Consider the following 72,089-nt stretch of genomic DNA (forward strand, 5'->3'; position numbering starts at 1 on the left):
GTCCGTCTAGTCAAGGCTATGGTTTTTCCTGTGGTCATGTATGGATGTGAGAGTTGGACTGTGAAGAAAGCTGAGCACCGAAGAATTGATGCTTTTGAACTCTGGTGTTGGAGAAGACTCTTGAGAGTCCCTTGGACAGCAAGGAGATCCAACCAGTCCATTCTGAAGGAGATCAGCCCTGGGATTTCTTTGGAAGGAATGATGCTAAAGCTGAAACTCCAGTACTTTGTCCACCTCATGCGAAGAGTTGACTCATTGGAAAAGACTCTGATGCTGGGAGGGATTGGGGGCAAGAGGAGAAGGGGACGACAGAGGATGAGATGGCTGGATGGCATCACTGACTCGATGGACATCAGTCTGAGTGAACTCCGGGAGTTGGTGATGGACAGGGAGGCCTGGAGTGCTGTGATTCATGGAGTCACAAAGAGTCAGACACGACTGAGCAACTGAACTGAACTGAACTGAATGTGCATTTGTATTTTGCGAGAATCTGATTCATAAGAAAGAAACTCGGAGCTTTTCTTATAGAATCTTGGAAGATGGCTTCTATTAGAAATTGTCTAGCAGGCCTGCATGAAAATAAATATATGGCTATTTACTATTAATGATTAATGTTGATACTTCTACATATTCTATATTAATATATTTATTTGAGAATTTGCATAGTACAAATATCAATAACTATCCTCAAAGCTAGTATAATATTGAGTGTTCCCATGAAGCTAGGCAATGATTCAAATTTAAATTTGATGCTTTCTATTTAAATACATCATTTTCCTGTCTTTAGCCAATCATGTTCTGATATATCCATACTAAGCCAACTCCTTCAGTCTATATAGTTTACCCATTTTCTTTCTTAAGCACTGTAGATATGCAGAACACATATATTTGTCTTTAAATATCCTAGTTCATTTCAGTTCAGTCGCTTGCTCGTGTCCAACTCTATGTGACCCCATGAACTGCAACACGCCAGGCCTCCCTGTCCATCACCAACTCCTGGAGTCCACCCAAACCGATCTACATCGAGTCGATGATGCCATCCAGCCATCTAATCCTCCGTCGTCCCCTTCTCCTCCTGCCCTCAATCTTTCCCAGCATCAGGGTCTTTTCAAATGAGTCAGCTCTTTGCATCAGGTGGCCAAATTATTAGAGTTGCAGCTTCAACATCAGTCCTTCCAATGAACACCAAGGACTGCTCTCCTTTAGGATGGACTGGTTGGATCTCCTTGCAGTCCAAGGAACTCTCAAGAGTCTTCTCCAACACCACAGTTAAAAAGCATCAATTCTTCTGCACTAAGCTTTCTTTATAGTCCAACTCTCACATCCCTACATGACCACTGGTAAATCCATAGCCTTGACTAGACGGACCTTTGTTGGCAAAGTAATGTCTCTAGTTTTGAATATGCTATCTAAGTTGGTCATAATTTTCCCTCCAAGAAGTAAGTGCCTTTTAATTTCATGGTTGCAATCACTATCTGCAGTGATTTTGGAGACCCCAAAAAATAAAGTCAGCCAGTGTTTCCACTGTTTCCCCATCTACCTGCCATGAAGTGATGGGCCTGGATGCCATCATCTTAGTTTTCTGAATGCTAAGCTTTAAGCCAACTTTTTCACTCTCCTCTTTCACTTTCATCAAGAGGCTCCATAGCTCCTCTTCACTTTCTGCCATAGGGGTCTCGTGTCATCTGCATATCTGAGGTTATTGATATTTCTCATGGCAATCTTGATTCCAGCTTGTGCTTCATCCAGCCCAGAGTTTCTCATGATATTCTCTGCATATAGGTTAAATAAGCAGGGTGACAATATACAGCCTTGACGTACTCCTTTTCCTATTTGGAACCAGTCTGTTGTTCCATGTCCAGTTCTAACTGTTGCTTCCTGACCTGTATACAGATTTCTCAAGAGGCAGATCAGGTGGTCTGGTATTCCCATCTCTTTCAGAATTTTCCACAGTTTATTGTGATCCACACAGTCAAAGGCTTTGGCATAGTCAATAAAGCAGAAATAGATGTTTTTCTGGAACTCTCTTTTTCCATGATCCAGTGGAGGTTGGCAATTTGATCTCTGGTTCCTCTGCCTTTTCTAAAGCCAGTTGAAAATCTGGAATTTCACGGTTCACATATTGCTGAAGCCTGGCTTGGAGAATGTTGAGCATTACTTTACTAGTGTGTGAGATGAGTGCAACTGTGCGGTAGTTTGAGCATTCTTTGGCATTGCCTTTCTTTGGGATGGGAATGAAAACTGACCTTTTCCAGTTCTGTGGCCAATGCTGAGTTTCCCAAATTCGCTGGCATATTGAGTGCAGCACTTTCACAGCATCGTCTTTCAGGATTTGAATTAGCTCAACTGGAATTCTATCACCTCCACTAGCTTTGTTCGTAGTGATGCTTTCTAAGGCCCACTTGACTTCACATTCCAGGATGTCTTGCTCTAGGTGAGTGATCACATCATCATGATTATCTTGGTTGTGAAGATCTTTTGTGTATTCTTGCCACCTCTTAATATCTCCTGCTTCTGTTAGGTCCATACAATTTCTGTCCTTTATTGAGCCCATCTTTGCATGAAATGTTCCCTTGGTATCTCTAATTTTCTTAAAGAGATCTCTAGTCTTTCCCATTCTGTTGTTTTCCTCTATTTCTTTGCATTGATCGCTGAGTAAGGCTTTCTTATCTGTCCTTGCTATTCTTTGGAACTCTGCATTCAGATGCTTATATCTTTCCTTTTCTTCTTTGCTTTTCACTTCCCATCTTTTCACAGCTACTTGTAAGGCCTCCTCAGACAGCCATTTTGCTTTATTGCATTTCTTTTTTTGTGGGATGGTCTTGATTCCTGTCTCCTGTACAATGTCATGAGTCTCCATCCATAGTTCATCAGGCACTCTATCAGATCTTGTCCCTTAAATTTATTTCTCACTTCCACTGTATAGTCATAAGGGATTTGATTTAGGTCATACCTGAATGGTCTAGTGGTTTTCTCCACTTTCTTCAATTTCAGTCTGAATTTGGCAATAAGGAGTTCATGATCCAAGCCCCAGTTAGCTCCCGGTCTCATTTTTGCTGACTGTATAGAGCTTCTCCATCTTTGGCTGCAAAGAATATAATCAAACTGGTTTCGATGTCCACCATCTGGTGATTTTCATGTGTAGAGTATCCCCTGGTGTTGTTGGAAGAGGATGTTTGCTATGACCAGTGCATTGTCTTGGCAAAAGTCTATTAGCCTTTGCCCTGCTTCATTCTGTATTACATATCCTATGCCCATGCTTATTGCCTTTCTTATAACAACATAGGAGAGTCATTAAAAAATATTAGTTGCTTTATAATGTTGCATTAGTTTCTGCTATATAGCAAAGTGAATCAGTTACATGTGTACATATATCCCCTCTTTCTAAAATTTTCTTCCCAATTAGGTCACCACAGAGCACTGAGTAGAGTTCTCTGTTATATGTAGTAGGTTTTCATTAGTTATCTGCTTTATACATGCTGCTGCTGCTGTTTAGTTGTGTCCAACTCTTTGCAACCCTATGGTCTGTAGCCTTCCAAGCTCCTCTGTCCATGGAACTTCCCAGGCAAGGCAATGCTACTGGAATTGGTTGCCTTTTTCCTCCTCCAGAGAATCTTCCTAACCCAGGGATCAAACCTGAATCTCCTGCTTGACAGACGGATTCTTTACCACTGTGCCACCTGGGAAGCCCCATTTTATACTTAGTAGTATATGTATGTCAATTCAAATCTCCAAATTCAATCCACTCACTAGAACAGTAACTTTTCATGTCTTATACTTCATATACAAGATCTTTGCTATTCTAATCATCACCATTACTGTATTCTTATTGTTTCCTACTCCTACTACCAAATTTATAATACTGTAATATATGTCCACACTGTAATGGCTCTGTGATGAGCATTATAATTTATATAAAAATGGTTAAGACATAGTTTATTACTTTAAAACTAGTATAAAATATTATTAGTAGAGAGACAATACCTGGATAAAGGTAACAGTAATGAATAAGGCAAGGAATATGTCAAAAAAAAAAGTATGTGGTTTTAAGCAGAATTGAAAAGAGGGAGAAAACATATTTAACTTGTGAATCATAAAAGGCTCCTTGGAAATAACACTATTTAGGTTGAACCTTGAAGAATGTATAACCTTGCAGGCAGACTTAAGCAGAATGAAAGCATTCTAACTGGAAAATTTACATCTTTACTATCTTACTCTACTTGCTTTTTCATCTCTTTTCATTGACTAGTTTGAAATGCCTCAGATTTTCAGATCGCTTCACTTAAACCTGTTAAAGTTTAGGGGTGTTTATTTAAGCACAAGGAGTTTAATAAAATTTTAATGGCACATAGGTGTTATGTATGGGGATAGAGGAAAGGAAAACCAACATTTTTTAAGCATATATTATGTTTTAGAAACCTCACATGCTTTCTTGTATTTCCCTATATTCAGTCCTGTGTGGTAATAACACTTTTTATGTCTATTTTTAAAACAAGGATAACTGAGGCCCAGTGGAGTTGAATAATTTGTTCAAAGGCACTCTACTGATATCAAGGTTGTGATTTTAATCTATCTGCTTTTTGCTAAATACATTCACTTTGGCCACATGATGCTGTCTCCTTACTACACTTTGGAACATAAGTTTTGAAAAACTGGTTAGAGTTATATTGTGTAGGAAGTTAAATGCCAATCTTTTAGGAGTTAAAGCCATAATAGAAGTTTAAATGAAGTGATCTGAGGATTCAGCAAGTTGGCATTTCAAACCAGTCAAGGAAAAGTGATGTAAAAACAAGTACTGGATAGAGTTGGTAAAAATGCAAAAAAAAAAAAAAAAAACCATGAATGCTAATGCTATCACATTTGACACAATCTTCTGAAAAACAAAGTCAAAAAGAGGAATGTTCCCAGGAACATATTAAAAATGTGTCCTCCAGCAAACTGTAGACGAAACTGTCCTTGGGAATTTTGTTGACTTATTTTCTGAATACAAAATAATATAATTTTAATTTAATGGTAATAAATTGCTTTATAATTTTTATAATTATTTATACATATTTTATTTTATTTTTTAACTTTACAATATTGTATTGATTTTGCCATATATTGAAATGAATCTGCCACAGGTATACACGTGTTCCCCATCCTGAACCCTCCTCCCTCCTCCCTTCCCATACCATCCCTCTGGGTCGTCCCATTGCACCATCCCCAAGCATCCAGTATCATGCATCAAACCTGGGCTGGTGACTTGTTTCATATATGATATTATACATATTTCAGTGCCATTCTCCCAAATCATCCCACCCTCTCCCTCTCCCACAGAGTCCAAAAGACTGTTCTATACATCAGTGTCTCTTTTGCTGTCTCGTATACAGAGTTTATTGTTACCGTCTTTCTAAATTCCATATATATGTGTTAGTATACTGTATTGGTGTTTTTCTTTCTGGCTTACTTCACTCTGTATTATACGTATTTTAATTACAAGTAATAAATCTCACTGTAGAAAAGAGTCAAACACACAGAAATCAAAATGAAAAGCAATTTCAATAGTCTGAATTTCCAAGCTCTAAGGGTAATCACAATTGCCAAAGTTTTTGTGCATATCCTTTAAGGCTTATGATGAAAATATATTTATGAAATAGCTTTTCTACACACATGTGCAAAATATGGAATTGTACTATAATGCTGGGGCTTCCCTGTTGGCTCAGTGGTGAAAAATATGTCTACCAATGCAGTAATTGCAAGTTTGATCCCTGGGTTGGGAACATCTGCTGGAGAAGAAAATGGCTACCCATTCCAGTATTCTTAGGCTTCTCTGATAGTTCAGTTGGTAAAGAATCCTCCTGCAATGCAGGAGACACTGATTTGATTCCTAGGTTGGGAAGATCCACTGGAGAAGGGTTAGGCTACACATTCCAGTATACTGACCTGGAGAATTCCATGAACTGTACAGTCCATGAAGTCGCAAAAATTTGGACAAGACTAAGCGACTTTCACTTTCACTTTCCAGTATTCTTGCTGGGGAAATTCCATGGACAGAGAAGCCTTGTGAGCTAGAGCCCATGGGGTAGCAAAAGAGTCAGAAATGATTTAATGGCTAAACAAACAAGTATAATGCTATTTGATCATTTTAAAACGTTTATAATGAAAATGTTGAATGCTTGCAAAAGTAAAGATTATGCAGTTATGAGCCTCACTTCACAGTACCTATTGCCTTGCTTCATTAATTATCTACATATGACCAATCTACTTTCATTTATATATTCACTTACTACCTTCTGCTTAGGATTATTTTGAAGCAAATCTCAGATACTATAAAACGGTACAAAAACCAAAAAATATATTTACAATAGGTAAGGAGTTTGTCTTTTAAACAATATCTCAATGAAATGATCATTTTAAAACACAATTAATAATTGTTTCTTAATATCATCAACTAATCAGGGACATTTGACTTTCCCCAACAGCCTAAAAAAGTGTCTTTTTAGAATTTGTTTAGATCAGGATCTAAATTCCAAACAGTACATAACATAGCTATATCTTTTATAGTATAACATTATTTTTACCTTCAAAATCAGATTTATCGAATAGTCATTTATATGCAATAAGAGCAGAGATTGAAACGTTTGGCAAATGTGAATGCCTGTGTAATCAAATCCATAAAGAGACATTAGGATGCTTCTATTACTCAATGAAGTCCCATAATGCCCCATTGCAGTGTAATAACCTGAATTCCACTCTGCTAGTTGAAACACTGATTGGCTTTCTGTCATTATAGAAATTTTTCTTTTTCTAGAGGTTCATATAAATGGTATCACATAGTGTGTACTCATTTACTTTTGGATATTTTCCTTCTACAAGGTGTACTGTGAGATGCTTACACATTGTTGACTATGTCATGTATTTATTTTTTTATTGCTAAATGGTTTCCCATTGTATGGTTATACCACAATTTGTTTTCCATTATCCACTGATAGATATTAAGATGCTTCCAAATAATTTTGACTACGAAAAGGTAGCTCTGAACATGGTGGTGCAAGAGATTTTGTGTAATATGCTTCTATTTTTCCTAGCTAAATAAAAAGGAATAGAATTGCCAAGTCATACAACAAGTGACTTTTTACTTTATAAATGACTGAGAGTTTTACAAAATGGCTGTACCATGTTACATTATTATCAGCAATATATGAGAATTCTTGTTGCTCTGCATTTTTGCCAACACTAGGTATTAGCAGAATTGTTAAATTTAACAATGACATTAAATATGTAATTTTATCTCTTTTTAGTTTGACTTTTAATTTCCATAAAGACTAATGATGTTCTATAATTTTTATGTGATTCTTCTCTACTTATAGGGTCATAGCAAACACCCTCTTCCAAAAACACAAGAGAAGACTCGACACATGGACGTCATGAGATGGTCAACACCGAAATCAGATTGATTATATTCTTTGCAGCCAAAGATGGAGAAGCTCTATACAGTCAGTAAAAACAACACCGGGGGCTGACTGTGGATCAGATCATGAACTCCTTACTGCCAAATTAAGACTTAAATTGAACAAAGTAGGGAAAACCGCTAAACCATTCAGGTATGACCTAAACCAAATTCCTTATGATTATACAGTGGAAGTGAGAAATCGATTTGAGGGCCTAGATCTGATAGATAGAGTGCCTGATGAACTATGGATGGAGGTTCATGACATTGTACAGGAGACAGGGATCAAGATCATCCCCCAAACAAGAAATGCAAAAAGGAAAAATGGCTGTCTGGGGAGGCCTTAAAAATAGCTGTGAAAAGAAGAGAAGTGAAAAGCAAAGGAGAAAAGGAAAGATATAAGCATCTGAATGCAGAGTTCCAAAGAATAGCAAGGAGAGATAAGAAAGCCTTCCTCAGCGATCACTGCAAAGAAATACAGGAAAACAACAGAATGGGAAAGACTGGAGATCTCGTCAGAAAATTAGAGATACCAAGGGAATATTTCATGCAAAGATGGGCTCAATAAAGGACAGAAATGGTATGGACCTAACAGAAGCAGAAGATATTAAGAAGAGGTGGCAAGAATACACAAAAGAACTGTACAAAAAAGATCTTCACGACCCAGATAATCACTATGGTGTGATTACTCACCTAGAGCCAGACATCCTGGAATGTGAAGTCAAGTGGGCCTTAGAAAGCATCACTATGGACAAAACTAGTGGAGGTGATGGAATTCCAGTTGAGTTATTTCAAATCATGAAAGATGATGCTGTGAAAGTGCTGCACTCAATATACCAGCAAATTTGGAAAACTCAGCAGTGCCACAGGACTGGAAAAGGTCAGTTTTCATTCCCATCCCAAAGAAAGGCAATGCCAAAGAATGCTCAAACTACCACACAATTGCACTCATCTTACACGGTACTAAAGTAATGCTCAAAATTCTCCAAGCCAGGCTTAAGCAATACGTGAACCGTGAACTTCCAGATGTTCAAGCTGGTTTTAGAAAAGGCAGAGGAATTAGAGATCAAATTGTCAACATATGGTGGATCACGGAAAAAGGAAGAGAGTTTCAGAAAAACACCTATTTCTGCTTTATTGACTATGCCAAACCTTTGACTGTGTGGATCACAATAAACTGTGGAAAATTCTGAAAGAGATAGGAATACCAGACCACCTGACCTGCCTCTTGAGAAACCTATATGCAGGTCAGGAAGCAACTGTTATAACTGGACATGGAACAACAGACTGGTTCCAAATAGGAAAAGGAGTATGTCAAGGCTGTATATTGTCACCCTGCTTATCTAACTTATATGCAGAGTACATCATGAAAAACGCTGGACTGGAAGAAACACAAGCTGGAATCAAGATTGCCATGAGAAATATCAATAACCTCAGATATGCAGATGACACCACCCTTATGGCAGAAAGTGAAGAGGAACTATAGAGCCTCTTGATGAGAGTGAAAGAGGAGAGTGAAAAAGTTGGCTTAAAGCTCAACATTCAGAAAACTAAGATCATGGCATCTGTTCCCATAACTTCTTGGGAAATAGATGGGGAAACAGTGGAAACAGTGTCAGACTTTATTTTTTTGGGCTCCAAAATCACTGAAGGTGGTGACTGCAGCCATGAAATTAAAAGACGCTTACTCCTTGGAAGGAAAGTTATGACCAACCTAGATAGTGTATTCAAAACCAGAGACATTACTTTGCCAACAAAGGTCCATCTAGTCAAGGATATGGTTTTTCTTGTGGTCATGTATGGATGTGAGAGTTGGACTGTAAAGAAAGCTGAGCACTGAAGAATTGATGCTTTTGGACTGTGGTGTTGGAGAAGACTCTTGAGAGTCCCTTGGACTGCTAGGAGATCCAACCAGTCCATTCTGAAGGAGATTCGCCCTGGGTGTTCTTTGGAAAGAATGATGCTAAAGCTGAAACTCCAGTACTTTGGCCACCTAATGCAAAGAATTGAACCATTGGAAAAGACTCTGATACTGGGAGGTATTGGGGGCAGGAGGCAAAGGGGACGACAGATGATGAGATGGCTGGATGGTATCACCAACTCAAAGGAAGTGAGTTTGAGTGAACTCTGGGAGTTGTGATGGACAGGGAGGCCTGGCGTGCTGCGATTCATGGGGTCGCAAAGAGTCAGACACTACTGAGCGACCGAACTGAACTGAATCCATTGCACTTGTCACTTCCAACACTGTACCTTCTGTTTTAGCTTCTTCTGTTTGCTCGTCTCTTCAGTGTCTGATTTCCACCCTGACACAAGGGGGCCATGGTGGACCCTTTTTTAGGCTCACTTGTTCAGTCGCGCAATGGGGAGGGAGGGTCCCTGAAAACAGATAACACTGGCGTGTGCTTGCAGTGTCTCAGCCGCACTGGCCCTGCCCCTGCTCATGGTGTGTGTGCCCTCTTTGCCCACACTGCTCAGGCTCTAGGTTGCTCCTCTGGGAACTGTCCGAGGCCGGCCCTGGGCTGCATGCACCTCCCAGGTCTAAGCCGTTCAGGTTCAGGCACTTGGGTAGTCCTCAGAGGCACAGACTAGGTTGGGCCTGTGTTTTGTGCCCTTCCCAGGTCTGAGCAGCTCAGGTGGTGATAAGGTGTTTGTCGAGAGCAGTTGGTGCGACTTACAGCCTCCCCTGTCCCTGCCGCTGTTTTCTGGGCGTACAACTGGCGCACCTTCTCAGGCGGACGTTGACCGTCCAGAACCCCAAGAAGTCTTAGTTAGCAAAGAAGCCTGCTTGCAGTTTGGTAGATAATGCATCTCTGGGGCTGCGATTGCCCCCTTCAGGCTCTGGCTGCCTGTCACGGGAGGGGGATGGTCTGCAGCCGGCTATTTCTGTTCAGTCTTTTGTTCTGTGAGTGGACCTGAAGGTGTCTTAGGTTAGGGCTTTTCGCGTGGTAGCTATCCCGCAGTCTGATTTGCTAGCCCAAATTAGTTCCCTTAGATTGCCCTCAGGGCATTCAGGCCCAGTCCTTACTCTAAGCAATGCAGCCTGCACCTCCCTGCCCAGCCCCCGCTTGCTAGTGGCGGGTGCAGGCGTCTGCACTGCTTCTCCACTGGGAGTTTTCGTTGGGCACATAATCTGTGGGTTTTAATTATTTATTCATTTTTCATCCCAGTTATGTTGCCCTCTGAGGTTCCAAGGCTCGCCACAGGCTCGGCAGTGAGAGTGTTTCCTGGTGTTTGGAAACTTCTCTCTTTTTAAGACTCTCTTCTCAGGGCAAAACTCCGAGCCTACCTCTTTTGTCTCTCTTTTTGTCTTTTATATTTTTCCTACCTCCTTTTGAAGACATTGGGCTGCTTTTCTGGGTGCCTGATGTCCTCTGCCAGCATTCAGAAGTTATTTTGTGGAATTTACTCAGCTTTTAAATGTTCTTTTGATGAATTTGTAGGAGAAAGTGGTCTCCCCATCCTATTCCTCCACAATCTTAGGACCGCCTCCACTTTAGTTTTAAATTTGACATTTTCTCAATTTCTGAGAAAGAGGGTACTGGTATAAATTTCTGTTTTAAAACTGCTTTTGCTGTGTCCCAAAGGTTTTGGACCATCATGTTTTCATTTTCATTTGTCTCTAGATATTTTTAAAATTTTCTCTTTGATTTCTTCAGTGATTTACTGATTGTTTAGTAACATACTGTTAAGCTTCTACATGTTCCTTTTTTTTTTTCTTTCTTTTTATAGTTTTCTGTTCTACCAATTTCTAGTCTCATAGTATTGTGGTCATAAAAAATGCTTGATGTGATTTCAATCTTCTCAAATTTGCCAAGGTTCATTTTGTGGCTCAGCATGTGACCAATCCTGGAGTATGTTTTATGTGCACTTGAGAAGAATGTATATTCTGCTGTTTTTGGATGGAATGCTCTATAATTATTAATTACATCCATCTAGTCTAATGTGTCATGCAATGCCTGTTTTTCCTTATTTATCATCTGTCTGGGTAATTAATGTAAGTTGTCTGTTAATGTCTTCCACTATTAATGTGTTACTGTTTATTCTCCTCTTATGGCTACTAACTTTTGCCTTATATATTGAGGTGCACCTATGCTTGGTGTATGTATATTTATGGTTATTGTATCTTCTTGCATTGATTCCTTTATTATTATTGTAGTGTCCTTTTTCTCTTGCAACAGTCTTTATTCTGAAGCTTATTTGTCTGATGTGAATATTGTTACTTCAGCTTTGTTTTGATTTCCATTTAAGTGGAATAACTTTTTCCATCCCCTCACATTCAGTCTGTGTGTGTCCCTATTCCTGAAGTGAGTCTCTTGTAGACAGTATATATGGGCTTCCCCGGTGGCTCAATGGTAAGAATCTCCTGCCTGCAGGAGACCTGGGTTCGATCTCTGGGTCAGGAAAATCCCCCGAAGAAGGGAATGGCTACCCACTCAAGTAGTTTTGCCTGGAGAATTCCATGGGCAGACGAGACTGGCAGGCTATGGTCCATGGGGTTGCAAAGAGTCGGACACAACCGAACAAAGAAAAAATTTCACACACACACACACACACACACACACACGTACATACATAGAGTCTTGTTTACATATCCAGTGAATTTGTGTCTTTTGTTTGAAGTATTTAATTCATTTATATTTCAGGCAATTATCAATATTTATGTTCATATTGCCTTTTTGTTAAGTGTTTAAGATTTGTTTTTGAGGTCTCCCCCCACCCCCTTTTTTTGTTGTTCTATTCTCTTGTGATTTGTTGACTCTATTTCAATTTGTTTTGGATTACCTTTTCTTTTTTACATGTAGATCTATTGTAGATTTTAGGTTTGTAGTTGTCATGCAGTTTATATATATATATGTATACACACTATATATATATATATGTATATATATATATATATACATACACAATATATATGTATATATATACACACACACTATATATATATATATATATACATATATACACACACACACACACACACACACACACACAAACAAGATAGTTTTAAGTTGTTGGCTGCTTAATTTCAAATGTGTTTCCAATATTGTGTATTTGTACTCTCCTTTTTTTTTCCTTATTATCAGTGACTTTTATATCATATTTCTGTGCACATAATTTCCCACAGTTAATGTATATTTGGTTTACCAGTGAGCTTTTCCATTCATAATTTTCTTGTTTCTAGTTGTGGACTTTTCTGCACAGAGAAGTTCCTTCAACATTTGTTGTAAAGGTGGTTAGCTCTATAATATTTGTTGTAGAGCTAAGAAATATCTTAGCTTTTCTTGTCTGTAAAGCTTTTACTTTTTTGCCAAATCTGAAAAAAGAACCTTGCTGGGTATAGTGTTCTTACTTGTAGGTATTTTCCTTTCATTGCTTTAAATATAATTGCACCACTCTCGTTGGGCCTACTGAATTTCTTATGAAAAATCAGCTGATAACTATATGGGGATTTCCTTGTTTTTTTTTTTTTTTGGTTTGTTTTGTTTTGTTTTGTTTTTAATAATTTGTCTTTAATTTTTGTGGATTTGATTAATGTGTGCCTTGTCATGATCCTTCTTGAGTTTTTCCTTTATGGAACTCTGCTTTCTGGAATTGAGTGACTGCTTCCTTTCTCATTTTAATGAAGTTTTAATCAAGTATTTTCTTAGGCCCTTTCTCTTTCTTCTACTTCTGGAACCCTTATAACGTAAATGTTGGTGCATTTAATGTTGTTCCAGAGGTCTCTTAGATTGTCTTTATTTCTTTCTTTCATTTTCCTTTATTCTGTTCTGCAGTAGTGATTTCCACCACTCTGTCTTCCAGCTTGCTTATTCATTCTTCTGCTTCAATTATTCTGCTATTGATTTCTTTCCTACTGTGTTTTTCATTTCAGTTATTGCATTGTTCCATCTCTGTTCTTTAAATATCCTAGCTCTTTGCTAGCATTTTTTTTTTTTTTTTTTGCATCTTCTTAGTCTGTCTCTCTATTATTTTCCTATGTTGGATCATCTTTACTATCATTACTCTGAATTCTTTTTCATGCAGGTTTCCTGTCTCCACTTCATTTAGTTGTTCTTCTGGAGTTTTTTCTTCTGGAGCGTATTTCTTTCATCTTATTTTGTCTAACTTTCTGTGTTTGTGGTCTCTGCTTCTTGGAGTACAGATTCCTAGTTTCTCTTGCTTCTGGTGTCTGTCTCCAGTGGGTAACGTTGGTTCAGGGGCTTGTGCAGACTTCCTAGTGGGAAGGACTTGTTCCTGCTCACTGATGTGTAGAGCTAAGTCTTGTCCCTCTGATGGGCAGGGATGTGTCAAGAAGTGTGCTTAGAGATGTCTGTGCACACAGAATGACTTTAGACAGCTTGTCTGATAACTAAGAGCAGACTCATTCCTGAGTAATATTATTCACAAAGTTTTTATCTCCAGAAAAGCAGCATAAGCAAATTATATCATCCATAATTTTATTTTTTAAGAAATTGTCATATTTCTCTTGCCTCATTTTCCATTCTTGTGCTATGAGTGATGAAGTCTTTTGTCTCCTACCAAGGAATGTCATGTCTTCTGCCAGCATCTGATTGTAAGACCTTTCCTAATACCACAGTAATACAGAAAGCATGAATAGTAGACGAAGACTCATGCAGCACTTGAGGCCACTCTTCCATGCTTTCTCTCTGCTCCCCCCCAAATTGTTTTATTCTTCCAAATATACCTCTCAAGCTTCACTCGTGAGAAATTACCATATGCAAGAATTTCTCCTTTAAAGATAAAATGAATTACCTCAGTATCCTTCGCAACTGGACAAAAAAAAGCTTAGTTGCTTTTTTTTGAAAACATATTTGTAAATATATACATCTTCAAAATATATGATGGATTAAAAAGGTATAGGGAGTTAAACACCACTATTAAACTAAAATGCTTATGAAAAGAAATTCTAAGTAGCTTGTATACAGGCCTTTGATGATTTTACACAGTTCACCCTTGTAAGCATTAATATCAGGCTATATTTGAGACTAAGCTACCAATGTGCTTCTTCCCATAACTGTTTACAATGGGCTTTTCACTGTGCTCCATCTTTACTTATCCACTTTTACTACATTGATGTATTAATTCTCAGAATTATACACGGAAGCAGCAATGTATAGACTTTTCAATTTACTGAATTACTGTGCTTAGCCTCCCTGTATAAGTGAGGCTATTGATGCAAAGAAACTTATTAATGTAGCAGAAACATTTCCCCCCATATGTTCTGAGCATTTGCAAATACTCCAACTTAAAGTTAAATAGAAAAACAAACACACACTAAAATTATCAAGTCCCAATATTACATTATCATCAATGATGAACTTCTGAGCCTAATTCCTATTATGCTCTCAAGTCTAAGAAGTTTATGGAAAGATTTATAGTTAAAAGTGGTGCTCTTAACCTACATTTTCTCCCTTTCTCCTCAGGTGCTTAGTTTCTCAGTCGTGTCTGATTCTTTGTGACCCCATGGACTATAGCCCACCAGAATCCTCCGTCCACGGGGATTCTCCAGGCAAGAATACGAGAGAGGGTTGCCATGTCCTCCTCCAGGGGATATTCCAAACCCAGGGATCGAACCTAGGTCTCCCACATTGCAGGCGGATTCTTTACTGTCTGAGCCACCAGCAATTTATTTCTCCTCATAAATCACTGTAAACAAGGAGAAGAGTGAAGTACAGAAAAAACAAACTTTGTCTGCAATGATACTAAGAAGTATCTTTAACTGAAAAAGATGAAACAAGGCAAAGACTGCCCCAAAATTGGTGGTCAAGTAGAACTGAGGGACTACAGAGTTATTACCTGTGGCTGAGTAAAACCCAGCAATTAAATGGTATACCCTGAATTAAAAAATAAATGATGACTTTTTCCCTATAACAGAAAAAAAAAGTGTTTAGGGATAGTGGTTGAAGCTTTCTTGGACCCCACAAGACATAAAGTCTTGAGAAGCTGTAGAGGTGAGACTGAATCAGAAATAATATAAACTTTTAACATTTACAGGAAGTTAACTATCAGTGTGTCAGGGAAAATATAAAGACTCCACATGCCCTGATTCTAGTTTCCTAAGTCTAAAGCAATCAGAGTCTCATGATAGTCTTCTGATATTAGGATAATATTCAATAGTTTAGATCATCTTCTTCCTCCCTTCCTCACACAAGCTTCCTAAATAAAGCCATTCCAGGAACAGTGCAACTATTAAAAAGTTGAATAAAGAAAGTAGATTATGATCAAATACAGGGCCATGAATTATAAAAAGGAAACATTTAATGAAGAAAATACCTCTCTAAGTTAGGAGCACATACAAATATAAAATAACACACTTAGTTTGCTTTCATATCTTAGTAACTGTAAACAATGCTACTATGAATATTGGGATTCATGTATCTTTTCAAGTTAGTGCTTTTATCCCAAGTTTCATGGTTTTGTTAACACAAACACAATGTGAACATGAGCTATCTCTGTGTTTTCTTCACTGCACAGACTGGCATTGCAATTGGTGTCTCTGATAGCCAGTTTGATGCTCTTTCTACTATGGCTTTGCAGTTCTTGGAAGAGATATTGTGAGAAATTGAAACAAATTTGTTGCACATCAGCAGCACTACAAGTTCTTGGTATTGTAGGCCAGGAACTTCCAAAATATGCTGGGCATCATGTGTTTATTTTCTTGTTGCTCTCATAACTGATGTTGGACATCAAGATATGACCCTTGAATCCCTGCCACCCTGTTGTTGATGCCTCTGGGTTTCTGGCAGTTCCACCAAATTTTGACATATCAATCTGACTGGTGCCAGGTGAACTTCTTGGTCTTCTTTTTGATGATCTTGGGCTTTATGAGAGATCTGATGGTGGCCATGATACCAAGTAGGAGATGACTGAGACTGCATATGGAGGGACTCAAGGAGTATAATTGCTGGGTAATTTGGTAGCTCTATTTTTTAATTTTTCAGAAAATTCCATACTGTTATCCACAGTGGCTACAACCATTTACATTTCCACCAAGAGTGTACAATGTTGCCTTTTCTCCACGTTTTCTCCAACATTTGTTATTTGTGTTCCTTTTGATGATGGTCATTCTTGCAGGTGTGAAGTGATCTCCTTGTGGTGTTGATTTCCATTTTCCTGATTATTGGACATGTTGAGCAGATTTTCACCTGCCTGTTGACCATCAGCATATCCTCTTTAGATAAATATTTATTTAGGTCTTCTGCCCATCTTTAAGCAGTTTGTTTTTTGATGTTGAGTTGTATGAGCTGTTTGTATATTTTGGCTATTAACCCCTTATCAGTCATATCAATTGCAAATATTTTCTCCCATTCATCAAGTTATCTTTATGCTTTGTCAGTGATTTATTTTGCTGTGCAAAAGCTTTTGAGATTAGCTGGGATCCATTTGTTTATTTGTGTTTTGTTTCTTTTGTTTTAGGAGATAAATTAAAAAAATATTGCTATGACTTATGTAAAAGACAGAAAAATATCTACTTCTGCTTCACTGACTATACTAAAGCCTTTGACTGTGTGGAGCACAACAAACAGTGGAAAATTCCTAAAAAAGATGAGAATACCAGGCCACCTTACCTGCCTCTTGAGAAACTTGTATGCATGTCAAGAAGCAACAGTCAGGACTGGACATGGAACAATGAACTGGTTCAAAATTGGGAAAGCAGTACATCAAGGCTGTATATTATCACCCTTCTTATTTAAATGATATGCAGAGTATATCATGCAAAATGCCTGGCTGGATGAAGCACAAGCTGTAATCAAGACTGCCTGGACAAATATCAATAACCTCAGATATGCAGATGACATCACCTTTATGGCAGGAAATGAAGAAGAACTAAATATCTTATGGATGAATGTTAAATTGGAGAGCGATAAAGCTGGCTTAAAACTCAAAATTCAAAAAACTAAGATCATGGCATCCTCTCCCATCACTTCATGGCAAATAGATGAGGAAATACTGGAAACAATGACAGACTATTTTCTTGGGCTCCAAAGTCACTGCAGATAGTAAATGCAGCCATGAAATTAAAAGACACTTGCTCCTTGGAAGAAAAACTATGACAAACCTAGACAACAGAGACATCACTTTCTCAACAAGGGTCTGTATAGTCAAAGCTATGGCTTTTCCAGTAGTCATGTATAGATGTGAGAGTTGAACCATAAAGAAGGCTATGGAAGAATTGATGCTTTTGAACTGTTGTGTTGGAGAAAACTCTTGAGAGTCCCTTGGACAGCAAAGAGATCAAGCCAGTCAATCATAAATGAAATCAACTCTGAATACTTATTGCAAGGACTAATTTTGAAGCTTAAGCACCAATACTTCAGCCACCTGATGTGCAGATCTAACTCAGTTTAAAAGGCCCTGATGCTTGGAATGACTGAGGACAGGAGGAGAGGGGGATGACAGAGAATGAGATGGTTGGATGGCATTATCGACTCAATAGACATGAATTTGAGCAAACTGAGAGATAGTGAGGGACAGAGAAGCCTGGCATCCTGCAGTCAATTGGGTCTCAAAATGTCAGACAGAGCTGAATGACTGAACAGCAACAACAAAAGTGATTGTCAATAAAAAGATCATAAACCATGATCAAGTGGGATTTATCTCAGGGATGCAAGGATTTTTTCAGTATCCACAAATCAATCCATGTGATACACCACATTAATAAATTGAAGAATAACAACCACATGATAATCTTAATAGATGCTGGAAAATCTTTTGACAAAATTCAATGTCCACTTATAATTAAAAAATCTCCAGAAAGTGAGCACAGAGGGGACATAGTTCAACATAATAAAGGCAAGATATGACAAACCAACAGGTAGTATTATACTCAAAAGTGAACAGCTGAAATAATTTTCTCTAAGATCAGAAACAAGAAAACTATTCCCACTCTCACATTTTTATTCAACATAGTTTTGGAAGTCCTAGCCACAAAAATCAGACAAAAAAATGAAATAAAAGGAATCTAAATTGGAAAGGAAGAAGCAAAGCCGTCATTCTTTGCAAATGACATGATACTCTACATAGAAAATTCTAAAAATGCCACCACAAAACTACTAGAACTCATCAATGAATTTGATAAGGTTGTACGGTTCAAAATTAATATATGAAAAAATATGATATTTACATGTTCAAACAGCAAACTCTCTGAAAGAAAAATGAAGGAAACAGCCCCATTTAACATCACATCAAAGAGTAAACCATACCTAGGAATAAACTTACCTACGTAGGTGAAAAATGTATATTTGGAAAGCAATGTGAGTGAAAGTCGTTTAGTCATTTCTGACTCTTTGTGACCCCATGGACTATACGGTCCATGGAATTCTCCAGGCCAGAATACTGCAGTAGGTAACCATTCCCTTCTCTAGGGGATCTTCCCAACTCAGGGACTGAACCCACGTTTCCCACATTGCAGGCAGAGTTCTACCATCTGGAACACCAGGGAAGCCCAAGAATACTGGAGTGGGTAGCCTATCCCCTCTCCAGAAGATCTTCCCAACCCAGGAATTCAACCAGGGTCTCCTGCATTGCAAGCAGATTCTTTCCCAGCTGATCTACCAGGAAAACTGTAAGACAATGATTAAAGAAACTGAAGATGGCACAACCGGATGGATAAATATACTATGATTGAATTGGAAGACTTAATATTGTTAAAATGATCATACTACTCAAGGTAATCTACAAATTCAATGCAATCCCTATCAAAATACCAATGCCATTTTTTTTTAAAGTAGAGCAAATAATTTTAAAAATGTATGGAAACACAAAAGATCCCAAATCATCATAACAATCTTAAGAAAGAAGAATAAGTTGGAAAAATCAGTCTTCCTAACTTAAAACTATACTTTAAAGCTACAATAATGAAAACAGTATGTTACTAGCACAAAAAGAGACACATAGTTCAATGAAACAGAATATAGAGCTCAAAACTAAACACACACACCTATGGTCAATTATTCTGTGACAAAGGAGGCAAGGATATACAATGAAGAAAGTAGTCTTTTTAATAAGTGGTGCTGGGACATTTGGACAGCTTATGTAAAAGAATGAAGTTAGAACATTCTCTGATGCCATATACAAAAATAAACTCAAAATGGATTACAGATCTAAGTGTAGTACTTGAAACCATAAAACCCCTAGATGAAAACATAGGCAGAACGTTTTTGGTGTCTTTAGACTTAGTAGTTAGAAAAGGCCTCCTTGAAGTGGACTTTAGTGAGGATAGGCTACCCACTCCAGTATTCTTGGGCTTCCCTGGTGTTTCATATGGTAGAACTCTGCCTGCAAGGTGGGAAACTTGAGTTCAGTCCCTGAGTTGGGAAGATCTAAAGATTTTTCTCAGCTGAGATATGAAAAACAAAGATCCAGGTTTAGTACCATTGGAAATATAGAGGGGGGAGGGTGTTGATACATACTAGGCAGAAGTAAAGAGCTAATGATAAGTCCTTCATTAACTCAAATAATAAAACAATGCTGGTGTGGCTGGATCATAGTGAATGAAGGTGAGAATAATATAAGATTATCTCATGGATTTGGGCAGAGAAAAGATCATAGAGGACTTTGCAAATGAAAGGAAAGTCTTTGAATTTTATTCTGTTTCATAGCTAGTCTTTAGAAACAGTTGAACTGGGGAGTCATGTGGATATAGAACAGAGATGGGCATTCTTGTTTTAATTGACATTAGACAGTTTTTTGGAGAAGAGTTAAAATGCTGTAGCAAACTCTCATGTGGGAAAGAAGTTTAAAACTCAGTACCATTCACAGATTAGAATTTGAGGTAGACAAATGTGATAGTTGGGAAAGAATCCCTCCACACAAGTAACCCTATCTATAACTTAATGTCTTAAGTCTATTGCCCACACTGCTGACAGAGTGAAGTTTCTAAAATACTCATTTGAACCTGTTATTTCTCTACTTCAGTTTTTTCTTTACTTTGATGATTTTCAATGTCCATAATGATCTTTCTGGAGCATGCCATTCTAGCATTTGTTCTCAATCCCCTACTCCCTTTTCACTCCAAGTGTACTGGCCTACTTGCAATTTCCTATGTTTTCTTTGAACCTGGTGACCCTTAGCATATCACATCCTTTACCTGAAACAGTTTTCAGTACTCCCACTCTTAACTGAGCACAGATAAAAGCCCTTTCTGACCACTACTTTTACCAAGGATAATAGTCACTATAGTTAACAAGTAGTGTGAGGCAAGCACCAACTAATCAGAATGGATGATGGTTACTGCTGGTTATACAGATCGTATTTTTAAAGCTATTAGAATAGGGCATGACACCCGATAAATACTATATCACTATTTGCTGTTATGTGAAGAAAAACCAAAAATATTCAGTTGTTATGAGTTTGAGGCCAATTTTGTCATAAATTTTTGCTATATTAATATAATATTCATTTTACTATATAAATAGCTGAATCATATAAATGTGTCATGACTCTTGTGGGGAGTATGAATGAGTTGACAAGAAAAGTAATCTAACTAGAACTAAAGACTAGTATCAATGGCTAGGGAGAGGGAGTGTGGTATTAGATTATAGAGTTTGAATCGTCAAATAATGAGTTTGCATTTGAAATGCAGACATAAAGGATTACAAGTTGTAAGTGGTGCTTGAAAGAGATAAATATGACAGTGGTGTGAAGAGTAGGCTAGAGGACAAAAATAGTTGAGACATGGAATTTAGTTTGCAGATAGTTGTGGTCTTACAAATAATCCAAGTAATGAAAGCCAGAATAGAGATAAAGGACTAAATCTGATTGCTGTTACAAACCATGCTTCCAGACTAGAGGATGAGAACAGACAAAAGTGAAAAAGTAAATAAGGGTGCAACCAACCAAATAAGATATGCAATTTTTACATGTTAATCATTATAAAGAGTTAAATACTTAGAAGCCTCATTTCCTTTGCTCAGAGCCAAATAATAGTAGGGAATGAGGCAAAGATTATGAGGAAAGAGCTGACATCGAAAGAAATCTAAACCATCTAAAGAACACTATAAGGTTCATCACTGTGGAAAGAAGTTTAGTTTCCATACACATCTACATGTATGTATGTGTGTGTTATATATATACATATCAGATCAGATCAGTAGCTCAGTCGTATCCGACTCTTTGCAACCCCATGAATTACAGCACACCAGGCCTCCCTGTCCATCACCTACCCCCGAAATTCACTCAGACTCACGTCCATCGAGTCAGTGATATCATCCAGCCATCTCATCCTCTGTCATCCCCTTCTCCTCCTGCCCCCAATCCCTCCCAGCATCAGAGTCTTTTCCAATGAATCAACTCTTCGCATGAGGTGGACAAAGTACTGGAGTTTCAGCTTTAGCATCATTCCTTCCAAAGAAATCCCAGGGCTGATCTCCTTCAGAATAGACTGGTTGGATCTCCTCCAAGTCCAAGGGACTCTCAAGAGTCTTCTCCAACACCACAGTTCAAAAGCATCAATTCTTCGGTGCTCAGCTTTATTCACAGACCAACTCTCACATCCATACATGAGCACAGGAAAAACCATAGCCTTGACTAGATGAACCTTTGTTGGCAAAGAAATGTCTCTACTTTTGAATATGCTATCTAGGTTGGTCATAACTTTCCTTCCAAGCAGTAAGAGTCTTTTAATTTCATGGCTGCAGCCACCATCTGCAGTGACTTTGGAGCCCAGAAAAATAAAGTCTGACACTGTTTCCACTGTTTCCCCATCTATTTCCCATGAAGTGATGGGACCGGATGCCATGATCTTCGTTTTTTGAATGTTGAGCTTTAAGCCAACTTTTTCACTCTCCTCTTTCACTTTCATCAAGAGGCTTTTTAGTTCCTCTTCACTTTCTGCCATAAGGGTGGTGTCATCTGCATATCAGAGGTTATTGATATTTCTCCCAGCAATCTTGATTCCAGCTTGTGTTTCTTCCAGTCCAGCATTTCTCATGATGTACTCTGCATATAAGTTAAATAAACAGGGTGAAAATATGCAGTCTTGACGTACTCCTTTTCCTATTTGGAACCAGTCTGTTGTTCCATGTCCAGTTCTAACTGTTGCTTCCTGACCTGCATACAGATTTCTCAAGAGGCAGAGCAGGTGTTCTGGTATTCCCATCTCTTTCAGAATTTTCCACAGTTTATTGCGATCTACACAGTCAAAGGCTTTGGGATAGTCAATAAAGAAGAAATAGATGCTTTTCTGGAACTCTCTTGCTTTTTCCATGATCTAGCGGATGTTGGCAACTTGATCTCTGGTTCCTCTGCCTTTTCTAAAACCAGCTTGAACATCAGGAAGTTCATGGTTCACATATTGCTGAAGCCTGGCTTGGAGAATTTTGAGCATTACTTTACCAGCGTGTGAGATGAGTGCAATTGTGTGGTAGTTTGAGCATTCTTTGGCATTGCCTTTCTTTGGGATTGGAATGAAAGCTGACCTTTTCCAGTCCTGTGGCCACTGCTGAGTTTTCCAGATTTGCTGGCATATTGAGTGCAGCACTTTCACAGCATCATCTTTCAGGATTTGGAATAGCTCAACTGGAATTCTATCACCTCCACTAGCTTTGTTCGTAGTGATGCTTTCTAAGGCCCACTTGACTTCACATTCCAGGATGTCTTGCTCTAGGTGAGTGATCACACCATCATGATTATCTGGGTCGTCAAGATCTTTTTTTGTACAGTTCTTCTGTGTATTCTTGCCATCTCTTCTTAATATCTTATGCTTCTGTTAGGTCCATACCATTTCTGTCCTTTATCGAGCCCATCTTTGCATGAAATGTTCCCTTGGTATCTCTAATTTTCTTGCAGAGATCTCTAGTCTTTCCCATTTTGTTTTTTTCCTCTAGTTCTTTGCAATGATCATTGAAGAAGACTTTCTTATCTCTTCTTGCTATTCTTTGGAACTCTGCATTTAGATGTTTATATCTTTCCTTTTCTCCTTTGCTTTTCACGTCTCTCCTTTTCACAGCTATTTGTAAGGTCTCCCCAGACAGCCATTTTGCTTTTTTGCTTAGAGTTCAATTATTTTTGATCACACATATACAAAGCAGTAATGTCTACAAGATACATGCTGTGTTTTATCTGCGTTCTGAAGGTAAGAAGGTGAACCTGAGTGTTTCATGAGAACTAGAAATATACCATTTTTGGATAAGTACTGTACACTCTTCAGTATATTAGAAGCCAATCTTTAAAATTTTTATGTGCTGGTTGTAAACCCTAAGTGCCTTGTGTTAATAGTTCCAATCAGGTTTTCAGCTTTATAAGTTGATAGTTTCTTTGGGAAAACAGGTGCTGGAATTTCTCACTGCCAAATGAAATTGTCTGAGCCAGTATATATGCATTGTCTAGATTAGATGGTAGAGAAGACATATGCATAACTATATTTTGATGTTCTAAATGAAGCTTAATCAGCCACCAAGAAGGAGAAGACACCTTAAAATGTTGGGATGTTCAGATAATGTCACCAAATGAATACATAAAATGGTCTATTTGGACAGAGTTCAAAAAGGAGTGAACAAAATTAGTGAACCAATTCTTCAAAATCTGTCAAGGCTAAAGATAGACTGACAAGTTATGATTTTCTTCCAAAGTTATCAGCATTTCAGGTGCCAGCTTTCTTTAGATTTGAAGTAGTTGAAGTTTAATCTCAATTGCAAATAAATAAAAGGCAACTTGAGGAGGATCTGGTTTCTCCATGAGTTTATCAAATACTAGATGTTTAGTGTTTATTCCTGTTTATTTTATTTTAAAAGTCAGTTTCCTTCCTAGTAAACATTCCTAGTAAACACTTTCAGCCAGTTGGTGGTGATATGATGCTAACATGTACATGTTTCTTTGGAGAACAACTTGGGAATGAAGCAAGATAATTATTAACCATTGTAACTTGATGAATATTCTATTTCTAAGCAGTTTGTGTTTCTTCTGAGGGTCCCTGTGTTTAACAGTGAATGCTGGCAGTAGCCATGAAACAGTGCTCTTTGATACATTTAAACATTCTGAATGAAGCTTTTTTTTTCTTTTTTAATTTGTAAGATCTGGAAAGATATTTGCATATGATAGAACTAAAAATCTGAAATAACTGTCTGGGTTTATCATTGGCATTTCAGTTTTACTCCCATTGTAGGCACTTCTCTGCTTCTGGGAAGGATTCCAGAATCACTAAATATGTCAAAATATGTTTTACTAAGATATAGTGAGGTATAAAGGGTAGAATTCCATTGTGTGTATTAAGTCCTTGCCCTCTTTCCTTCTAAGTGCTTCTTCAAATAAATCAACTTTCATGTCTAAAAACTGGAAAGTGAGAAAAGAGATTTCCCAGGTTTGGGATGGTGAAATGGCCTCCTTGCTTATGATGGCAAGACATCAAGAGAGTGAAGTATTGTCTCCATGAGGTTTGATTACTAGTCAAACTAAAAAGCTCAAGAGATTCTTCTTCCATAGGAATAAACAAAACAAAAACTAAAAATTAACACATAAACTCATTATATTATAAATATTTGACACAAAGCAACAAATGATTGTCACTTACATGCTGAAGTAGACCTTCAGAAAATAAATGAGAGGATATATGAGCAGTGAATATTCATATGAAAAAGAAAAGCATCTGAAATTTAAATGAAAAGTCAAATGTCATTTTGTGTGTAATTGTTAAATCTGTTAATATTCTGAAGATATTTCTTGAGCTGATGGTAAAACTTAAGTAAAGTAGAATGAGAAGTTGTTTATAATAAATGGGTGTCTAAGGACTGTCTTTTTATGCAACTAAATTTGTTCCAAGGCAGATAAAACAGAGAGAAGTTGAAGCTAAAATCAAATAATAAAAAGAACAATGGCCATTGATCTATCCTTCCAAACAGACAAAAGCAATACAAAATATCACATTTCAATGCCAAGAACTCCAGGGAACTAATATCCTATAAAAGCTGAAAATTTATATTCTACTGCGAGAGGAAATATTCTAGATTTTTCCCTTGGAATTTTGCATTCCATTTTAAATGATGTAAAATAATCTAGACAAAAAGAAATTAATAAGAAACAATTGTCTTGGTTTCAGCTTTTGATTTAAGAAAATAATTTTCCAATCATAAGCAGAAAGCAAAATATAAAATGAAATATAAAATTCAAGTTTGCTTTTAATCAGAAAGTCACCTTTTCCTTTTGATTTGATTTTTATCAAAATTTTACTCAAAAGGGGTGGCAAAAAGATGGTAAAAGTGCTAATAAGCTGCAATTCAATGTTGTAGCCAGCACCACGATTATTATTCTAAAATTCTTATATTATTTTCTCAAGCTGAATGTTTGTTGAATTTAGGTAGAGATGTATAAACAAATACTGAATATTGTAAAGTAAAAAAAAAAGACTAAATTATACAAATATAAAAAAATAAAAGAAATGAAAAAATAAAGAAAAAGAAAATGTATGTTATTAGTGATGTTTGAAATTTAATTAGACTTGATCTGAAATCACTGGGGACTTTAGCCATTGTTGCCTACACTTAGAGTTTAACTAACACCACTGAGATATTACTGTATTTATAACTTTAAACACAGTGAATTCAAAAGGAACTCTAAATTTGTGATATTCCATTCCTCTCCATAGTTTTCCATTTGTGAACATTATTGTGCACAATAGGTGGGATATGCATCCCCCAAAATATAAAAGTTTGATCATGTGTTTCTATGATGCTGACTCTGAGGCATCTAACCATATGCACACTACTTAATAATCCCTCTTTATAAAAATTTTATTTGAAGAGAAGAGGAACAAACTCCATATCCAGGTTACCCGTAGTTGGACTTTCATTAGGTATGGGACATAAAAGGTGTTGGCTCAGAGACTTTATTTTCTACTGCAAAGGTGGCATTAGTGGAAAAGAACCTGCTGGCCAATGCAAGAGACTTAGAAGTAGGTAGGTTCAATCCCTGGCTCAGGAAGGTCCACTGGAAGAGGGCATGGTAACCTACTCCAGTATTCTCGCCTGAAGAAACCCATGGACAAAGGGAGCTTGGTGGGCTAGACTCCAGAGAGTCACAGAGTCAGACATGACTGTCAGTTCAGTTCAGTTGCTCAGTCGTGTCTGACTCTTTACGATCCCATGGACTGCAGCATGCCAGGCCTCTCTGTCCATCACTAATTCCTGGAGTTTACCCAAACTTATGTCTATCGAGTCAGGGATGCCATCCAACCATCTCATCCTCTGTCGTCCTCTTCTCCTCCTGCCTTCAATCTTTCCCAGCATCAGGGTCTTTTCAAATGAGTCAGTTCTTTGTATCAGGTGGCCAAAGTATTGGAGTTTCAGCTTCAATATCAGTCCTTCCAATGAACACTCAGGACTGATCTCATTTAGGATGAACAGGTTGGATTTCCTTGCAGTCCAAGGGACTCTCAAGAATCTTTGCTAACACCACAGTTCAAAAAGCATCCATGCTTCAGCGCTCAACTTTCTTTATAGTCCAACTTTCACATCCATACACGACTACTGGAAAAATCATAGCTTTTACTAGACAGGCCTTTGTTGGCAAAGTAATGGCTCTGTTTTTTAATATGCTTTCTAGGTTGGTCATAACTTTCCTTCCAAGGAGTAAGCGTCTTTTAATTTAATGGCTGAAATAACCATCTGCAGTGATTTTGGAGCCCCCCCCCCAAAAAAAAAAATAAAGTCAGCCACTGTTTCCACTGTTTCCCCATCTACTTGCCATGAAGTGATAGGGCTGGATGTCATGATCTTAGTTATCTGAATGTTGAGCTTTAAGCCAACTTTTCATCTCTCCTCTTTCACCTTCACCAAGGGGCTCTTTAGTTCTTCTTCACTTTCTGCCATAAGGGTGGTAATATATGCATATCTGAAATTATTGATATTTCTCCAGCAATCTTGACTCCAGCTTGTGCTTCATCCAGCCCAGCGTTTCTCATGATGTACTCTGCATAGAAGTTAAATAAGCAGGGTGACAATATACAGCCTTGATGTACTCCTTTCCCTATTTGGAACCATCTGTTGTTTCATGTCCAGTTCTAACTGTTGATTCCTGACCTGCATACATATTTCTCAAGACACAGGTCAGGTGATCTGGTATTCCCATCTTTTTAAGAATTTTCTACAATTCATTGTGATCCACACAGTCAAAGGCTTTGGCATAGTCAATAAAGCAGAAATAAATGTTTTCTGGAACTCTTTTGCTTTTTTGATGATCCAGGGGATGTTGGTAATTTGATCTCTGTTTCCTATGTCTTTTCCAAATCCAACTTGAAAATCTGCAAGTTCATGGTTCATGTATTGCTGAAGCCTGCCTTGGAGAATATTGAGCATTAGTTTACTACCATGTGAGATGAGTGCATTTGTGTGGTAGTTTGAGCATTTTTGGCATGGCTTTTCTTTGGGATTGGAATGAAAACTTACCTTTTACAGTCCTGTGGCCACTGCTGAGTTCTCCACATTTGGAGGCATATTGAGTGCAGCACTTTAACAACACTTAACATTTTAGGATTTGAAATAGCACAACTGGAATTCCATCACCTCCACTAGCTTTGTTCGTAGTGATGTTTCCTAAGGCCCACTTGACTTCACATTCCAGGATATCTGGCTCTATGTGAGTGATCAAACCACCGTGGTTATCTGGATCATAAGGATCTTTTTTATACAGTTCTTCTGTGTATTATTGCTACCTCTTCTTAATATCTGCTGCTTCTGTTAGATCCATACCATTTCTGTTCTTTATTGAGCCCATCTTTGCATGAAATGTTCCCTTGTTATTGCTAATATTTTTGAAGAGATCTCTAGTCTTTCCCATTCTATTGTTTTCCTCTATTTCTTTGCTTTGAACACTGAAGAAGGCTTTCTTATTTCTCCTTTCTATTCTTTGGAACTGTGCATTCAAATGGGTATATCTTTCCTTTTCTCCTTTGCTTTTTGCTTCTCTTCTTTCACAACTATTTGTAAGGCCTCCTCAGACAGTCATTTTGCTTTTTTGCATTTTTTTTTTCTTGGGGATGGTCTTGATCCCTGTCTCCTGTACAATGTCACAAACTTCTGTGCATAGTTCATCAGGCAAACTATCAGATCTAGTTCCTTAAATCTATTTCTCACTTCCACTGGATAATTTTTAGGGATTTGATTTAGGTCATACCTTAATTGTCTAGTGGTTTTCCCTACTTTCTTCAATGTAAGTATAAATTTGGCAATAAGGAGTTCATGATCTGAGCCACAGTCAGCTCCTGGTTTTGTTTTTCATGACTGTATAGAACTTCTCCATCTTTGGCTGCAAATAATATAATCAGTCTGATTTCTGTGTGTCCATGTGTAGAGTCTTCTCTTGTGTTGTTGGAAGAGGGTGTTTGCTATGACCAGTTCATTCTCTTGGCAAAATTCTATTAGCCTTTGCCCTGCTTAATTCTGTACTCCAAGGCCAAATTTGCCTGTTACCCCAGGTGTTTCTTGACTTCCTACTTTTGCATCCCAGTCCTCTATAATGAAAAGGACATCTTTTTGGGGTGTTAGTTCTAGAAGATCTTGTAGGTCTTCATAGAACCATTCCACTTCAACTTCTTCAGAATTTCTGGTCCTGGCATGGACTTGGATGATCGTGATATTGAATGGTTTTCCTTGGAAATGAACAGAGATTATTCTATCATCTTTGAGATTGCATCCAAGTACTGCATTTTGGACTCTTTTGTTGACTATGATGGCTACTCCTTTTCTTCTAAGGGATTCTTGCCCACAGTAGTAGATAGAATGGTCATCTGAGTTAAATTCACCCATTCCAGTCCATTTTAGTACACTGATTCCTAAAATGTTGATGTTCACTCTTGCCATCTCCTGTTTGACCATTTCCACTTTGCCTTGATTCATGGACCTAACATTCCAGGTTCCTATGCAATATTGCTCTTCACAGCATTGGACCTGCTTCTATCACCAGTTACATCCACAACTGTGTGATGTGTTTTCTTTGACTCCCTCTCTTCATTCTTTCTGGAGTTATTTTCCCAGGGATTTCCAGTAGCGAATTGGGCACCTATTGATGAATTGGGAATTCATCTTTCAGTGTTCTATCTGTTTCCTTTTCATACTGTTCATGTGGTTTTCAAGGCAAGAATATTGAAGTGGTTTGCCATTCCTTTCTCCAGTGGACCACATTTTGTCAGAACTCTTCACCATAACCTTTACATCTTGGGTGGCCCTGCATGGCATGGCTTAGCTTCATTGAGTTAGACAAGTCTTTGGTCCATGTGACTAGATTGGGTAGTTGTCCGTGATTGTGGTTTCAGTGTCTGCCCTCTGATGCCCTCTCTTAGCACCTACCATGTTACTGGGGTTTCTCTTATCTAGGACGTGGGGTATGTCTTCACATCTGCTCCAGCAAAGCACAGCCACTGTTCCTTACCTTGGATGTGGGGTATCTCCTCTCAACTGCTCACCACTCTAGCACTGAGCAGACACATCTGTAGTGACTAGCATCTGTACAGGTTTTCCTGTAACCAAGAGTTTTCGCTGGGAATGTGGGACTTTCAATGATAAATCAAGGTCAGATATTGGAAAAAGAGATGGTTGGTGTGGCAGGCTGAGTTCTAAGACAATATTTATGACTTTGATGTACACATCTTATATGATTCCCACTCTTGTGTATGGGCAGGACTTGTGAATGGGATATCGTTCTCACAATTAGATTACTAAGTAGTTGATTTGTACTTAATCACAAGAATGATCATTGTAAGTGGTTATGGCATAATCAGGCTGGCCATTAAAAAAGGGTCTGAATCATTACAGTAAAGAGAGTCTTTCTTCTGATCTTGATGAAGCCAATCACCATGAGTTCTATAGCTATAGCCTTTAAAATCTGTCCTCTGCCAAATTCCAGTGAGGTTGGAGAAGGAACTTAAGCCCCAGAGGAGATCACAGCTGCAGTCAACACCTTTATTTCATCCTTGTGAGACCCTAGGCAGATAATCTAACCTGTTACTCCATGCTTGACCAGAGAAGGCAATGGCACCCCACTCCAGTACTCTTGCATGGAAAGTCCCATGGACAGAGGAGCCTGGTGGGCTACAGTCCATGTGGTTGCTGAATCAGACACAACCGAGCGACTTTACTTTCACTTTTCACTTTCATGCCTTGGAGAAAGAAATGGCAATCCACTCCAGTGTTCTTGACTGGAGAATCCGAGGGACGGGGAGCCTGGTGGGCTGCCATCTATGGGGTCACACAGAGTCGGACACGACTGAAGCGACTTAGCAGCAGCAGCAGCCGCCATACCTGACCCATGGAAACTGTGATGTTTTAAGCCACTAAATTTGTGGTAATTGTTACACTGCAATAGAAAGCTAATAGTATTGTTGTTGTTGTTTTTCTGTTTTTTTTTTTTTTTCTGCTGCATAATGAAATAAAATTTATGAACTTGTTGCCAGTTCCTGAACCTAAAAATTGTCATTTATTCTTGAGTCATAACATTATTTTCTCTAAGAATCATATGCTTGAGGAGAATGTGACAGAGTCAATTGCCACTCACTAGGCAACCAGCTGTGAGCAGGGGATGCCAGTAAGGAAGGGAGTAAATGGATTCCTCAAGGAATGAGTGGATTTCTATGTAGAGACTGAGGTTCAACCAGAATATCCATTAGAGAGAAGGAGCAAACTAAGGTATATTTTTATTAAGCAATGTAAAGAACAGTGATTTTCAAACTGATTTTCAATTGTAAAATCAATTGTTCAGTTGCTCAGTTATTCCTTTCTCTTCACATCATCTTCAGCATTTATTGTTTGTGGATTTTTGATAATAGCCATTTTGAAAGGTGTAAAGTTTTGTAAATCATTGTACTTTTGATTTGCATTGCTCTAATAATTAGCAGTGTTGAATATCTTTTCTTATGCTTCTTGGCCATTTGTATATGTTATTTGGAGAAATGTCTGTTTAGCTCTTATGCCCATTTTTTAATTGTTTTTTTTTTTATTTTAATAATATAAGCCACATGAGCTGTTTATAAATTTTGGAGTCTAATCTTTGTCGGGTGCATCATTTACAAATATTTTATCACATTCTCTGGGTTGTCTTCTTGTTTCCCTTATGATATCCTTTGCTGTGTGAAAGCTTTTAATTAGGTCCCATTTATTTACTTTTGTTTCCCTTGCCATTCTTCTGGGAGATAGAGCAAAAAAGATATGGTGCAATTTATGTCAAAGAGTGTTCTGCTTATGTTCTCCTCTAAGAGATTTATAGTGTCCAGTCTCACAATCAGGTCATTAATCCATTTTGTATTTATTTTTGTGTGTGGTGTTAAACAATGTTCTGCTTTCAATCTTTTACATGTGGCTGTCCAGTTTTCCCAGCATCATTTATTGAAGAGACTAACTTTCCTCCATTGGAAAGTCTTGACTCGTTTGTCATAGATTATTTGACCACAGGTGCTTAAGCTTGTGTCTGGACTTTCTATACCGTTCCTTTGATTTTTACTTCTATTTTGTGCCAATACTATAATGTTTTGATGACTATAGCAGTGTAGTATAATCTGAAGTCAGGAAACCTAATTCTTCCACCTCCATTTTTCTTTCTCAATATTGCTTTCACTATTTGGTGTTTTTTGTGTCTCCATATGAATTTTAAGATTTTGTGTTATATTTCTTAGAAAAGTGCCATTGGCCATTTGATAGTGATTGCATTGAATCTGTAGATTGCCTTGGGTAGTACAGTAATTTTGACAATATCGATTCTTCCAATCCAAGAACATGGTGTATCTTTCACTCTGTTTGCTTTTGTCTTTGATTTCTTTCATCAGGGTCTTACAGTTTTGGGAGTATAGGTCTTTGGTCTCCTTAAGTCAATATTGTTAGTGTATAGAAATGCAATGTATTTATGTGCATTAATTTTGTAACCTGCAGTTTTACCAAATTGATTGATGATCTCTAATAGCTTTCTGGTAGCATCTTTAGGAATTTCTTTGTATACTATCATGTCATATGCAAACAGTGACAGTTTCACTCTTCTTTAGCAATTCAGATTCCTCTTATTTCCTTTTCTTCTCTTACTGCTACAACTAGGACTTCAAAAATTTGTTGAAATGAAGTTGTGAGAGTGAATATCCTTCTATAGATCCTAATCTTAGAGGAAATGCTTTAACCTTTTCACCGTTAAGTATGATGTTAGTTATAGGTTTGTCATATATGGCCTTTATTATGTTGAGGTATATTCCTACTTTCTGGTGAGTTTTTGTTTGTTTGTTGTTGTTTTTTTTTAACATACAAGAGTATTAAATTTTGTCAAAAGCTTTTTCTGCATTTATTGAGAAGATCATATGGTTTTTATTTTTCAATTTGTTGATGTGGTGTATCACAGTGATTGATCTGAAAACATTGAAAAATCCTTTTATCCTTTGAATAAATCCCACTTGATCATGGTGTATGAACCATGTATTGTTGTATTTGAATGTTTAGTATTTGTTGAGGATTTTTGCCATCTATGTTCATCAGTGATATTGGCCTCTACTTTTCATTTTTGTAGTATCTTTATCTGGTTTTGGTATCAGGATAATGGTGACCTCATAGAATGAAACTGATAAGTTTTCCTTCCTCTGCAATTTTTGGAAGAGTTTCAGAAGAATAGCTGTTAGCTCTTCTGTAAATCTTTGGTAGAAATTGTCTGTGAATCCGTCAGGTTTTGGACTTTTCTTTCCTGGGCATTTTTAAATCACAGTTTAATTTCAGTGCATGTGATCTGTCTGTTCATATTTTATGTTTCTTTCTAGTTCAGTCTTGGGAGGTGTACCTTTCTAAGAATTTGACCATATCTTCCACACTGTCCATTTTATTGTCATACAGTTAATTGTAGTCTCTTATGATCTTTTGTATTTCTGTGGTGTCAGCTGCAATTTATCCTTTTTTCATTTCCAATTTTATTGATTTGAATCTTTTCCCTTTTTTCTTGATGAATCGGGCTGAAGATTTATCAGTTTTATCTTCTTCAAAAATTTTTATTTTCATTAACCATTATTATTCTTTTCTATTTTTTTCATTTACTTCTGCTCTGATTTTTATAATTTCTTTCATTCTAGTTTTAATTTTTATAGTAAAATATAACATTTATTAAACAATTGTCAAAGGTCATCACCATTATGAACTATTGTTTTAAAATATCAACTCATACCTAATATTTGATATGGAGAAGGCAATGGCAACCCACTCCAGTACTCTTGCCTGGAAAGTCCCATGGACCGAGGAGTCTGGTGGGCTGCAGTCCATGGGGTCGCAAAGAGTCAGACACGACTGAGCGACTTTCCTTTCACTTTTCACTTTCATGCATTGGAGAAGTAAATGGCAACCCACTCCAGTGTTCTTGCCTGGAGAATCCCAGAGACGGTGGAGCCTGGTGGGGTGTCTATGGGGTTGCACAGAGCCGGTCACGACTGAAGCGACTTAGCAGCAGCAGCAGCAGCAATATCCGATAACAAATATAGAAAACCTTATAAGGCAGTAATAATTAACTGCCATCATTACCATTTTTAAATTAATTATCTATTTTAATTGGAGGATAACTACTTTACAACATGGTGATGGTTTTTGCCATACATAAACATGAATCAGCCACAGGTATACATGTGCTCCCCGCATCCTGAAACCCTTCCCACCTCTCTCCCCACCCTATCTCTATGGGTCCACCCAGAGGACTGGCTTTGGGTACCCTGCTTCATGCATTGAACTTGCACTGGTTATCTATTTTGCAAATGGTAATGTACGTGTTTCAAGGCTATTCTCTCAAATCTTCCCACTCTCGCCTTTTCCCACAGAGTCCAAAAGTCTATTCTTTACATCTGTGTCTTCTTCCCTTCCCTACATGTAGAGTCACCAGTCAGTTCAGTGCAGTTCAGTCGTTTGGTCATGTCCAGCTTTTTGTGACCCCATGGAGACCAGGCTTCCCTGTCCATTGCCAGCTCCCGGAGCTTGCTCAAACCCATGTCCATTAAGTCAGTGATGCCATCCAATGATCTCATCCTCTGTCTTCCCTTCTCCTCCCACCTTCAGTCTTTCCCAGCATCAGGGTCTTTTCCAGTGAGTCAGTTCTTCACATCAGGTGGCCAAAGTATTGGAGTTTGAGCTTCAACATCAATCCTTCCAATAAATATTCAGGACTTACTTATTTTAGGATGGACTGTTCAGATCTCCTTGTAGTCCAAGGGACTCTCAAGAGTCTTCTCCAACACCACAGTTCAAAAGCATCGATTCTTCAGTGTTCTGCTTTCTTTATGGTCCAACTCTCACATCCACACATGACTACTGGAAAAACCATGGCTTTGACTAGACGGACCTTTGTGGGCAAAATAATGTCTCTACTTTTTAATATGTTGTCTAGGTTGGTCATAACTTCTCTAAAGGACCAAGTGTCTTTTAATTTCATGGCTTCAGTCACCATCTGCAGTGATTTTGAAATCCAAGAAAATAAAGTCTGTCATTGTTTCCACTGTTTCACCATCTATTTGCTATGAAGCAATAGGACTGGATGCCATGATCTTAGTTTTCTGAATGCTGAGCTTTAAGCCAAGTTTTTCACTCTCCTCTTTCACTTTCATCAAGAGGCTCTTTAGTTCCTCTTCACTTTCTGCCATAAGGCTGGTGTCATCTGCATATCTGAGATTATTGATATTTCTCCCAAAATCTTGATTCAAGCTTGTGCTTCCTCCAGCCCAGCATTTTGTATGATGTACTCTGCATATAAGTTAAATAAGCAGGGTGGCAATATACAGCCTTAATGTATTCCTTTCCCTGTTTGGAACCAGTCTATTTTCCCATGTCCAGTTCTAGCTGTTGCTTCTTGACTTGCATACAGATTTCTCAGGAGGCAGGTCAGGTGGTCTGGTACTCCCATCTCTTTCAGAATTTTCCACAGTTTCCCCCCCGTCCTGAAACTCCTCTCACCTCTTTCCCCACCCTATCCCTCTGGAATGACCCAGAGCACAGACTTTGGGTGCCCTGCTTCATGCATTGAATTTGCACTGATCATCTATTTTGCATATGGTAATGTACCATTTGGAAAGATGGTACTGATGATCCTCTCTATGTGGAAAGTTCTTAAAGAGGATCATTAGTACCATCTTTCTAAATTCCATGAGTGAGTGAGTGAGTGAAGTCCCTCAGTTGTGTCCGACTCTTTGTAACCCCATGGACTATAGCCTACAAGGCTCCTCTGTCCATGGGATTTTCCAGGCAATAGTCCTGGGATGGATTGCCATTTCCTTCTCCAGGGGATCTTCCCAACCCAGGGATCAAACCTGGGTCTCCTGCATTGTAGACAGACGCTTTACCATTTGAGCCACCAGGGAAGTCCATCTAAATTCCATATATAAAAAACCTGGGAATAGACGACCCATATATATGTGTTAACATACAGTAAAAAAAAATGTTCATAGCTAGGACATGGAAGTTACAGTACATATACACAACAGAATATTGCACAGGTATTACACCCTGTGTAAGAGGCTCCAGATTCATCCACCTCATTAGAACTGACTCAAAGGCATTCATTTTAATACCTGTGCAATATTCTGTTAAGTATATGTACCGTAACTTCCTTATACATTCATCTGCCAATGGACATCTAGGTTGATTCCATGTCCTAGCTATTGTAAATAGTGCTTCAGTGAACATTGGGGTATATGAGTGCCTTTCAATTCTGGTTACCTCAGGGTGTACGCCCAGCATTGGGATTGTTGGGTCATATGGGTTGTCTATTCCCAGTTTTTTTAAGCATCTCCACATTGTTCTCCATAGTGATAGTACCAGTTTGCATTCTCACCAACAGTGTTAAGAGGGTTCCCATTTCTCCACACCCTCTCCAGCATTTATCGTTTGTAGACATTTTGATGATGGCCATTCTGACCAATGTAAGATGACACCTCTTTGTGGTTTTGATTTGCATTTCTCTAATAATGAGTGATGTTGAGCATCTTTTCATGTGTCTATTAGCCATCTTTATGTCTTCTTTGGAGAAATATCTGTTTATATTTTTGCCAATTTTTGATTGGGTTGTTTGTTTTTCTGGTATTGATTTGCATGTGCTGCTTGTATACATTGGAGATTAATTCAATGCCAGTTGTTTCATTTGCTATGATTTTCTCCCTTTCTGAGGGCTATCTTTTCATCTTGATTACAGTTTCCTTTGTCATGCAAAAGTTTTTAAGTTTAATTAGGTTCCATTTGTTTGTTTTTGTTTTTATTTCCATTACTCAGAGAGGTGGGTCATAGAGGATCTTGCTGTGGTTTACGTCAGACAATGTTCTGCCTATGTTTCCCCCTAAGAGTTTGATAGTTTCTGGTCTTACATTTAGGTCTTTAATTCGTTTTGAGTTTATTTTTGTGTATGGTGTTAGAAAGTGTTCTAGTTTCATCCTTTATGCATAGTTGGCCAGTTTTCCTAGCACTACTTGTTGAAGAGATAGTCTTTTCTCCATTGTATATTTTTGCCTCCCTTGTCAAAATAAGGTGCCCACAGGTGCATGGATTTATCCCTGGACTTTCTATTTTGTTCCATTGATCTATGTTTTTGTCTTTGTGCTAGTGCCATACTGTCTTGATGACTGTAGTTTTGCAGTATAGTTTGAAGTCAAGAAGTTTGATTCCTCCAGTTCCATTCTTCTTTCTCAAGATTGCTTTGGCTGTTTATGTCTTTCATTTTTCCATACAAATTGTAAAATTATTTGTTCTAGTTCTAAGAAAAATACCTAACTTTAGATTTTGTTAATTTTTCTTTGTGTTAGCTTTAAGTGTAAGTTTAGGTTGTTCATTTGAGATTTTCCTCATTTCTTTAAATAAGGCTGTATTGCTATAAACTCCCCTTTCATAACTGCTTTTGTTGCATCCCATAGCTTTTGGATCATTGTGCTTTCATTTTCATTTGTCTCTATATATTTTTTATTTCTTCTTTGTTTTTTTTTTCAGTTATTCATTTGTTGTTTAGTAGTATATTGTTTAGCCTCCAATTTTTTGTGTCTTTTAGGTATTTTTTCTTGTAATTTTTATCTAATTTTAACTCACAGCATTTTGATCTGAAAAAAAAAAATTCTTGATATGATATCAGTTTTCTTAAGTTTATTAAGGCTAGCTTTTGTGGCCAAGCATGTTGGCAATCCTGGAGAATGTTCATTGTGCACTTGAGAAAATGTGCATTAGGCTCCTTTAGGATGGAATACTTATGCCATTCAGGATTAATGTGTCATTTAATATCTATGTTTCCTTATTGATTTTCTGCCTGAATGATCTGTCCATTATTGAAAGTGGTGTGTTCAAGGTCCCCCACTATTATTCTGTTACTGTCTCTTTCTCACTTTATGGCTCTTAGTATTTGCCTTATATATTAAAGCTCTCCTAAGTTTGATTCCTATATATTTACAATTGTTATATCTTCTTGGATTAATCCCTTGACCTTTTTTCAGGATTGAAAAGCATTTATTGAATCAAAATCAAATGCTTTCTTTTTATTATCTACCAGCCAACACTGAACTTAATTTATTCAAAATGAACACAGTGTACAAAAATAGTATGCTTATATTATAAAAATATGTCACTTTTATTTCCTGGGTGCTGAGCAGAAGTCATTAAAAAAATCAAGGCAAATTTGCTCTCTATAATAGAACTGCTACAATTTAATAACAAAAGTGAAAGCTAATATATACTCACAAAGTATCTGTAAAGGCCCATTGATAATACTGCATCAGAAATGCTGAACCCAATCACCATGGTCCACATTTCCGCTCTATGCTCATTGGCACCACTCCACGCCTATATCATGGGAAAGCACCTCTTTTACAGAACGCATGTCATTAGTTAACAGTTGTTAGCACATGTTTCAGCAAAATATTAACAGTCAATTCTATTTAGTTAGATTCAATTTTCAAGTCAGACACAATGTTATTGGGAACAAATGACATAACAAGGTTTAAAAGCCCACTTATCAGTGGGGAAAGTGGACTCCTTAAAAAAACTGTGTCCAAGGTTAATATCTTAAAATTGTTGGTAATTTTCTTATTTCTTGAGTCATTATTGGCACCTTCCTTGGCATGTGTTCCTGCACACAGTGTGGCTACTTGTGCCTGTCAGTTCAGAGGCAGCTGCAGAACAATTAGAGGCTGAAGAGGGCAGCCTTTGGCTTACCATGGAGACATGCTCTAGTGCTCACTGGAGAATTTGGTATTTGAGGAATCAGGAAAGCAAGAAATTGACAAAAATAATAAAGTTAAATCATGAGGTAGGGAAAAAGGACCATGGCCCCCTGTACTGTTCTAAGAGTTATACAATTATAAACTCTGTAATTGTTAAAGTCAAAATAGAAGTAGACTAACTAGCATTATCACTGACTTTACCAAAACAATCCATCTTTAAAGAGCATGCACACTGCAGTGTCCCTGGCAGGACCCTGTCTGCTGAGCAGAATGGCACTGGTACTCAAGCAAAATCTAGAATGCAGTATCAACACAGTGACATCAGATCAATTCAAGTTTAGAAGCTATTAAACTGCAAAATGCTTATTCTGATTGCTAAGCATAAATGTTATTTCTTGATAGATTATCTGCAATTGACAACTATGAAGACTCAAAACTACAGAAATACAAGGACTGAATAATCTAGTGCCTGCTGTATAGGGTAACTTAAAAGAACTGGGGGAAGAAATCCTTCCATGTTTTGCCTATATAAACCAAATATTTATTCACTTACCTATTTCACAAGAACTTGTGACTAAGGTGAAGGTAACATTATCTCTCTCTCTCTCTTTATGCAGTTACTTAATTCCTTACTGTTTTCCTCCAGTTAAGCCCATTTCCTGTAGGAAATGGTACTCCTATCAAATATAACTGTTAGATAGGGCTAAACCGGAAATAGGATTTAAAATTTCTAATGGAAACCAAACCACTACTGGGCTTAGCACTACATCCTTATGTGGAAGGAGGAGCATTTATAGAAATACAATTTGTGGAAAACAAACATTTTGGATCCCAAGCCCAAGAATTCTTGGCAATACCTTAAGTCACCATCCAGGTTGTTCTCAAAGGCAACAACACAGCAAGGTCAGCCACTGATCCTGGAAACTCCCACTGTCCCAAAATGTGGACATGGAGAGACCAATGACTCCAGAGCCTGCACTTAGAAGTAGAGGCTAGAAGCTCAACAAACTACTGCTGGAAGCCAACTGGATACCACAGTATTAAACAAGTGAAAATCAAGACCAAGCAAATGAAGAAATGAACAGCTACTAAGAACAGGATGCTCAGAGTCAGACAGGGTGAGGATATTACCACACACTTGATATATAACCACACTTGTTTACAATCCCAGGTTCTTGCTCTCAAATAAATAGATCAAAAATTTACAGCAAAATGAATGCCTTATGGATGCAAGCTTTTTGTTTATTACGATTCTAACTAAATAAAAGTCATACTTCAAAAATAAGTTACAAGTTGCCTTTTTCAGTGAAATTGATGTGACTTGGTGCCACAACTCACCTATCTCTAATATCAGCAGTATCATCCACCCATGGCAGCCAGGAGTGGTCCATTTCTGGCATCCCTTGGGCTCCCACACAAGCAATTTCATAAAACATGCAGACACTACTCTGCTGCAGTTTCATATGAATAGAAATTATCATTGTGTTTACGGGTTGCATACCTTCTAAAATATACATCAGTGGTGACAAATTAATAAATAATAGCAGGTCTTTGCTTACCAGTAAAATCAATAAGGCAGAGGGATTGAAGGTGGAAAGAGAAAAATGTGAGGGAAGAATGCAAAACAGTGCTAGCATTCACAAAAATGATCATGCTAAAATCAGATCCATATTCATAAAAATCAAGAATTAAGCTACAATCCAAAGAACTCTGTCCAGGAGTCCAAAAGCATGCATGCCAGCTGAAGGAAATACAGGATTCTTCTGACAAGTTTCTTCAGAGCAGAACAGCAAGATGTCACTGGAGCAATCACAGTAGGATGAACAAGACGCCATCACACTTTGAGGAAAAGTCCGGGACTATCCTGCTTTCATGTCCACCAGGTGCATCTGCACGTTGGTGGTCATGCCACCCCCCATAGCCTCCCTTGGACTATATGTAGTTCTGCATGGAACTGACAGAATTCATCCCACTAAACAAGTTGCCACGTGAGCCATATGTGCAAGAAGTTTGTGGGCTCTCCAATAATACTGTAGTCAATCCGCTGGTGCCTTTTTGGCTGAGGCTGTTCTGCAATACAGCAGTTGAAATGCAACCAGAATTCACTCATGCTAATAGTGCAAGTTATAAACAAGCACCATATATAGCTGTTATTATGTTGAGGTATGTTCCTTCTATTCCTACTTTCTGGAGAGTTTTTTTTTTTTTATCATAAATGGGTCTTGAATTTTGTCAAAGTTTTTTCTGCATCTATTGAGATAACCATATGGTTTTTACCTTTCAATTTGTTAATGTGGTGTATTACACTGATTTATTTGCAGATATTAAAGAATCCTTGCATTCTTAGGATAAAGCCCACTTGGTCATGATGTATGATCATTTTAGTATGTTGTTGGATTCTGTTTGCTAGAATTTTGATAAGGATTTTTGCATCTATGTTCATCAGTGATAACCCAGAGCAAACATTATCCTCAATGGTGGAAAATTAAAAGCAGTACCCCTAAAGTCAGGAACAAGGCAAGGGTGCCCACTCTCACCACTATGATTCAACATAGTTTTGGAAGTTTTGGCCACAGCAATCAGACAAGAAAAAGAAAAGGAATACAGATGGGAAAAGAAGTTAAACTCTCACTGTTTGCATATGACATGATCCTCTACATAGAAAACCCTAAAGACTCTACCAGAAAATTACTAGAGCTAATCAATAAATATAGTGAAGTTGTAGGATATAAAAGTAACACACAGAAATCCCTTACATTCCTATACACTAACAATGAGAAAACGGAAAGAGAAATTAAGGAAACAATTCCATTCACCATTGCAATGAAAAGAATAAAATACTTAGGAATATATCTACCTAAAGAAACAAAAGACCTATATATAGAAAACTATAAAACACTGATGAAAGAAATCAAAAAGGGCACAAATAGGTGGAGAAATATACCATGTTCATGGATTGTAAGAATCAATATAGTGAAAATGAGTATGCTACCCAAAGTAATCTATAGATTCAATGCAATCCCTATCAAACTACCAATGGTATTTTTCACAGAATTAGAACAGATAATTTAACAATTTGTATGGAAACACAAAAAACCTCGAGTAGCCAAAGCAATCTTGAGAAAGAAGAATGGAACAGGAGGAATCAACCTTCCCAACTTCAGGCTCTACTACAAAGCTACAGTCATCAAAACAGTATGGTACTGGCACAAAGACAGAAATATAGATCAATGAAACAAAATAGAAAGCCCAGAGAAAAATCCACGCACCTATGGACACCTTATCTTTAACAAAGGAGGCAAGAATACACAATGGAGAAAAGACAATCTCTTAAACAAGTGGTGCTGGGAAAACTGGTCAATCACTTGTCAACAAAATGAAACTAGGAAACTTTCTAACACCATACACAAAAATAAAGTCAAAATGGATTAAAGATGTAAATGTAACATGAGAAACTATAAAACTCCTAGAGGAAAACATAGGCAAAGCACTTCCCGACATAAATCACAGCAGGATCCTCTATGACCCAACTCCCAGAGTCATGGAAATAAAAGCAAAAATAAACAAATGGGACCTAATTAAACTTAAAAGCTATTGCACAAGGAAGGGAACTATAAGCAAAGTGAAAAGACAGCCTTCAGAATGGGAGAAAATAATAGCAAACGAAGCAACTGACAAAGAATTAATCTCAAAAATATATAAGCAACTCCTGAACCTCAATTCCAGAAAAATAAAAGACCCAATGAAAAAATGGTCCAAATAACTAAACAGACAGTTCTCCAAAGAAGACATGCAGATGGCTAACAAACACATGAAAAGATGCTCAATATCACTCATTATCATAGAAATGCAAATCAAAACCACAATGAGGTACTATCTCACACTAGTCAGAAGGGTTGCTATCCAAAAATCTGCAAAGAATAAATGCTGGAGAGGGTGGGGAGAAAAGGCAACCCTCTTACACTGTTGGTGGGAATGCAAAATAGTACAACCACTATGGAGAACAGTGTGGAGATTCCTTAAAAAAACTGGAAATAGAACTGCCATATGACCCAGTGATCCCATTGCTGGGCATATACACCGAGGAAACCAGAATTGAAAGAGACACGTGTACCCCAATGTTCATTGCAGCACTGTTTATAATAGCCAGGACAAGGAAGCAACTTAGATGTCCATCAGCACACTAATGGATAAGAAAGCTGTGGTACGTATACTCAGTGGAATATTACTCAGCCATTAATAAAGAATACATTTGAATCAGTTCTAATGAGGTGGATAAAACTGGAGTCTATTATACAGAGTGAAGTAACCCAGAAAATAAAACACCAATCAAGTATACTAACACATATATATGGAATTTAGAAAGATGGTAACGATAACCCTATATGCGAGACAACAAAAGAGATACAAATGTATAAAACAGTCTTTTGGACTCTGTGGGAGAAGGCAAGGGTGAGATGATCTGAGAGAATAGCATTGAAACATGTATATTATCATATATGAAACATATTGCCAGTCCAGGTTTGATGCATGAGACAGGGTGCTCAGGGCTGATGAACTGGGATGACCCAGAGGGATAGGATGGGGAGGGAGGTGGGAGGGAGTTTCAGGATGGGGAACACATATAAACCCATGGCTGATTCATATCAATGTATGGCAAAAACCACTGCAATAATGTAATTAGCCTCAAACTAAATTAATTTTAAAAAATGAACCACACAAGTATCTTGAGGATATTTTCATAGTTTTAAAAGAATGCCAACTCAGAAAACAATGACACACAAAATTAAGATACAGAAACTTCTCAGAATCAGGGCACCAGACAAGTCAGAACAAAAAGTAGTATATCTTGGTATAGCTTTCTCGTGTCTTCAATTCCCTAAGGCAATATTGTTCATTAAGATTGTATTGTTCACACATGATGGGTCCTTGCAAGATCTGAAAAAAATGAAAAATTTCCCATAAAACAAATTTTTATCTTTGGGACCTATCTTAATTTTCCAGAAGAATTTATACTGACAATCAATGCATTTTGTCTTTTTAATTCTTAAAATAAGGAACTAAAAATATCTACATTCTCATTTAGAGAAAAAGTAACTCCTGTTTTCAGGTACTCCATGAAATTCATATCGTAGTTCTCAAGTTATCTACAAGGCACTTTTTAGACTTTAACTCAGTTTATTTTTGCAACAATCAAATGAGGTAGGCATTGTTATTTCCATTTTCTATATGAAGAAAAGAGGCTCAAATAAATTTGTATAAGACCACAGAGGTAGTGAGTTGCAAAGCTGAGTAACTGTGTTCATAAAGGTTATCTAGAGAAATAGATCCAACAGGATGTGCTTATTAATAAAGATTTATAATAAAGAATTGGTAAATAATAATTATTATATCTGGTAGGCCAAATCTGCATTGTGGGTCAGCAGGCTTGAGAGTAAGGAGAGTCAATGGTGAAGAAGAAGTCCAATGACATACTGCTGGAGGTTTCTCTCTTGCTCAAGGAGGGTTTCTTTTTATTTGCTCTATTCAAGCCTTCAACTGATTAAACGAGGCCCATCCACATTATGAAGGGTGATGTACTTATTCAAAATCCACTGATTTAAATGTTATTGTCATTCAAAAACACCCTCCAAACTCACATATAAAATTAACCATCACAGATATAAACCTAGGAAGTCTGATTACAGAGATTTTTATAATTTTGAGCTTTTAACATGTAAATGTCTATAATTATTTCTAATGTGCTATTTAAGCCTCACAACACTCTCATGAGGTCAATACTCTTATTATCCTTATTTTACAAATGAAGAGAGTGATGCTTGAGAAATGAAGAAATTAGCATATAGTTACACAGCAAGTAAACATTAAAGCTAGAATTAGAGTGCAAGTTTTTTGAATAAAAAATTTAAATTTTATTTTAAAAATAAAAATCCTATTGTATATATATAATAACTTATTTCCTTTGCAAAGCAAAGCACTATGATCTTCATTGCACTGTGGAGATAATAAAAAGTTAATTGACAAATGGCCATACCTGTGGTAAGTCCACTTCTAAAGATTTTACAGTATGTGCTATGATCATCTTCATTTTACAGATGAGAAAATTGAGACATAGAGATGTGAGTGGCAGAGTGAGAACTCAAACCAAGGTAGTCTGATTCTGGAGCCTGGGCATTTTACCTCTGTTAATAGCATTTTTGCAGAATTGCTACTAATAGTAAGCATAACAAATCAGGACACAGTATTTCCAGTACATCGGTGAAAGCTATAGAGACATAAAGTAAGGCAAAATAAAAGTACTTAGGGAGTCTTCAAAAATATAACTAAAGTCCAACATACTAATCATTATGGAAATTCATATCAAAACCACAATAAGATAGCACCTCAGCCTATCAGAAATGGCTATTGCCAAAAAGACAACAAATAAAACGTGTTGGAGAGGATGTGGAGAAAAGGGAACTTTTATGCATTGTTGGTGATATATGTATATATATCATGTATATATATATACACATGATGTATATGCATATGTACAATGTATATAGGTGTAGACAGTATAGAAAAGACTATGATGGTTTCTTAAAAAGTTGAAAACAGAACTACCATATGATTCAGAATTTAATTCCTGGGCATTTAGTCAATGAAAACAAAACACTAAGTCAAAGTGTTATATGCACTATTATGCCCATTTCAACATTATTTACAATAGCCAAAATATGGAAGCAACCAAAGTGCCTAAAAATATACATACATAATGGAATATTCAGGTCAGTTTAGTTCATTTCAGTCGCTCAGTCGTGTCTGACTCTTTGCGAACCACATGAATCGCAGCACGCCAGGCCTCCCTGTCCATCACCAACTCCTGGAGTTCACTCAGACTCATGTCCATCGAGTCAGTGATGCCATCCAGCGATCTCATTCTCTGTTGTCCCCTACTCCTCCTGCCCCCAATCCCTCCAAGCATCAGAGTCTTTTCCAATGAGTCAACTCTTTGCATGAGGCGGCCAAAGTAATGGAGTTTCAGCTTTAGCATTATTCCTTCCAAAGAAATCCCAAGGTTGATCTCCTTCGGAATGAACTGGTTGGATCTCCTTGTAGGCCAAGGGAATCTCAAGAGTCTTCTCCAACACCACAGTTCAAAAGCATCAATCCTTTGGCACTCAGCTTTCTTTATGGTCCAACTCTCACATCCATACATGACTACTGGAAAAAACCATAGCCTTGACTAGACGGACCTTTGTTGGCAAAGTAATGTCTCTGCTTTTCAATATGCAGTCTAGGTTGGTCATAACTTTTCTTCCAAGGAGTAAGCGTCTTTAATTTCAGGGTTGCAGTCACCACCTGCAGTGATTTTGGAGCCCAAAAAAATAAACTCTGACACTGTTTCCATTGTTTCCCTATCTACTTTCCATGAAGTGATGGGACCAGATGCCATGATCTTTGTTTTCTGAATGTTGAGTTTTAAGCCAAGTTTTTCACTCTCCTCTTTCACCTTCATCAAGAGGCTTTTTAGTTCCTCTTCACTTTCTGCCATAAGGGTGGTGTCATCTGCATATCTCAGGTTATTGATATTTCTCCCAGAAATCTCGATTCCAGCTTGTGCTTCTTCCAGTCCAGCGTTTCTCATGATGTACTCTGCATATAAATTAAATAAGCACTGTGATGATGTAGAGCCTTGACGTACTCCTTTTGCTATTTGGAAACAGTCTGTTGTTCCATGTCCAGTTCTAACTGTTGCTTCCTGAACTGCATACAAATTTCTCAAAAGGCAGGTCAGGTGGTCTGGTATTCCCATCTCTTCCAGAATTTTCCACAGTTTATTGTGATCCACACAAAGTTTTGGCATTGTCAATAAAGCAGAAATAGATGTTTTTCTGGGACTCTCTTGCTTTTTCCATGATCCAGCGGATGTTGGCAATTTGATCTCTGGTTCCTCTGCCTTTTCTAAAACCAACTTGAACATTTGGAATTTCACAGTTCATGTATTGTTGAAGCCTGGCTTGGAGAATTTTGAGCATTACTTTACTAGCGTGTGAGATGAGTGCAATTGTGCGGTAGTTTGAGCATTCTTTGGCATTGCTTTTCTTTGGGATTGGAATGAAAACTGACCTTTTCCAGTCCTGTGGCCACTGCTGAGTTTTCCAAATTTGCTGGCATATTGAGTGCAGCACTTTTACAGGGTCATCTTCCAGGATTTGAAATAGCTCAACAGGAATTCCATCACCTCCACTAGCTTTGTTCGTAGTGATGCTTCCTAAGGCTCACTTGACTTCACATTCCAGGATGTCTGGTTCTAAGTGAGTGATCACAGCGTAGTGATTATCTGGGTCGTGAAGATATTTTTTGTACAGTTCTTCTGTGTATTCTTGCCACCTCTTCTGAATATCTTCTGCTTCTATTAGGTCTATAACATATCTGTCCTTTATCGAGCCCATCTTTGCATGAAATGTTCCCTTGGTATCTCTAATTTTCTTGAAGAGATCTCTAGTCTTTCCCATTCTGTTGTTTTCCTCTATTTCTTTGCACTGATTGCTGAGGAAGACCTTCTTATCTCTCCTTGCTATTCTTTGGAACTCTGCATTCAGATGCTTATATCTTTCCTTTTCTCCTTTACTTTTCGTTTCTCTTCCTTTCACAACTATTTGTAAGACCTCCTCAGACAGCTATTTTGCTTTTTTGCATTTCTTTTCCATGGGGTCTTTATTGGGTATTAGTTCTAATAGGTCTTGTCAGTCTTCATAGAACTGTTCAACTTCAGCTTCTTCAGCATTACTGGTTGGGGCATAGGCTTGGGTTCCAGTGATATTGAATGGTTTGCCTTGGAAATGAACAGAGATCATTCTGTCATTTTTGAGATTGCATCCAAGTACTGCATTTCAAACTCTTTTGTTGACCATGATGGCTACTCCATTTCTTCTAAGGGATTCTTCCCCACAGTAGTAAATATAATGGTCATCTGAATTAAATTCACCCATTCCTGTCCATTTTAGTTCTCTGATTCCTAGAATGTTGATGTTCACTCTTGCCGTCTCCTGTTTGACCACTTCCAATTTGCCTTGATTCATGGACCTGACATTCCAGGTTCCTATGCAATATTGCTCTTTACAGCATCGGACCTTGCTTCTATCACCAGTCACATCCACAACTGGGTATTATTTTTGCTTTGGCCCCATCCCTTCATTCTTCCTGGAGTTATTTTTCCACTGATCTCCAGTAGCATATTGGGCACCTACCAACCTGGGGAGTTCCTCTTTCAGTATCCTATCATTTTGCCTTTTCATACTGTTCATGGGTTTCTCAAGGCAAAAATACTGAAGTGGTTTGCCATTCCCTTCTTCAGTGTACCACATTCTGTCAGACCTCTCCACCATGACCCGTCTGTATTGGGTGGCACCACACGGCATGGCTTAGTTTCATTGAGTTAGACAAGGCTGTGGTCCATGTGATCACATTGGCTAGTTTTCTGTGATTATGGTTTCAATGTGTCTGCCCTCTGATGCCCTCTTGCCACACCTACTGTCTTACTTGGTTTTCTCTGACCTTGTACATTGGGTATCTCTTCATGGCTGCTCCAGCAAAACACAGCTGCTGCTCCTTACCTTGGATGAGGGGTATCTTCTCACGGCTGCCCCTCCTGACCTTGAACGTGGAGTAGCTCCTCTCGAGCCTCCTGCGCCTGTGCAGCCGCTGCTCCTTGGACTTGGGGTTGCTTCTCTCTAAATAACAAAGGACAAATGTTGCCTAGATCTAACTTTTCCACTCTTCCCTTTGACATTATCAAAGGTACCAATATAAACAGTTAAAACAATGTGCTTAACCTCATCTTATAATGAATACTACAGATAAATATAAAAATTATGTCATGCTGTTTATCATCACTAACATAGCTTACAGAAATCTTATAAAAGAGTAGGCTAAAAGTTTCTTTGTGTATAATATGCTACTTTTATAGGAAAAAAGGTGAAACTGAAAGCATGCATATATCTTCAAAAGGTAACAGATGGATAAGTCAGAATATGTTAAATCAGTTACCTACAAGTAATATATGTGGAGGTTAGACAGTATGGAAAGAACGGGGAAGAAGTAATAATTGTGATGATCTATTTGTACAAAGAATTAAATTAAATAAGCTAGAATGGGGGAAAAAATTCCCTAAAACTAATGCAAGTAAGAACAAATATACACAGTTGTATTTCAAACAAGGGGAAAAAACTAACACTTGCAATAGTATTTTGATTGTATACTTTCAATTGAAGAGGATAAAAATGGAATGTAGACAACTCTTGAAAATCTTCTGATAGGTGGATAGATGATAGATTAGATAGATAAATCTTAGACTGACATTCTGAAAGTTTTTTTTTTTTAAGTATATTATAGGGTTAAGCAAATATGTAAATGTGTATTTTATTGTGGAGTGGGAGCTTAAGTCTTTACTATGGAAGAAAGGATATATAATTATAAAATAGAGAAAGGCAATAACTATGTGTGGGTAGACTGAGGTTGCTCTGTCACCTGAAAGGACCTAAAAGTAATGATATGCCATATAGCACACAGATCTTGTTTTCCAAACATAAGTCCTCATTAATAGAAATGCAGCTCTTTGAAGTGTCTGATGCTTGGATAAGGTAGGTAAAGCACAAGATGAGACTGGAATATCTTATGCTAGAAAGTAAAGAAAATATTCAAATAATAATTTTGGCATATACAAAATATAGCTTGAAGGGGTTCACAGTGGTGAAGTTTAGGACAATTGGTGCATCAAAATAAATAAGAAGGGTGATGTAACGTAACCTATTGACTTTTTTAAAAACAGTAATCCATGAGTTCATGGTGATCATAAAGAGGTAGGTGATCAATAAATACATATTATGAAGTGTGATTAAGTACTTTCTTAGAAAAGAATGCTTACTAATAAATGTGAAGGAAGTTGTAGTGCTTGAAGGCATGGATCATCATCACATAATTACCATTATAAATATTGATTCAGGCAAGAATTATCAGTGGTTTTGAAATCTGTGGAGGGGAGGGGAGAGATTGATGAGGAACAGTGTAATGGCATGACTTCAAAGCATCATTACAAAGATACATTATTAGTTATAAGGGAAAAGCTAGTAGTAACCATAAAATGGAGAAACCTGACAACACCTTGACCTGGTGACCAAAATTAGTATCATCAATAAATCACAGATTGTCACTGCATGCCTCAAACTGTGACAAACTGAGATGATAAAGACTGAGAATTATGTATTATTCTGTCAACATTCAAAAAACTAAGGTCATAGCATCTGGTCCCATCACTTCATGGTAAATGGGGAAACAATGGAAACAGTGACAGATTTTATTTTCTTGGGCTCCAAAATCACTGCAGATGGTGACTGCAGCCATGAAATTAAGACACTTGGTCCTTGGAAGAAAAGCCATTACAAACCTAGACAGCATATTAAAAGGCAGAGACATTACTTTGCTGACAAAGGTCTGTCTAGTCAAAGCTATGGTTTTTCCAGTAGTCATGTATGGATGTGAGAGTTGCACCATGAATAAAGCTGAGTGCTGAAGAATTCATGCTTTTGAACTGTGGTGTTGGAGAAGACATTTGAGAGTCCCTTGGACTGCAAGGATGTCAAACCAGTTGATCCTAAAGGAAATCAATCCTGAATATTCATTGGAAGGACTGATGCTGAAGCTGAAGCTCCAATACATTGGTCACCTGATGTGAAGAACTGACTTACTGGAAAAGACCCTGATGCTGGGAAACATTGAAGGCAGGAGAAGGGGATGACAGAGGATGAGATGGTTGGATGGCATCACTGACTCAATGGACATGTGTTTGAGTAAACTCTGGGAGTTGGTGAAGGACAGGGAGGCTTGGCATGCTGCAGTCCATGGGGTCACAAAGAGTCAGACACGACTGAGCAACTGAACTGAACTGAACTGGCTGTGAATGTAGAAGATGGATGATTGATAGGTGTTCGATAGACAGATAGATAATGGGAGGAGGAAGACAGGGTACACATGAAGCAAAAAAATTTAATTTGGAAAATATAGTTCTCTGTACTATCCTTGATACTTTTTTTGGGTAATTTGATTACTTAAATTTTTTAAAAAAGTTTATAAGAGAGTAGATCATAAATGTTCTCACCACACATACAAAAAATGAAATTGTAATTATGCAACATGATGGAAGTATTCCCTGATACTGTGGTGGTAATTATTTGCAATATATGTGTATTAAATCAACAGGTTGTGCACCTTAAACTTATACAAAGTTATATATCAATTATATCTCATTAAAGCTAAAACAAACTTTGCACATGGGAGAGACCTAACTAACCCTAAATTGTAGCTCCCTCAATAAAGAACTGTTTTATATTTTAAAATAAATATACAGATATCATATGATAGCTCTTGTACACGGAACCTTAAAAATATGATACAAATGAACTTATTTACAAAACAGAAAAAGATTCACAGACCTAAAGAGCACCTTATGGTTACTGGGGGCAAGGGTAAGGGAGAGGGATAGTTAGGGAGTTTATGATTGACATGTGCACACTGCTATATTTACAAATGGATAAGAACCTACTGTATAGCACAAGATTTACTATATAGCACAGGGAATACAGCTCAATGTTATTTGTAACAACTTAATCAGGAAAATAATAAATACATGTTGAAAAAGAATAAATACATGTGTGAATATATATATATATATATATATATATATATAAAACTGAATCAATTCACTCTTACCTGAAACTAACAAATTGTTAATCATCTGTACTCCAATATAAAATAAAATGTTTAAAAAATAAAACAAATTATTAAAAATGAGAAAATTTATAAGGCACATAAATGACATTTTCCCTCCTCTCTCTAGTTCTATTTGTTAAAAGCAATCTGTAGTATAAGTAACTTATTAATATCATTAATTGATTTTATCAGTAATATTTTTGTGAATACTGCTTAGCTTTTTATATAAATTTTGCACTTTTTATTTTTCCTTATAACACACATGATAGAGACATAGGTTTCTTCACCTTGCTGTTGACAGAAATCCAGCTGCAAAAGAAAGGTTTTCTTAGCTCTTCAAATGTAAAATTAATGTTCCTGTTAATTTACTATTTCCTCATAATTATTCATGATTTTGACACCCTGATTTTGCAGGAGTGAAATGAATACAGTTCTTTATTTTAATATTTTGTCATGCATTTAGGTTTGGAATCATTTATGATATCATCCTATAAGTTAACTGTCACATTTCATTTTAATCATGGACTGGTCTAGAATCTAGCAGGCATACTTGGCTTTATTTTCAATTCATTATGTATTATTGGCTTCTCTCCAGTTAGTTCATTGAACCATTCATCTATCTCTATTTTTAGAATATCAATTTAAAATGAAAGAGTGATTAATATTATATATTAGGGAACAAGACAGAATTAAGGGAAAAGTATAAGCAACAAGAATGTTAAACAAATGGCTACATAGGAAGGCATATGAACTTGAACCTTAGACACACTACTGTAATTTGCTTTGCGGTCTTGGCATTTGCAACATTTTAACATAACCTGCCAAATAAAAGAGTTGTGTGTTAACATTTAGGTTTGTTCCTACTTGCTACTTTCTTGAGACCATCAGCTGCTATTTAACAGATTTCCCTGGATCAGAATAAAACTATAAAAAGTGTTGAGCGCTTCTACTCACTCTCTGTACTGACAATCCTCTCTATCCTTTTTTTTTTTTTTTTTCAAATAATTCATTCTGCCTGGAACTTTGGGAAATATGTGATTCTTTTTTTATATATCTAGAGAGTTGGTTTCAGCTTGGCCTGCTTCATCCTAAAATACCTTTGCTTCCAGCATGAATCTAAAAACTTCTATCTGACTGAGTGGCCTTTTTGAATATTCATTTGCTACTTTGGTGAGTTCCTAGCTTCCTGAAACTTCTGTAATTCTTTCCTTATTAATATCTCTGGGATTTTTCTGCCACCCATAGGGAGAAGTGGTACATAATTTTAGTTTCCTGAGTCTTTCTTTTCATCTTCCCTTTTTGCTTAAATTTGCCTGGTGTGGCAATAAATACTTCCCCTTTCTCCAAGGAGTAGTAAGAAACTCCAGGTTTCCATGATTAAAGAAGTAATCCTTCCCACCATCTCTCTCAAGATTGTAGGTGGCTATAATACATTCAGTCAGAGCATATTATCCATTGTTGTTTTTTACTGATTCTATCCACCTGCATGACCCTCCTGCTTGGTTTTGTTTTCTCATGCCATTGTTCTAACAATCTCCTTTTTTCTCTTTGCATACTTTGTTTTAAATGCCATAGATAGGAGATTGTATCAAGATTGAAAAGATCTTTCCTTACCCTGAAAAGATTTGGAGAGTTTCTATTTTTCCTTTTGACAATCTTTCTGGTCCTACTTGGAAGGCAGATTAACCTGTCAATTTACCTAATTGCTATGAAAACCTGATGGAGTCTTAAATGCCAATCCATTTTGGTCAGTGACTTTAAGTCAGGTATTTTCATCTTGCAATACAGCTTTATTTTGTATAGTACTTGTGATACAAGGCACATCATGAGGCACTGTGAAGAATGATACAATACAAGACAGCACACCATCTCAAACTAGCTCTGCTGAAACTATGGACTTGTCACCTCTCATAACCTAGAGGGATTAGGGACACGAATGAAAGACGTTAAATGAAAACAGCATGATTTTAGTAGTTTCAAAGATGTTTACTGTGGCAGGAAGCAAAGAAGTCTGTTCTTTGGCATGTTTTTTCCCAAATAGACCATCATGCTCTTGGATGCTCTGAGTTAAAGAACAGGCTTGCGGATGAAATGTGAAGTTACTGAATACAGTCACCCACCTTAGCACTTGAGGTAAAGATGGTAAAATTTGTGCCAGTGGCTTGGCAATTGTAATATTCAACTCTTAGAGAGGACTCCTGCAGTTTCACTTGCATATATTTTCCCTGCCTCATTTGAATATCCAGACTCTCAGTTTTTTCACAAAGCAGTGTGGAATTTTTCAGCCTGAAGTATCTATCTGTGGCTCAGCTGCTGCTGCTGCTGCTAAGTCGCTTCAGTCGTGTCCGACTCTGTGCGACCCCATAGACGGCACCCCACCAGGCTCCACCGTCCCTGGGATTCTCCAGGCAAGAACGCTGGAGTGGGTTGCCATTTCCTTCTCCAATGCATGAAAGGGAAAAGTGAAAGTGAAGTCGCGCAGTCGTGTCCGACTCTTCGCGACCCCATGGTCTGCAGCCTACCAGGCTCCTCCGTCCATGGGATTTTCCAGGCAAGAGTACTGGAGTGGGGTGCCATTGCCTTCTCCGCTGTGGCTCAGCAATTTGGCCTTAACTTGCAGCTCAACAGACCAGCCTGTGATAGGAGCAACTGAGAGCCCTGGGAGCTTGCTAAATCTGCTGCTGTGTATGCGTGCTGCAGTTGATTGGGTCAACCCAAATTTCTGTGAATGTAATATTGACATTGAGTGTATAGGCACAGTCCAAATATCTATGATAGATACTGATATCTAAAATCCAGGGAAGTCTTATTCCTTCAACATTAAAAAGCAACAGCCAATGCATTTAAATCAGGAAGGAAAAAAATACTAGTTTTAGTACCTAGATTGAAGCCTTCAGTAATTTGTGACTTTGCCATGGTGCAGTTATCTTAATATCCTGGGGAAAACTGCCATAAAGAAATTTTGTAAATTTGCATGGTTAAGCTGAATACCAACAGAGAAAAGTATATTATTACATGAGAAAAAAATATTTTCCTAAAAATTTTACTGGGGGGTAAGATTTTAATGGCACTGCAGTAACTAATCTGTTATCTTTACTGTACAAGGGGTGAACAGATTAAACAAGCTAGCTCACTATCAGCCAGATAACAGAGAAATGTATTTTCAGTTTTCTTGATTATTATCTATGCAGGTAATTATACTTCTTCTTTACATATAATTGAAGTAAAGGCTGATTTTAGTTCACTCTTCTCAGTGGTAAAATTATCAAGTTAGTTCTCAACTAATTATTTTCTGTAGTATAGCACTATTTCAGATCCCTGTCACATTCCATTTAGCAAACACAAAATAGCTCTGAATTAGAGCCATTACAGCCTGGGATTTTTATACTATTAATTTTAGGGCAAAAAAATCTTTAAATGGATTTTATCCAAGTTGAAAATGAATTCTTTTGAAATAATCCAATTGGGTCTTGCTTTTTCTTCATCTAGTTCTAAAAGCTCTTGCTCATTCACAGTCTCTTTTATTGGTAGTTTTTCTTCTATTTAATTTAAGGTTGTTTAATTTGTTCAAATCCAACGCAGCCTTTTCTCACCAAACAGTGAAGTTAAACAATTTATCATTACTCTGGGTGTGTGCTGAAGCTTATGTGTTGGATGGTTATTTTGGAGACAGGAAAAGTTTCTGCCAATACTGCACAGTAGAAATATATACATAGTTGTTGTTTTTTTTAAAGTTTTAATCATGGAGAATTAGTGAACTCTGTTTGAAGAGAAGCTCTACACTCTAATTATGTCCACTCTAATTAAGTCAGGGGACCCATTATAAAAGAACCTTTGCTTTACAAAAGGAGCCAGTCCCACTGAAGTTCACCTAAGAGATACATCTCAATTGTACACTATGAATACTATGTTAATGGCAAATTTTATCATACATATGTTTTTTAGCACTAGGCCACCTTGCAATACTAGATACCACTGCACTTCTATGAACTGCAAGATTAGACTATAAGAGGAATTTAAAGACAGTTAAGTTTGGAAATACAACTGCTATATCCTGATTCTAGTGGACACCCCTCGTATGAACTATTTACTCCAATTTTTAACAATAATAAAATTATTATTATTTTGTTTGTTTTGCATGTTTAGACCATGGACCTATTTAACTGCAATGAAAGATATAGGGAGAAGTGATCCTAACTTTCTTCAGAATCCTGCCATTCACAGTAGCCAATATATGTTTCCATTCTATTCTCATTTTCTAAATTTCTTTTAAAGTCTGATCAGTCACACTCTCTCCCTCTACCTTCTTACTACTGCTAGAAATAGTCTTTTGCTTTTTTACCTTCGTTTCCTTTATCCAAGACAAAGTTTATTAACAAATGTTGCTACTGTGACTTTTAGGGTACTTTGATCTTATTTTAAAAAAGTTAATGTTTTATTATAAATATAACGCAAGAACACAGTAAAGAATTCAAGCAATACAAAAGACATACTGTATCCATAAACCTCCCTTCCTCCTCTGACTCACAGTAATTTGACCCTGAGAGCCAAACGTTGATTCCAGTCCTTTATATACTATCCCAGAGATACTCCATCATGAATGACTATATATGAATAACTGTATTTCATATTTTTATTGAGGCAAAATTCATGTAACATAAACATAACCATCTTAAAGTGAACAATTCAGTGGCATTTAATAGACTCCAATGTTATGCAACAACTTTATCTAATTCAACATCACTTTCACTATCCTAAAAGAAAACCCCATAATTTAATAGTTATTTCCATTCTCCTCTCCCCCAAGTCCCTGGCCGCTTCCTATCTGTTTTGTCTCTATAAATTTACCTCTTCTGGGTATTTCCATATAAATGGAATCACTCAATGTGTATACTTCTGTGTCTGGTTTCTTTAAATTAGCATACTGTTTTTGAAGTTTGTCCACACTGTAGCATGTGTCAGTAATTCATTGCTCTTTATGACTAAATATTCCATGTATCCATATGCTACAATTTGCTTGTCCATTCATCTGCCAATGAAAAGGTTGTCTTCACTATTTTGCTCTTGTGTGTAGTACTACTATGACTATTTGTGTATAGGTATTTGTTTGAGTGTGTGCATGCTAAGTTGCTTCAGTCATATCTGACTCTTTACAGCCCCATAGACTGCAGCCTGCCAGGATTCCCTGTCCATGGGATTCTTCAGGAAGAATACTGAAGTGGTATACTATTTCCTCCTCTGGGAGATCTTCCTGATCCAGGGATTGAACCTGGGTCTCATGTCTCCTGCATTGGTAGGCGGATCCTTTACCACTAGCACCACCTGGGAAGCCAATTTGTTTGAGTACCTGCTTTCAATTCTTTGGGGTATATAGTTGGTAGTGGAATCTTTGGGTTATATGGTAGTTCTATGTTTATCTGTTTTTGGAATTGACAAAATGTTTCCCACAACATATGAACAATTTTACATTCCCACCAGCAGTATACAAGGGTTCTGATTTCTCACTAGTGTTTTTTATTTTTCTTAATTAAAAAAAAATTCAGCCATCCTTGTAGATTTGAAGAGGTATCTCACTGTGATTTGGATTTACATTTCCTAATGATTAATGATGTTGCATACCTTTCAATGTTCTTATTGCCCATTTGTATATCTTTTTTGAAGAAAATTCTATTCTAGTACTTTTCTCATATTTAAAATGAGTTATTTGTCTTTTATTGTTGCTGAGTTATAATTATCTTTTATATATTTTTGATTACTAGATTCTTATCATATATATGATTTGGAAATATTTTCCAAATTTTACAGATTGTCTTTTTACTTTTCAATGAATATGATTTCATAAATAAATGTATTTAATTTTAATGAAATAAAATCTTTCTCTATTTTTAATAATTCTGGTGTTATATATAAGAAGCTGCTAACAAATCCAAGGTCATAAATATTTACCTTTATATCATCTTCTAAGACTATTATAATTTTAGCCTGATATTTATATCCTTGATCTACTGTGAGTTAATTTTTTCATAATACTGTATAAATTTTGTAATTTTTGAGATATGTGTCCAAATTAATTCTTTTGTACATTAGTATGCATTTGTCCTTAGCACTATTTGTTGAAGAGACCATTCTTTCCTCATTTATGGTCTTAGCACCTTTGACAAAAACAATTGACCAGAGATGTATGATTTTATTTCTGGATCCTCATTTCTGTTCCATTGATCTATACCTCTATCCTTGCACCTGTACTACAATCTTGATGGTTTTGTCTCTATAGTAAGTTTTGGAATCAGAAAGTATCAGTTCAGTTCAGTCACTTAGTCGTGTCTGAGTCTTTGAGATCCCATGAATCTCAGTACACCAAGCCTCCCTGTCCATCACCAACTCCCAGAGTTCATTGAAACTCATGTCCATCGAGTCGGTGATGCCATCCAGCCATATCATCCTCTGTCGTCCCCTTCTCCTCCTGCCCCCAATCCCTCCCAACATCAGAATCTTTTCCAATGAGTCAACTAATCGCATAATGGCCAAAGTACTGGAGTTTCAGCTTTAGCATCATTCCCTCCAAAGAAATCCCATGGCTGATCTCCTTCAGAATGGAATGGTTGGATGTCCTTGCAGTCCAAGGGACTCTCAAGAGTCTTCTCCAACACCACACTTCAAAAGCATCAATTCTTCGGTGGTCAGCTTTCTTCACAGTCCAACTCTCACATCCATACATGACTACTGGAAAAACCATAGCCTTGACTAGATGGACCTTTATTGGCAAAGTAATGTCTCTGCTTTTCAATATGCAATCTAGGTTGGTCATAACTTTTCTCCCAAGAAGTAAGTGTCTTTTAATTTCATGGCTTAAGTCACCACCTGCAGTGATTTTGGAGCCCCAAAAAATAAAGTCTGACACTGTTTCCACTGTTTCCCCATCTATTTCCCATGAAGTGATGGGACCAGATGTCATGATCTTCGTTTACTGAATGTTGAGTTTTAAGCCAACTTTTTCACTCTCCTCTTTCACCTTCTTCAAGAGGCTTTTTAGTTCCTCTTCGTTGTCTGCCATAAGGGTGGTGTCATCAGCATATCTGAGGTTATAGATATTTCTCCTGGCAATCTTGATTCCAGCTTGTGCTTCTTCCAGCCCAGCATTTCTCATGATGTATTCTGCATATAAGTTAAATAAGCAGGGTAACAATATATAGCCTTGACATACTCCTTTTCCTATTTGGAAACAGTCTGTTGTTCCATGTCCAGTTCTAACTGTTGCTTCCTGACCTGCATACAAATTTCTCAAGAGGCACATCAGGTGGTCTGGTATTTCCATCTTTTTCAGAATTTTCCACAGTTTATTGTGGTCCACACAGTCAAAGGCTTTGGCATAGTCAATAAAGCAGAAATAGATGCTTTTCTGGAACTCTCTTGCTTTTTAGATGATCCAGCAGATGTTGGAATTTGATCTCTGGTTCCTCTGCCTTTTCTAAAACCAGCTTAAACATCTGGAAGTTCATGATTCACGTATTGCTGAAGCCTGGCTTGGAGAATGTTGAGCATTACTTTACTACCGTGTGAGATGAGTGCAAATGTGCGGTAGTTTGAGCATTCTTTGGCATTGCCTTTCTTTGGGATGAGAATGAAAACTGAACATTTCCAGTCCTTTGGCCATTGCTGAGTTTTCTAAATTTGCTGGCATATTGATTGCAGCCCTTTCACAGCATCATCTTTCAGGATTTGAAATAGGTCAACTGGAATTCCATCACCTCCACTAGCTTTGTTCGTAGTGATGCTTTCTAAGGCCCACTTGACTTCACATTCCAGGATGTCTGGCTCCATGTCAGTGATCACACCATCGTCATTATCTGGGTCATGAAGTTTTTTTTGTACAGTTCTTCTGTGTATCCTTGCCATCTCTTCTTAATATCTTCTGCTTCTGTTAGGTCCATTCCATTTCTGTCCTTTACTGAGCCCATCTTTGCATGAAATGTTCCCTTGGTATCTCTAATTTTCTTGAAGAGATCTCTAGTCTTTCCCATTCTGTCATTTTCCTCTATTTCTTTGCATTGTCCGCTGAGGAAGGCTTTCTTATCTCTCCTTGCTACTCTTTGGAACTCTGCATTTAGATTCTTATGTCTTTCCTTTTCTCCTTTGCTTTTTACTTCTCTTCTTTTCACAGCTATTTGTAAGCCCTCCCCAGACAGCCATTTTGCTTTTTTGCATTTCTTTTCTTTGGGGATGGTCTTGATACCTGTCTCCTGTACAATGTCACGAACCTCCGTCCATAGTTCTTCAGGCACTCTATCTATCAGATCTAGTCTCTTAAATCTATTTCTCACTTCCACTGGATAATCATAAGGGATTTGATTTAGGTTATATCTGAATTGTGCAGTGGTTTTCCCTACTTTCTTCAATTTCATTCTGAATTTGCATAAATGAGTTCATGATCTGAGCCACAGTCAGCTCCTGGTCTTGTTTTTGTTGACTGTATAGAGTTTCTCCATCTTTGGCTGCAAAGAATATAATCAATCTGATTTCGCTGTTGACCATCTGGTGATGTCCATGTGTAGAGTCTTCTCTTGTGTTGTTGGAAGAGGGTGTTTGTTATGACCAGTGCATTTTCTTAGCAAAACTCTATTAGTCTTTGCCCTGCTTCATTCCGTATTCCAAGGCCAAATTTGCCTGTTATTTCAGGTGTTTCTTGACTTCCTACTTTTGCATTCCAGTCCCCTATAATGAAAAGGCCATCTTTTGGGGGTGTTAGTTCTAAAAGGTATTGTAGGTCTTCATAGAACCATTCAACTTCAGCTACTTAAGTGTTACTGGTTGGGACATAGACTTGGATTACTGTGATATTGAATGGTTTGCCTTGGAAACAAACAGAGATCATTCTGTCATTTTTGAGATTGCATCCAAGTACTGCATTTTGGACTCTTTTGTTGACCATGATGGCTACTCCATTTCTTCTGAGGGATTCCTGCCCACAGTAGCAGATATACTGGTCTTCTGAGTTAAATTCACCCATTCCAGTCCATTTTAGTTCTCTGATTCCTAGAATGTCGATGTTCACTCTTGCCATCTCTTGTTTGACCACTTCCAATTTGCCTTGATTCATGGACCTAACATTCCAGGTTCCTATGCAATATTGCTCTTTATAGCATCAGACCTTGCTTCTATCACCAGTCACATCCACAACTGGGTATTGTTTTTGCTTTGGTGCCATCCCTTCATTCTTTCTGGAGTTATTTCTCCACTGATCTCCAGTAGCATATTGGGCACCTACCAACCTGGGGAGTTCCTCTGTCAGTATCCTATCATTTTGCCTTTTTATACTTCAGAAAGTATAAGTCCTCCAAATTTGTTTTACTTTTGTAATATTGCTTTGGCTATTTAGGGATCTCACAACTCCATATGAGTTTGAGGATGGGTTTTGTTGTTGTTGTTGTTTTTCCATTTCTGCTAATATGGTCGATGAAATTTTGATAGAGGTTGCATTGAATCTGAATATTATATTTGGTAGTATTGATGTCTTAACATTATCCAGTTTTCTAATTTATGATATGGGATGCCCCCCCCCTCATTTATTTAGTTCTTCTTTGATTCATTTCAACAATGTTTTGTAATTTTCAATGAACATGGCTTTGGCCTCTTTGGTTAAATTTATTTCTAAATATTAATTATTTTGAATACTACTATAAGTAGAATTGTTTTCTTAATTTCCTTTTTTAAAAATTAACTGCAAGTGTATAGAAATAGAATTGATTTTTATGTGTTGATATTGTAGCTTGTAACTGCATAACTTATGATGTCTAGTAGTGTGTGTGTGTTCTTTGGGATTTTCTATCTATAGGAGTATGCCTCCTATGAATAAAGATAGTTTTGCTCTATCCTTTCCTATTTTCTTTTCTTGCCTAATTGCTCTAGCTAGAATTTTACCATGTTGAATAGAAGTGCCAAAAATGATCATTCTTGTCTTGTTCCTTCACTTAGTGGAAGAAAATATCTTTTGCATCTTTGACCATTAAGCACAATGTTACCTGTAAATTTTTCATAAATGTCTTTTATTATGTTCAGGAAGTTCCATTATCTTCCTATGATAGCACTTGTTTATATCATAAAAGGGTGGTGGTTTCAAAATACTTGGATATCAATTGAAATGTCATGTATTTTTTTTTTTCTTTCTTGATTTTATTGATGTGGCATATAATACTGATTGGTTTTCTTAAGTTGAACCACTCATGTGTTCCTAGGATAAGTCCCAATTGATCATCATCTGTAATCCTTTTAATATGCTAATGAATTTGGTTTGCTAGTATTTTGTTAAGGATTTTTACATTTATTTTCTTAAGGGAAAATAGTGTGTATATTTCTTTCCTTATGTTATCTTTGTCTGTCTTTGATAGTAGAGTAATACTGACCTCTTCAGTTCAGTTCAGTTCAGTCACTCAGTAGTGTCTGACTCTTTGTGACCCCATGGACTGCAGCATGCCAGGCCTCCCTGTCCATTAACAACTCCTGGAATTTACTCAATCTCATGCCCATTGAGTCGGTGGTGCCATCCACAAACCTCATCCTCTGTCGTCCCCTTCTCCTCTCACCTTCAATCTTTCCCAGCATCAGGGTCTTTTCAAATGAGTCAGCTCTTCGCATCAGGTGGCCAAATTATTGAAGTTGCAGCTTCAGCATCAGTCCTTCCAATGAATATTCAGGACTGATTTCAGCTAGATTGGACAAGTTGGATCTCTTTGCTGTTCAAGGGACTCTCAAGAGTCTTCTCTAACACCACAGTTCAAAAGCATCAATTCTTTGGTGCTCAGATTTCTTTATGCTGCAACTCTCACATCCATACATGACAACTGGAAAAACCATAGCTTTGACTAGACAGATCTTTATTGGCAAAGTAATATCTCTACTTTTTAATATGCTGTCTAGGTTGGTCATAACTTTTCTTCCAAGAGCAAGCGTCTTTTAATTTCATGGTAGCAGTCACCATCTCCAGTGATTTTGGAACACCCCCAAAATAAAGTCTATCACCCTTTCCACTTTTTCACCATCTATTTGCCTGACCTGACCTCATAAAATGTATTGAAAAGTATCTCCTCCTCTCCTATTGTTTGGAAGACTTTGAAAAAAAATGGTATTAATTCCTTTCTAAAAGTTTGGTAGAATATACCAGTAAAGCCACTTGGTCCTGGATTTTGTTCTTTGTTGTTATTTTGAAAAAATTACTGCATCATTATATTTACTAGATATAGAATGGATCAGATATTTTATCTTTTTGAGTTAGTTTCAGTAATTTGTATGCTTTTAGAAGTTTACTTATTTGATCTAGATTGTCTAGTTTTCTTATTTCTGTAAGATTAGTAGTAACTTTATTTTTATTTATTTATTTTAACTTTAGTTATTTACATCTTGTCTCTGTTTCTCTTTTAGTCAGTTTGGATAAGGGTTTGGCCAAAACACTGCATCATGTATATTATTAACCCCTTATCAGATAAATAAATAGGTTGGAAGTATTTTCTCCCATTCCTTAGGCTTCCTTTTCAGTTTTGTTGATGGTATATTTTGCTGTGCATAAGCCTTTTAGTTTAATGGGTCCCACTTGTTTATTTTTGCTTTTATTTGTGCTTTGCTTTCATATTGAGGAAATTGCTGGTAAAACAAATAACAAGAGGTTTATTTTTTTTTTCCCTGTTCCTTCTAAGAATTTGAAAGTTTCAGATCCACTTTGAGTTAATTTCCATGACTGGCGTGAGACAGGGGTTCAATTTCATCCTTTTGCATATGGTTATTCAATTTTCCCAACAACATTTATTGAAAAGACTATCCATTCCCCCACTGAGAATGCATGTCTTCCTTGTCAAATATTAATTGACCAAATGTGTGAGGATTTATTCCTGGGCTGTCATTTCTGTTCCATTGGTCAATGTGTCTCCATATCAGAAAGTATCATATTGTTTTGATTACTTTAGCTTTACAGTTTAGTTTGAAATCAGAAAGTGTAATGTTCCTGGTTGTATTCTTTCTCAGGATCACTTTGCTTATTTCAAGTATTTTTATGGCCACATGCAAATTTTAGGATATGCTTCTTTCTATGAAAAATTCCATTGGAATTTTGATTGGCATTGTGTTGAATCTATATATGGATTTGGGTTGTGTGGATATTTTAGCAATCTTCTTCTGATTCATTAACATGGTTTCTGTGTCTTCTTGATGTTATTTTATCTACGGCATGTATCAATAATTTCCATCTCACAAATATTTCACCTCTTAAGTTAAATTGTTAAATTGAATCCTAAGTATTTTATTCTTTCTGATGTTTTTGTTAATGGGATTATCTTTCTTTCTTTTTCAAAAGTTTTGTTGTTAATACATAAAAAGGCAACTATATTATTTTTCTATGTTGACTGTTGTATACTGCAGTATTATTTATTTTGTTGTTTGATGATGGAAGCTTTTTTTAAGGAGTCTTAAATTTTTCCATATATAAGGTCATCTCATCTGCAAACAAAGACAATTTTTTTTAAATCTTTATTCTTTTTTATGCCTTCCATTTCCTTATTTTGTCTGGTTGCTTTGCTTAGGGCTTTCAGTAATATTCTGAACAGAAATGATGAGAGTGAGCTTTATTGTCCTGTTTCGAATTTTGGAGGAAATTCTCAACCTTAACCATTGAGTATGATGTTAGCTGTGTGTTTGTAATATTTGGTCACCTTTGTGCTTAAGTATTTTTCTCCTATATACAATTTGTTGAACATTTTCAACATGAAAGAATATTTTATGTTGCCAAATCATTTTCTGAATATATTGAGATAATAATATGTTTTTTCTCTTTCATCCTATTAATGTACTGACTCACATTTGCATCCGTTGAAACATCCTTGCATTCAAGGGATAAACCTCACCATTATCAGGGTGAATGATTCCTTTATTGCATGCTTAATTTGTTTTGCTACTATTTTGTTAATAATATTGGCATCTATATTCATCAGGGATATTGATCTCTTATCTGGGTTGGGGTAGAGAGTAATGCTGCAACATAAAATGAGCTTGGCTGTGTTCCCTCTTTAACTTTTTTCAGAGTTGGGGAAGAATTGGCATTAGATCAGATCAGTCGCTCAGTCATGTCCGACTCTTAGCAACCCCATGAATCGCAGCATGCCAGGCCTCCCTGTCCATCACCAACTCCCGGAGTTGACTCAGACTCATGTCCATCGAGTCAGTGATGCCATCCAGCCATCTCATCCTCTGTCGTCCCCTTCTCCTCCTGCCCCCAATCCCTCCCAACATCAGAGTCTTTTCCAATGAGTCAACTCTTTGCATGAGGTGGCCAAAGTACTGGAGTTTCAGCTTTAGCATCATTCCTTCCAAAGAAATCCCAGGGCTGATCTCCTTCAGAATGGACTGGTTGGATCTCCTTGCAGTACAAGGGACTCTCAAGAGTCTTCTCCAACACCACAGTTCAAAAGCATCAATTCTTCAGCGCTCAGCCTTCTTCACAGTCCAACTCTCACATCCATACATGACCACAGGAAAAACCATAGTCTTGACTAGACGAACCTTTTTTTGGCAAAGTAATGTCTCTGCTTTTGAATATGCTATCTAGGTTGGTCATAACTTTCCTTCCAAAGAGTAGGCGTCTTTTAATTTCATGGCTGCAGTCACCATCTGCAGTGATTTTGGAGCCCAGAAAAGTAAAGTGTGACACTGTTTCCACTGTTCCCCCATCTATTTCCCATGAAGTGATGGGACTGGATGCCATGATCTTTGTTTTCTGAATGTTGAGCTTTAAGCCAACTTTTTCACTATCCACTTTCACTTTCATCAAGAGGCTTTTTAGTTCCTCTTCACTTTCTGCCATAAGGGTGGTGTCATCTGCATATCTAAGGTTATTGATATTTCTCCTGGCAATCTTGATTCCAGCTTGTGTTTCTTCCAGTCCAACATTTCTCATGATGTACTCTGCATATAAGTTAAATAAACAGGGTGACAATATACAGCCTTGACGTACTCTTTTTCCTATTTGGAAACAGTCTGTTGTTCCACGTCCAGTTCTAATTGTTGCTCCCTGACCTGTATAAAAATTTCTCAAGAGGCAGATCAGGTGATCTGGTATTCCCATCTCTTTCAGAATTTTCCACAGTTTATTGTGATCCACACAGTCATAGGCTTTGGCATAGTCAAAAAGTCAGAAATATATGTTTTTCTGGGACTCTCTTGCTTTTTCCATGATCCAGCGGATGTTGGCAATTTGATCTCTGGTTCCTCTGCCTTTTCTAAAACCAGCTTGAAAATCAGGAAATTCACGGTTCACATATTGCTGAAGCCTGGCTTGGAGAATTTTAAGCATTACTTTATTAGCGTGTGAGATGAGTGCACTTGTGCGGTAGTTTTAACATTCTTTGGCATTGCCTTTCTTTGCAATGGGAATGAATACTGACCTTTTCCAGTCCTTGGCCACTGCTGAGTTTTCCAAATTTGCTGGCATATTGAGTGCAGCACTTTCACAGCATCATCTTTCAGGATTTGGAATTGCTCAACTGGAATTCCATCACCTCCACTAGCTTTGTTCACAGTGATGCTTTCTAAGGCCCACTAAGCAATAAAATTATCTGGTCATGTACTTTTTTTTTTGATTACTGATTGAATCATCTTGTTCATTATTAATCTGATTTTCTGTTTCTTCATGATTCAGTCTTTGTAGGTTGCATATTAATAGGAAAATTATCTTTTTTTCAAGATTATCCAATTCACTGGCATATGATCATTTATAGTACTCTTTCATGATCCTTTGTGTTTCTGTGGTATCTGTTGCAATGTCTCATTTTTTTACTTCTGATTTTATACATTTGAGTCATCTGTTTTATTCTGAACTAGTCTTGCTAATGTTTGTCAATTTTGTTTATCTTTCCAGAGAAAAACTCAGTTTCAATGACCATTTTTATTGTTTTTACAGTCTCTATTTTATAAATTTCTCCTCTTAACTTTGTTATTGTTTAGAAGTAACTTTGTTATTTATTTCTGCTAACTTTGGGCTCACTTCCTCCCCCTCCCCGGGGAGTAGAGGTGAGAGATTGATGAGGAGCAGGGTAATGTCATGAGCATACTAAATATTGCTGCTGCTGCTGCTAAGTCGCTTCAGTAGTGTCCGACTCTGTGGGACCCCATAGACGCCAGCCCACCAGGCTCCCCCGTCCCTGGGATTCTCCAGGCAAGAACACTGGAGTGGGTTGCCATTTCCTTCTCCAATGCATGAAAGTGAAAAGTGAAAGTGAAGTCGCTCAGTCGTGTCTGACTCTTAGCGACCCCATGGACTGGAGCCTACCAGGCCCCTCCATCCATGGGATTTTCCAGGCATGAGTATTGGAGTGGGGTGCCATCGCCTTCTCCTATACTAAATGTTAGTGAGGATATAAAAAAATCTGAAATTTTCATTCATTGTTTGTGGAATTAAAATGGTACAGAAATTTTGGAAAATAACTTGGCCATTTCTTAAACATGGACCTACCATATGATCCATCAATTACACACCTAGGCATTTATTCAACCAATATGAAAGTGTATGTTTATACAAAGACTTGGACACAAATGTTCTAGCAGCTTTATTTATAATAATTCAAAACTGTACACAAGTCAAATGCCCATCAACAAATGAATGGTTAAACACATTTTGATACAATGTAACATGAACCAGCAATGAAAAATGTGAATTATACTACAAGCCACAATGTGAATGAATCTCAAAATAATTATGCTGAGTGAAATAAGCCAAATAAAATAGAACACATAGTGTATGACTCCACTTATGCAAAATACATTATATGTTTATTATTTTCACTCTGGTGACTTTTTTCACACATGTCAAAACTTATCTAAGTGTATAATTTAAATATGTGTTGTTTATTTGTGTGTCAAATATACTTTTATTAAACTGTTACAAATTTTAAAAGAAAGCTAAGCAATAATTATAATTTATAAATGTATTAGTGCAATTATTAAGATTTAAGGGGAAAACCAGAATGTGCAAACTTTATTTAATGAGATACAGGAACAAGATAGACAAGTGATGTAAAAAAATGTAAAAATACAGTAATGAAAGTAGTAAGAAAATATCAACAGGCTCACAGTCATATGGGAATGGGATGTATACATAGAAACGTGCAACTTAAAAAAAATGTTTTAGCTAAGTAGTGATTCTCATGTTATTATATTCACCATCAAGAGAATATTTTCCTATAAACAAGACACCTTTAAAAGAAAGAATGGTCAAGCCTAATTGGATCCTGCAAATGATGATAAATCATTACATCCAAAAGAATAGCATACAAATGTACATATTTTTGTTTTCATTTATTCTCATTAACAGTGTCTGTTGATCTCCTTTATATATTTAACACAGAGTAGCTGACCACTGCCTTATTTTTCAGCTTTATTGAGGTATAATTGATGAAGTAATAAAATATTTAAAATGTAAAACACAATGATTTGATATACAAATGTTTTGTGAAATCAAGTTAATTAATACTCATCAAGTTAATTAATAGTTCTGCCAAACACTGCTTGAAAAACAGAGAATTCAAAATAATATGTGAGAAAATCTTTATGAGTTTCAATTCAAAGCTTACAGTTTTAAGTAGAGATGACATAACTACATAAAATGATTTCAATAAAGCTTACTTTATTTCAATAAAGCTAACAATATTTGTTACTTAATAATTTATTATAAAGAATGTTTCTGTATTTTTATTCAAATATTTTTCCTTGTTTTTTTATCTATTTGTTTATTTATTGCACTATAGAACATTGAATTCTTATTTTATTCAGTGAATTATAGTATCACATTGTACAAGGTTTAATTGTTTTTTACCTGGCAACAAATGACATGGTTCATTTTTCCCTGTGCTCATTGACAACTTGGATATTTTCCTTTATGAAGTGCCTGTTAATCCTTTGTGTCATTTTTATATGTTTGTGATTTGTCTTTTTGCATTTTTATGTGTAGGTGTTTTTATATTTACATATATACAGCTTATATATATACGCAGTTTTATATACATGCATATTCTGTATACATTCTCTAGATATTCCATCAGATATATGCATCATTATGAGGAAGAAATATAGTGCTATATAGTGATTCAGAAAATGAAAGAAATTACTCCAAGCTAAGAGAGCATTTAGAGCAATAAATTGGAACCAAAGAAAAGCTTATCAAGAGAATTAATGGGTCCTACTACTTATCCTACTGCAGATGATCACTGCAGATGGTGACTTCAGCCATGAAATTAAAAGAGGCTTGCTCCTTGAAAGAAAAGCTATGACAAACCTAGAGAGCATATTAAAAAAGCAGAGATATTACTTTGTCAACAAATGTCCATCTAGTCAAAGCTTTGGTTTTTCCACTAGTAATGTATGGACCTAAGTGTTGATACATAAAGAAAGCTGAGCATCAAAGAATTGATGCTTTGGAACAGCAGTGTTGGAGAAGACTCTTGAGAGTCCCTTGGACTGCAAGAAGACCAAACTGGTCAATCTTAAAGGAAATTGCTTCTGAACATTCACTGGAAGGACAGATGCTGAAGATGAAGTTCCAATGCACTGGCCACCTGATGCAAAGAACTGACTCATTGGAAAAGACCTTGATGCTGGAAAAGATTGAAGGAGATTGAAGGAGGAGAAGAGGAGGACAGAGGATGAGACGGTTGAATGACATCACCGACTCAATGGACATGAGTTTGAGCAGGCTCTGGGAGTTGGTGAAGGACAGGGAAGGCTGGTGTGCTGCAGTCCATGGGGATGAAAAAAGTCAGACACTACCTACTGAACTGAATTGAACTGAACTGAACTGCTTATCCAAATTAGAAAGTGGATCATCTTAAGAAATTGTCATTTTGAATCTTTTCAGCTTTCTCTAACTAAAGTCAGATTCTTAAATACCTACTTGCTATTCCCAGGGCAAAGAATGCTCAAAATACCACACAACTGCACTCATCTCACATGCTAGCAAAGTAATGCTCAAAATTCTCCAAGGTAGGCTTCAACATTACGTTAACTGTGAACTTCCAGATGTTTAAACTGAATTTAGAAAAGGCAGAGGAACCAGAGATCAAATTGCCAACATCTATAGTATCATCGGAAAAGTGAGAGAGCTCCTGAAAATCATTTATTTCTGCTTTATTGACTATGCCAAAGTCTTTGACTGTGTGGATCACAACAAACTGTGGAAAATTCTTAAAGATATGGGGATACCAGATGACCTGACCTGCTTCCTGAGAAATCTGTATGCAGGTCAAGAAGCAACAGAACTGGACGTGGAACAAGAGACTGGTACCAAATTGGGAGCAATAAATGCTGGAGAGGGTGTGGAGAAAAGGGATCCCTCTTACACTGGTGGTGGGAATGCAAACTAGTACAGCCACTATGGAGAACAGTGTGGAGATTCCTTAAAAAACTGGAAATAGAAATGCCATATGACCCAGCAATCCCACTGCTGGGCATACACACCAAGGAAATCAGAATTGAAAGAGACATGTTCACTGCAGCACTCTTTATAATAGCCAGTACATGGGAGCAACCTAGATGTCCATCAGCAGATGAATGGGTAAGAAAGCTGTGGTACATATACACAATGGAATATTACTCAACCATTAAAAAGAATACATTTCAATCAGTTCTAATGAGGTGGATGAAACTGGAGCCTCTTATACAGAGTTAAGTAAGCCAGAAAGAAAAACAGCAATACAGTATACTATCAAATATATATGGAATTTAGAAAGATGGTAATGATAACCCTGTATGTGAGATAGCAAAAGAGACACAGATGTATAGAACAGTCTTTTGGACTCTGTGGGAGAGAGTGAGGGTGGGATGGTTTGGGAGAATGGCATTGAAACACGTATATTATCATATGTGAAGTGAATCACCAGTCCAGGTTCAATGCATGATACAGGGTGCTCGGGGCTGGTTCACTGGGATGACCCAGAGGGATGGGATGGGGAGGGAGGTGGGAGGAGGGTTCATGATGGGGAACACATGTACACCCGTGGCAGATTCATGTCAATGTATGGCAAAACCACTGCAATATTGTAAAGTAATTAACCTCCAATTAAAATAAATAAATTTATATTAAAAAAAGAGTATGTCAGGGCTGTATACTGTCATCCTGCTTATTTAACTTATATGCAGAGTACATCATGAGAAATGCTGGATTGAATGAAGCACAAGCTGGAATCAAGATTGCCAAGAGAAATATCAATAACCTCAGATATGCAGATTACACCACACTTATGGCAGAAAGTGAAGAAGAACTAAAGAGCCTCTTGATGAAAGTGAAAGAGGAGAGTGTAAAAGCTGGCTTAAAACTCAGCATTCAGAAAATTAAGATCATGGTATCTGGTCCCATCACTTCATGGTAAATTGATGAGGAAACAATGGAAACGGTGAGATATTTTATTTTCTTGGGTTTCAAAATCACTGCAGATGGTGACTGCAGCCATGAAATTAAAAGATGCTTTCTCTTTGGAAGATAAGTTGTGACCACATATTAAAAATCAGAGACATTACTTTGCCCGCAAAGGTCCTTCTAGTCAAAGCTATGGTTTTTCCAGTAGTAATGTATGGATGTGAGAGTTGGACTATAAAGAAAGCAGAGAGTTGGACTATAAAGAAAGAACTGACTCATTGGAAAAGACCCTGATGCTGGGAAAGATTGAAGGCTAGAGGAGGTGATGACAGAGGATGAGATGGTTGGATGTCATCACCAACTCAATGGACATTAGTTTGAGTAAACTCCAGGAGTTTGTAATAGATAGGGAGGCCTGGTGTGCTGCAGTCTGTGGGGTCACAAAGAGTTAGACACAACTGAGCAACTGAGCTGAACTGAACTGATTCCCAGCACTCACTAACTTTCCTCCCTGTAGGCTTTTTAAAAATTGTGGATTATGAAGGGGGAGCTTGTTTAACAATGACTAAGTAAAACTAGAGATAGGTATAATGCAAGCAGCTCATGGAGCTCAATAACAGAAAAACAAACAAACCAATAAAAAAGTGAGGAGAATACCTAAACAATATTTCACCAAAAAGACATATAGATGACTGATAAAAACATGAAAAAGTGCTCAACATTGCTCATTATTGTTGTTTTTCTTCAGTCATGTCCAACTTTTTGTGACCCCATGGACTGCAGCTCACCAGGGTTCCTTGTCCTTTACCATATCCCAGAGCTTTCTCAAACTCAAGCCCTTTGAGTCAGTATTGCCATCCAACTAACTCATCCTCTGTCATCCCCTTCTTCTCCTGCCTTCAATATTTCCCAGCATCAGGGTCTTTTCCAAAGACTCAGTTCTTCGCATCAGGTGGCCAAGTATCTGAGTTTTAGCTTCAGCATCAGTCCTTATGATGCATATTCAGGGCTGATTTCTTTTAGGATTGACTAGTTTTATTTCCTTGTAGTCCAGGGGACTCTCAAGAATCTTCTCCAACACCGCAGTTCAAAATGTCAGTTCTTCAGCGCCCATCATTCTTTATGGTTCAGCTTTCACTTCCATAAATGACTACTGGAAAAACCATAGCTTTTAATATATGGACCTTTGCTAGCAAAGTAATGTCTGCTTTTTAATATGTTGTCTAGTTTTGTTCTAGCTTGTCTTCCATGAGCAAGGGTATTTTATTTTCATGGCTGAAGTCACCATCTGTAGTGACTTTAGAACCCAAGAAAATAAAATCTGTCACTGTTTCCATTGTTCCCTGCCGGGGTCCAGCCCCAGCTGATCCAGGGTATTCGAAGGAGAGACGGCTTCGGCGACCTTAGAC

The 72,089-nt window shown here is 37.2% G+C and overlaps 2 pseudogenes; both read right to left on the minus strand.

Annotated features, from left to right (window-relative positions):
* Nucleotides 1–15,841: 15,841 nt before the first annotated feature.
* On the minus strand, nt 15,842–16,463 carry LOC147340939 (large ribosomal subunit protein eL32 pseudogene; annotated as a pseudogene).
* A 23,942-nt stretch (nt 16,464–40,405) lies between these two features.
* On the minus strand, nt 40,406–40,656 carry LOC147340940 (CDC42 small effector protein 2 pseudogene; annotated as a pseudogene).
* Between the last annotated feature and the right edge of the window lie 31,433 nt (nt 40,657–72,089).

Source organism: Bos grunniens, chromosome X, assembly GCF_055505025.1.
Source record: "Bos grunniens cultivar Pamir isolate PY7600 chromosome X, Bosgru_T2T1.0, whole genome shotgun sequence".
NCBI classification, from domain to species: Eukaryota; Metazoa; Chordata; class Mammalia; order Artiodactyla; family Bovidae; genus Bos; species Bos grunniens.